The sequence below is a fragment of the Pinus tabuliformis genome, chromosome Q, assembly GCF_031772625.1.
Source record: "Pinus tabuliformis cultivar Carrire ecotype Pingquan chromosome Q, CPIR1, whole genome shotgun sequence".
Classification (NCBI taxonomy): domain Eukaryota; kingdom Viridiplantae; phylum Streptophyta; class Pinopsida; order Pinales; family Pinaceae; genus Pinus; species Pinus tabuliformis.
Window position 1 is genome coordinate 825114380 of NC_142296.1, and position 72089 is coordinate 825186468.

Consider the following 72089-nt stretch of genomic DNA (forward strand, 5'->3'; position numbering starts at 1 on the left):
TATCATTTAAGTTTCTACTTAAATAATATATAGGGTGTTCAATTCCATCGACTTCTTGAACTAAAACCATTGCGATGGTTGTATCTGCTGCAGCCAGATACAAGTTAAAATCTCTTTGATAATCGGGGGCGTACATTAATGATGCTTTCATTAAGGAATCTTTTAAAGCATCAAAGGAAGCTTGCGCAACCTGATCCCAGACGAAGGGTACCTCCTTTTTCAAAAGACGTGTATAACCTTTAGCAAGTTCGGCGTAATTGGAATGAACCTCCTCAGAAAGTTTGCTTTCCCTTGGAGTTTCTGAATCTGAAGCAAATTTGAAGGTGGAGGCAAATTTATGATTGCCTGTACCTTGCACAGGTCGAGACGAATCCCATCCTTGGAGACTACAAAGCCAAGTAAACGACCAGAACTGACACAAAATACACATTTGTGTGGATTGAGTCGTATCTTGTAGTGTCGGCAACGTAGAAATATTCCTCTTAAATGCTGCGGATGATCAATCCGCTTCCGCGAATGAGCCAGAAGGTCGTCGAGGTATGGTTGAACGATGTTCTTGATGTCATGGAAGGCATAATTCATTGCCCTCTGAAACGTCGCCCCTACGTTTTTTAAACCAAAGGGTAATTTTCGATATGCGAATGTGCCCCATGGACAAATGAATGCAGTCTTTGACTTGTCCTGTGGGCGGATATTTATTTGATTATACCGAAAAATCCATCCATGAATGAAAAGATTTCGTATCAGGCACATTCATCAATTATCTAGTCGATGAAGGGTGTAGGGTAGTTGTCTTTTGGACAAGCTTGATTTACATCCCTATAGTCGACACACACTCTAATTGTCCCTTGTTTCTTCATAACAGGGACAATATTCGATACCCAATCGGTTAGAGGAACCGAGTAGATGAAACCAGCATGGAGAAGTTTTTCAACTTCTACCTTAATGGCAGCGGCTTTCTTGGGCTGCACCTGCCTGAGCCGTTGTCGTACCGGTTTGACATCTGGATACATCTTGATTTCGTGTTCAACGATACTCGAGTCGATGCCTGGCATTTCACTATATGACCAAGCAAAGACATCTCTGAATTCGCGAAAAAGAGCGTTATATATTTCCAGTTCTGAAGGAGAACAACATTTTCCGACATAAATATTCTCTACAACATCTGTTTTAGTCGAGATATTTATGGCTATAGTCTCTTCAATGTTGGATAAGTTTCACTCGGAATCCACCGTATTTACAGTATTTGAAAGAAATTCAAAAACTGAAGGATGATAAAGGTCATCTCGAGTATCTTCTTCACAATCCGGAAGAAGGGAACGATGGTGGAAATCATTCCATGGTGCCCCGTCAATCAACATTGATTGTACAATTCCTTCGTCGGTTCCATGCACTCGCGACCAAGGATCTGAAGGGGTACCATATTCTCTAGACCTATCTACCCAAACGCTTGACGAGCGTTGATTCGGGTTTGCCTCCCATGCTAGAAACATTGATTGCTACAATATTTCTATTGGACTTGGGGGCAAAACCATTTCATGATCCATGTTGATATCGTTTTCTGAAATCTTTGTGGAAGATATCATATTGCAGGTTCCTATTGACGCTACTTCCGCCAGATTGATTGGAAGTGGAAGAGCGAAAGTTCCCATTAGTATAGGATCTTTTAGTAGGCCTACTCCGATATTTTGAAGCGAATGGGGGCTTCCATGGATCATGGGAATGCTTCCTGTAACTTGAGAACCATTAGGGAGGAAGTTTTTTTGATCGACGATTGTAATCCCTCCTTGTAAGGGAAATGCAATCTTTCTAAAATAGGTCGACACAACAGCTGCCATGGCATATATCCATGGTCTTCCTAGTAGGATGTTGTAATCAAGATTTCCATCGATGACTTCAACACCTATTTCTATTGTTTTTCCCCCTAGTTCAACTTTCAATTTATTTAGGATACCATACGGGGTATATGACCTTTCGTCGAATGCTTTTAATGTCATCGAAGATCGCGACAAGGTAGGAGATCCTAAATTTTTCCAGCAACTCATCGACATAATACATGTAGATTCCCCCTCATCAATAATTGTTCGATGAACAGTTTTGTTGAGGGCTTTCACTTGAATAAGGAAAGCTAGTTGGGCTGGTAACTGAGGATCGTATCCTTTGTGGTCAAAGGATACAAGATTGGAATCCTTAGGATCAACCCCACCAATAGCTGATAACAAGGCCTGCTTTTGGGATGGGCAATTTTGTAGCACCTCAAGAGTCGACATAGCGGATGGCGATTGGGCCAAATCTTCCACTATGTTATAATGCTGTGCCACTCTGGCGCGAGGATTAAATGTCGACTTGTGTACTAATCCCTTTGGCGGTTTTATTGTTAATTCAGGAATGATGGGTGGTACAACTTCTGTCGAAGTTGTTGTCGAACTACTCGGTTGATCTTTATCCTTGTTGTTCGACAGTTGCAGATTCCCGTAATCTTTGTTCCTTGTCGAAATCAAAGCATCATTTTGCTGTTTCGAAATCGACAGCATTAGCACTTGCGACGGGGAAGCATTTCCACTATCAACCAGATTTGTTCCTGGATTTGGAAACGGATCAGTTAACACAGCTGAGGTTTGCGAACTTTTAAAGAATCTTTTGAGCTCAGCTTTGTATGGACATTCTTTTGTCCAGTGATCCTCGTCACATATCTGATACCCAAAGGGGGGTTTCATATTTCCAGGAGGGTCTGAAGAAGTTTTTTCAGGAGATGACTCACCCTGTTTCTTCTTCTTCCCTTTGTTTTGTTTCTTCTTGCTTCCTCGTTGTTTGGTTTCTTTGCCCTTATCTGTCGATACGGCATTTACTTCCGAAGCAAGAATTTCGTCTTTTGCATTTTGATCTGAAATCTTACGGGCTTTCTTGGACGTAGCCTTTGTCGATTTCGCGTTTGTAGTGCCAATCACGCCATCGCCGGCGTGAGAGTCATTGTTTGATTTAGGAGGAGGAGGAATTGAAAATTCCGGTCTAGGGGCGTCAGGTATTTTGTCGTAGAGCGTGCCGTACTGAGTATAGACCAAGTCCAGATATTGCACACGAGCGATGACTTGCTCTTCCATTACGACTCCCCCCTTTGCCACATCTTCTGTTATGGTAGGAAGTAACGACTTGATAAACCATTTAGCTAATAGCTGATCGGGAACGTATGTTTTTACCATCCTACAACGACGTCGCCACTCATGTATATGATCAGATATGTGAGTGGCGGTTGTCTGCTTGAAGTTGGTTAGGATTTCCGTTCCTGTTTCATACCTTATCGGTAATTGAAAATGGGTTAATAAAGTCGTGGCTAAGGTATTGAAGTTGTTGAACGAAGCTCTAGGCAATTCAATATACCATTTTGCCGTTGGACCCGTTAACGTCCTCTGAAAAAGGCGAAGCCTTATCGAATCATCGTTTAGGGTGTTTGATGAACACCATAGATGAAATGTCATCACGTGATTTGATGGATCTTCACCTGGATTTCCATTAAATTTAGGAATGTCTCATGGAAGTTTGTGTGGAATCGCTGGCCACCAAGGGGCGTAAGCAATTGGATCGTTTGTTAACCGGTGTAAATCAGGTAACTCTAAGGTTGCCACAAATGGTAACTGCTGATTCAGGTTAGATGAAGCATACCCAGGATATGATGGAATTGCCTGAGCAGTTGGCCTTTGCATACCAGCATAATGTAGTTGATGTTGGTATGACTGATACGGTTGGTGGATATGACCATTGTAAAATGGTTGATTTTGACCGTTTTGAATGTACGGCTGTCCACTGTTCGCAAAGATTTGTTGCTCGGAACCTTGGTATACTTGTTGGAATTGTGGTTGTTGGTATTGCACTAGCCACGGTTGTGAAGCCATGTTCTGTTGCGCTATACTAACCGTTGGACCAAGATGTGGGGTAATTGTACCCGTTTGGAACTGTGTCACCTCACCAGTCGGCGATTGTGGTTGAGTCACAGGGTTAAGGGGTTGTTGCATTACAACCTGAGAAATCTGAGGTTGACATACAACATGCAGCGTTTGAACTTGTGACACTGTCACAATAGCTGGTGTAGTCGGGATGTTCGACATAGGTACACATTGTTGCATAGAATACACAACTCTTGGTTGTTGGGGTAGTATAGGTACCCAACCACTTGATGTAATTCCAGTATAACCTGAATACTGTTGTGGACTCCCGTATGGATATCCTCCCGGAGGGGGTAATGAAAGGGCATACTGTCCCCCATACGGTGGCAATCCGGAACTCAAGGGGATTGTCTGCCCTTGGGGACTGGATTGCCCAAATTAACCTCCAAATGGATCAATTTGGCGAGTCTCAACATAAGAGTTGCCGGATATTATTCCGGAGGAACAAACAGGAACGGACCATACTGTCGAAATAGCCCCTGGATGGACACCTTCTAGCAGTTGTGAGCTAGTCGGGACAGATGGTACGCCGGCAAACATTGTTGGAGTGACGGCAGGCAGTTCTGTTGTCGCTGTGTCAGTCGACACAGTCCTAGATGTTGACGGTTGTTCATACATTTTGAGTCTATCCAAAAGATTACCTAGCGATTCTACAGGAACTTCCACTGGTGGTAGACTAACTTCTGATGTTGAAGGAAATAGAGTGACCCCGACTCCAAAATGTGTTGGAGTACTTGCTTGCGGATCTTCTACAATTTCCTCTATCGCAATCAAACCAGGTGGAAGGGGAAGACCGTCAGGTCCATAAAATATTTCTGGTGCCGAAGAAGGGGTTGAATCGACAGCGACAGATGTTTGAAGAGCAAGACTCTCCGAACCGGTTACAGATGGAACTGGTTCAGTAACACAAGTGTTTACTCTCAGACTAGGATCAGTATCACTGTCCCTCTGTGGTTGTTGAACTTCTTCTGTAGAGGCAGGGTTTCCAGAAATGTTTGGAGTAACCGGAATCTCGGATGTTGTTGGAACACTTGTTCTAACTTTAATAGGAGATTTCGAACCGGTTAAACGAGTTCGCTTTGTCCGTACTGTTTTCGATTCCGAAGACAAAGACAGTTGACTCGTAAGCCTCCGCGAACGACGGGGTTTTAATTGACTTTCTTCCACGATTGCGGATTACTCGATCAACTAAAATACAAAAGGGGAAATATGTTTCCGAATTAAATGAATTTTAGACGCTTTGGACACAACTTGCTTTTTCAATTTTAAAGAGTCGAGAAAAAGCAAAAGATGACTCTAGTCTCCTTCGATGTTTTAACGAGCCCGAAGTGACAAATGCTTGGATGGACTTTTTCCATTATAGAGTCTGAAAAAGGCCAAAAGGAACTGCTCTGGAGTTCTAGGTAGAGGGTGTGCCAAACTTTTCGCAAAACCGCAGAATACTTTTTAAGGTATGGGCGGTCAATCTTCCCGAATGCTGTGTTCAGTGCATTGCGATCAGTAGGGCGGCCGACACGGCTTCCTATGTATAAAGGTTTTATGCCTATAGGGGTCTCCCAATATATACTCGACGGTACGTGGGAGCACAATCCGTACTGGCGCTTATCGTCTCTCAGGAGGAATCACCCAACCATCAGCGAGATCGAAAGTCACCAGGTTTTACGACGCCGGAACACGTCTCTAGCCTAGACCTCTATGTTGTGCGTTAAGTTACAAAGCGTTGTTAAGTTCATTCAATTTATTTTAGGTTGATCTTTCTTAGAAGTTTTCCTTTTTGGATCACCACGAGATGTAGATACAATTCCTAAATGCAGTCTAAAGATGATAAGCAAGCTTTTATTTCTTTTCAACAATGAAAATCCTAGCTACAAGGGAAAAAGAAAAACACAAACTTTTCTCAAAGAGCATAGAGCACACTGTTAATGCACTTTTCCTAAATCAAACCATACAAACGATCAATATGAAAATGCACAAATGCATTTATTTGTTTTCACTTTCTTAATATTGATGCCTAAAAGAAAGTTGTTGTACAAATTTGAATTCGATTTCAAGTGAAAAACACAAACAAGCTTGATTACGACACTTTATGATTTTGAAGTAAACACTTGTTTCGACACTAGAAATTCATAAATTCAAACCAAAAGACAAAAGTAAAAGCACAATCAACTGTCAACAGCAAACAAACTTACTCCTAAGATCAAAACGACACTTATGACAGGTCTAGATCTAGGGGCGACAGTATGACTAGTTTACTTTTGTAATGGGAAACTGCAAATGATGTAACAAATACACAAAAACAAATCCAGTTTCTTTATACAAATTAGGCGGAATTAAGGCAGAGAAAAGGGGTTTTTAGATAGGTACACACACTGATAACAGGCTGCAAAAAACAGAGATAAAACTTAACACAAGGATGCAAAGAACCACAGCTGCACAGGGCAAAGGCTGATCAGCGCACCTGCAGAACTAAGAAACTAAATTGCAGCGCAGGTAGCCCTCTCGGGACCTGCATTGAAATGCAGAGTCTCTTCACAGAGCCTGCGCTGAAGCAAAAACGAGAATTTTCTCCGGGTTCTGGGTCACGGTTTGCAATTTGATCTAAGGTTTTTGGCCGGATGAAAGCTATCAATAAGGTACAATTAGGAGGATGATTTGAAGGAGGACTAAGAGCTATCACAAAGGGTTGTTAGAGCATTTGTGGATCAGTTTGTTCAGATCATAAACAGGCCCAGTGAATGGACTAGAGTAGCAGATCTCTACTTTGCATTTGTAAATGGCAAATGCAGTTCGATTCAGCACTACTAAGTTTATGAAAAGAACAACAATAGAAACACAAATAAACTAACTAGATACCCTCCCCAGCGGAGTCGCCAATTTGTTGTTGGGAAAAGCATCTAATTCAGAATGCCCCTATCCCACTCTAAGGTGTGATAGTGCCTTAGCAACAAACAAGACAAACTACTTGAGTATTCTTCTTTATGAAATGTAAATGAGGAGGAAGGATGTAACTAACATGTGTCTTTCTCTATTTTGTTGATCCAATCTCTCCTCTCTTCAGCAGCTCCCAGCTCCCTGCTCCTTTACCGGCCCAGCTTCACCGAATTCCTGCAAGATCACAAGAGAGAGAAACTACACGAAGATATAGATATACATTCATAAAAAGCTCAGGATCAGATTAAGCTAAACATGCAAATATAACAAAACATCATTGATACACAGCATGTAGGAGAAACTCAAATAGTTTATTGATAGAATAAGAAAGTCCAAGAGGAGATACAACCAAGTGAGTCTCGATCCAGCATCTACCTCCCAGCAAAGGAATCCCTTCCTCTCCTCCAACAAAGCATAAATCACCCAATGTACTAATCTCAATCTCAAACCAACAGCAATTCTCTACAAAGTACAAAATTCCAGCCTCTGGATCTCTGGGATGAGGGATCCATATATAGATGTAAGCAGAGAGGATGAGTCAGCTTATGTTTTGACTTGTGGCTTCTCTCTGTCAGTTCTTGCTTCCACTTGGAGAGTGAGAGCCTCTTACTCATCACTTGGTCGAATTCAGTGAGGCAAGTGTCATTGGAGAAGATTCTGGAAGCTTCCATGGTCTTTCCACCTCGTTGAATGACTCTGCCACTTGTCATTTCCCACTCAACGCACCTGGGTAGTGCATTCAAGTGCGTTGCAACGCACCTGGCTAGTGTACTGGGGTGCTTTGCAACGCAGGCAGCTAGTGGAGCACTTGAATTGATCCTGAATTGACTATTTCTGAGTGGTTTTTGGTGGAGAACTTCTGGGAGAAGCTGTCATTGGTTGACCTTGTTCCTTTAGGAGTTGTAACAACATCTCTAGGGACTTTGAATCCCTTGAATTATGGACATTTCATGCTTAAAGTGGTAAGGCACAAAAATGTCTATAACAGCTAGGATTTCAGGCTAGTTATGAATGTTCAGGGGGGGGGGGGTTTATTTGTATTGAAGATTGAATGGTGGAATCCTTAAAACAGATGGATATAGTGATGTCTTTAGACCATTGAGCTATGGAGTCAACAGAAGGGCAACAGAACTGGATCAACTCACTAAAGGGAATGTTTAAAGGGCAATCTTGCAGAGTAAAGTGCAGGTCTTTGGAACAAGGGGGTGAAATGGTTTTAATCAGGGTGAGAGAGCAATTAAGGGTTCTCAGACTGGGATATAAACAAGGAATAGAGGGTAATCGAAAGCAAAGGGCACTTAAGAATCCTTTGATTTGGATTAGCAAGAAACAACCTAACCTAAGGAGAAATTAAGAATTCATTCACTTAGATATCAGTGGAAAACATTTGTATGCCTAACTGTTAAAACAGAGTGTAATTAAAGAAATTTTGAGATATTGTTCCAGTTATAGCATTCGGATTCAGAAATGCATTAAAGATTGTGGAAAAACTTTAATAAAGATAACAATAACATGAGAAAATACTTGTCTGCATTTCGCTTAACACATGAATCCTGTGAAATATCTTGTCTTTATTCATATATCTAGATTGATGGTGTTGGCATTATGATACATATGTTGTACTTGATGGCAACCCATTTGTAGTAGAACAACTCACTTGTATATGGTAACTAGATGAATCTACAGGAAAGATATCAGATGTGACAGAATGCATGACAGTTGTGTTTATAGATGTGACAAAATGCAGGGAAGTTCAAAGGAATCAGTTCAGAAGTAATGTACAATGGAAAATCACATTATAATAGGTCTATTCAGAGGGAACAAATTAATGATACAAAAGAATAGGATGAAGGAACAAAGGACTACATATCATAAACAATAAGTTGAAGAAAAAGGACATTTTCAAGTATGTTAAGTTGTATACGCGGGTTCACTGTACAAAAAGAGTGTATACATGCGGGTTAACAAAACAAAAGGAGCGTATATGTATACACGCACTTTCACATGAGGAAAAGCGCGTACATGTTGGAAAACCAAGATTTTGGTCCAAGGTATTGATCTAAGGTATTTGGTCCGAGGTATTGACCTTAGGTATTTGGTCCAAGGTATTGAGAAAGGCCTAAAACTATATAAGGAGGAGAAAATCATTAGGCTAGGGTGTGCAAGTATTGAATATCTTATGAAGTGTTAGATCAAATATGCAGGTTATGGGCTTCTCATGTTTTTCTTGATCTGAACTAAGGATGCACCTATGTGGTTGATGATGGATGTGATCTAATGATGGATCAATATCGTAATGACTTATCATTGTGTGATCTAACAATGGATAGGCTAGATCTGATTTCTAACACACGTTTTATCCTTTATATATGATGATCTGGGTATGTCTGAAGTATGGAATTGCAGTGAAGTTATAAGTAATTATTTGCAGATCTATACGCTAGTTCGCTTTGGTGAAGGTGTGTATACATGCTGGTTCGGCTCTTACAAGTAGCATATGCAAAAGAAAAGCTTGATGTTCAGGAATGACTTATCTATCAGATCAATACTGTTGTTTTGTTGTTGTATTACTGTTGTTTGTCAATGATGTCTTCTTAGATCTGAAAATTGAACTGAATGTATAAGGAAATTGAGTCTAATTGATTGATTGATTGAGAAGGAAGGGTGATCCTTATTTCTATCTGTTTATAACTCTGTAATATGACAGTATATCTTCAGAATGTCACTGATTGGTATAGTTTGTGGTTCAGAGGTTTTATGATTCAGTATCTTTAGAGGTATACGCAGGTTGAGCAAAAGGAAGTGGCGTATACACACAGGTTTGCTTCATTAAAGAAGCGTATACATTTTGACTCATGCATTTTGAGGTTACAATTTGTTCTGGTTGTGATGCAATGTTTTGGGTTCATATTTGTGTACTGGTTATAATTATATGTCTGTTCCAGTTGATTGGATGAATTTGATTAAGTTTGGATGAATAGTTGATTTAGTTGTGTCATAGGTTCAGTGGTTATTTGATTCAGTTGTGTCAGAGGTTCAGAGGTTTCAGTGATTTATTATTTAAGTTATATCAGAGATTGATGAAGTCGGGAATAGCTGCAAAGTTATGAGTTAATATTTGCAGATCTGTACACTGGTTGGATTTGATAAAAGTGCGTATACACACTGGTTCGGCACATCGAAGTAGCGTGTACATTATGAAATATGATGTTTGAAGTTGCAGTTGGTTCTGGTTGTTGATGCAAAGTTTTGGGTTCTACTTTGTGTTCTAGTGACAGTGGTCTGGATATTCAGATTGATTGATTGATTGTGATTTGATTAAGTGATGATGGGTTTTCAATGATTGATTCAATTGTGGTTGATTCAGATATTGATGATTGAGTTTTAGTGATTGGTTGATGCAGATGTATTTGATGGTTGTATTGCAATGGTGATTGATTCTAAGATTCAATGTTGTTAATGGGTCCAATATGAAAATTGGATGAAACGAGGCCTTCACGTGTATTGTTGTGTACCAGGAGCATACAGTCTGAAAATTTATGAAACGTGATCCCTGGAGGAAGAGAGAAGGTCGTAGCCTTCTGTAGGCCGACGCCTACGTACTGGTAAACATATCGGTCAGTACAAAAGCCAGGGGGTTGGATCTCCCTTCCAGTAGCAGCTGGAAAATGAGAGAAGGTTGTAGCCTTCTGCAGGTGGGTGCCTGTGTACTGGTATGAGTCTGCACCAGTACAAAATTGTAAACAGATTTTCTTATTATTAAAAGAAGACTGAGACGACAGCAGCAAGTGGTTTTCACCCACATTGGGTTTCCACCTTAAATCTTGGTGTTCATATGTGTTGCTTATGTGTGATGGTTTATTCTATTATTACTACACATGGTTACAGTTTAATGTTTAATAAAGTATTGATGCACTGATTAAATATCTGCATATGATGAATTAACTGAATTAAGTTCACTGGATATACTTTGGTTGCCTTAAGAGCAGTTGTGTGCACACGTGAATTCCCTTCACTAAAGTAGTGTATATCAATATGGAAATGAAAAAGTTAATGATTTGTAAATACTGATTCAACCCCCCCCCCCCCCCCCCTCTCAATATTATTTCCAACAATTGGTATTAGATTAGGTCCTTTGGCAGAAGCTTGATCGCTTGAAGGAGATCCGTAGAAACAATGGGAAAGAAGTTAAAGAAGAAAACACCTTAAAAGAAGAAAGAATCTCAAAGGCATTGTGACAGTGGGAGAGACAATTAGGGATTATGTGGAAGCAACTCTTCAGATTCAGAATCACTTTAGAATGAAGATGAACAAGCAAAACAATTATTAGGTATGAATTTGTTTTCCTCTGGTGATACATTTCTCTGTTCGTTTGAAGATAATGAAAGTAATAGCGAAACAATTGAATTTTCTCTTATGGGTGAAAGAGAAAGAAATCAAATAGAGGCAGAACTTAAAAGGCTCACAGAGATAATTAGAGATCGAGAAGAACTAATTGATAAAAGGGAATGTTCCTACAAAGAAGAAGTTACCAAATTAAAATATCAGTTGGAGGAAGGAAACAAGGTAAGAAAGCAGTACAAAGAAAAGGAAGATCAATGTCAAAAGTTGCAGGATGAAGTGACATCATTAAGAAATGAAGTAAGTGAAAAGAGTACAACAATCAAGAAACTTAAAGATAGATCCAGTTACTATGAAAGTCTTGAAGCTAAGATCCTCTCTCTAAAAGAAGATCTTGAAAAATAAAATAAGCAGAATGAAGAACTACTCCAAGCATTTGAAGAACAAGAAAACGAAGTTCTCGAATTAAGGAAATAAGTGGAAGAAGGAAGAAAAGTTGAAGAAATCATGAAGAAGCAGTATCTTGAAAAGGAAGAGCAATATTAGGTTGAGGTAAATATCATAAAAGGTAAATTAGAAGAAAAGGATAAACTTTTATGATTTCAAGATAGTACTAAGATTTTGGATGATATTCTTAGTAGTCAAAGGTCTCCTACCATCAAATATGGTCTTGGTTTTCATGAAATTGTTAAAGGAGAATCTAGCTCACAAACTAAAGCAAAGAACTATAGTGCAAAATGTGAAATGCTCAACAAGGAGATAAGAGTTCAACCCCATCAACAACCAAGGGAAGAGAGTCTTCAAAGAAAATCATTTACTCCTAACTATGGAAGTGATAACCGGTTCTTTCCTCTGATGAATAATGTTGAATGTTTTATATGTCATAATTTTGGACATGTTGCAGCAAGATGCAGAAGTAGACTGGTTCAATCTAATAACCATCACACAGAAACATCATCAGCTTCCAGGTACTTCAAGGGATATTTCTTTTCTTGCAATATGTTTAGTCACAAAGCCATTGATTGATATAGAAGGAATATGAAACATGTAAGATGTTATGCATGTAACAATTTTGGACATATAGCAAAGGAATGCAGGAGAAAATTTTGGGCACCATACCAAAAGGAGAAAACATCATCACACTCGAAGATATGGAAGAAGAAGGAAGTACAGTCAGAAAAATGTGGCATGGCACAGTGTACAAACATAACAGACTCAGGGGGAGCTGAAAGTGTGAAACTTCAGTGTTCTAAATCTCATACACAAGTTTCATGAAGACAAGTCGTGTATATACGCGAGTTCAAAGCTGCACAGTTGCGTATATGTTGGTTTAATGAAGAAGCAGTGGGACAGACTCAAAAAAATGATCTGATATGATTCAGACAATTCTCAATTATCTTTTTTGTCTTGATGATAAATGACTATAGTCTGTGGATCTTATTTAGAAGTGCTCTTGATCCTCATAAGTTGTTGATAACTTGATGTATATTTGATTGCTGATGATGCCTTGATATTTCTTACTGATATATGCAACGAACAGATCTGAAACTGAACAGGTGGCACAGGTTCAGGGGGAGAATATGCTAGGCTTCTAACATTGCATTGTTGGCATTATGTTTAGAAGTCTTTGGTACCAAATGATTCTTATCAATGTACATATATGTTGCTTACATTGTGATCTTCATAAGGACAAGGAGAAGGAAAAATCTTGAGTACACAAATTCATTACGTGATGATGAGCCACTCGTTTCTTTTATGATGTTGTCATCATGCCTTCAAAGATGCAGTTATGATGCAGGATTCCTATAGTTCTTGGCTCTCACATGGTTGAGGATTGTTGTTGATGATGGTATCAAGAAAGCTTGACACATGACTATGCGCTCATGGTTTGCTAGATACATTTTGCTATCTCTTTGATGGATATACAGTATGTTGGATACATGGATGATTACTTGCATATTGTTGGTTGGCCAAGAGAATGGTGTTATTGCAGGCATAGCCATTTGAAGACATGGATATTCGGAGACATAGCTTACTTATTCACATAATGATGATGACTTATTACTTTATGATGATAGATTTGATATTCACATATGTTGATTATCATGATTGATGCTTATCTGTGGGATGTCCCCTAGCGATGATACATGGTTGATATATTGAGGATTCTTGTGGAAAGATCATGCAGTTCTTGATGATTATGTTATGATCATAGATGATCACTATGGTGTTTTCACATATGATATGATGTGAATGATTTTGTGTTACTACTTGGAGATATGACATATGCTTAGTTGATTCATTGAAGGCTGTGATAAGGCTCTTTCTACTAAGGAAACAAAGCAAGTTGATATTGATGAGATCAAGAGGATGAGTTGATATCTATATACAAAATACTTAGTCACAAGTTGATGATATTTACTTTGTCATATCTTCGGAACTGATGATGGACATATATAGGTTGCAGGTCTAGATGTTGTTGATAGATGCTTATGGTGCATATCACATATGGTGTATGATAGTTACTGATGATTATCATGGTCTTGTTTAGATCTTTGGTCTTTGTTATAAATGTCATGTATATCACTCGTTGAAAAGGTCATATAAAGGCCCATGATGTAATAATATGTCTCTGTCTATCATAGTCTTTTAATGAGTCCCTCTTGGTCATATGATGTAATTTGTACCCCCACTATGCATGGGAAGGATGATGTACTAATTACTATATATCAATCATGTATAAACAATTGGTATATCCCACTTGGTTGGGTAGATGAATCAAATTTGGTATATCCCCACTTGGTTGGGAAATTCATGTATTTATGAGTCATTGGTGATAGGAAGGTCATACTCACATAGTTGAGTTATAGAGTCATGTTATTCTTTTGGAAAATATTTTTTCAGACTCTGCATGTTCTCAGGGGGAACATGGACAGTGTAGTGCATATTAGCATGTACAAAGGGGCAGTTTAATCAGAAAATTCAGCATTGCCTAGGGAGAGCATGATCAATGTTCATATTCAGCTATTCAGATATGAAAGTCTTCATTTTGGTCAGCTCTTTACCCTTGATATCAAAGGGGGAGAATAACTTGGCCCACCCTTTGCCCTTGATGTCAAAGGGGGGGGAGTAATTTTGGTGTTGCTTGTTATCTCTAACAGGTTCTACAGCTTGCAGTAATCAACACCAACATGGTTTCCATCAAGTCCAAAGGGGGAGATTGTTGGCATTATGATAAATGTGTTGTACTTGATGGAAACCCACTTGTAGAAAAACAACTCACTTGTATATGGTAACTAGATGAATCTATAGGAGAGATATCAGATGTGACAGAATGCATGACAGTTGTGTTTACAGATGTGAAAAAATGCAGGGCAGTTCAAAGGAATCGGTTCAGAAGTAATGTATAATGGCAAAACACAATATAACAGGTCTATTCAGAGGGAACAAAGTAATGATACAAAAGAATAGGATGAAGGAACAAAGGACGACATATCATAATCAAGAAGTTGAAGAGAAAGGACACTTTTAGGTACGTTAAGTTGTATACATGATTCACTGTACAAAAAGAGCATATACACGCAGGTTAACAGGACAAAAGGAGCGTATACATATACACGCACTTTCACAGGAGGAAAAGTGCGTACATGTTGGAAAACCAAGATTTTGGTCCAAGGTATTGATCCATGGTATTTGGTCTGAGGTATTAACCCTAGGTATTTGGTCCTAGGTATTAGTCCTAAGTGGTTTTGGTCCAAGGTATTGAGAAAGGTCTAAGGCTATATAATGAGGAGAAGATCATTAGGCCAGGGTGTGGAAGTATTGAATATCTTATGAAGTGTTAGATCAAATATGCAGGTTATGGGCTTCTGATCCTTTTCTTGATCTGAACTAAGGATGCACCTATGTGGTTGATGATGGATGAGATCTAATGGTGGATCAAGATTGTAATGACTTATCATTATGTGATCTGACAATGGATAGGCTAGATATGATTGCTAACACATGTTTTATCCTTTATATATGATGATTTGGGTATGTCTGAAGTTTGGAATTGCAGCGAAGTTATAAGTAAGTATTTGCAGATCTATACGCTAGTTTGCTTTGGTGAAGGTGCGTATACACGCTGGTTCAACTCTTCCAAGTAGCATATGCAAAATAAAATCTTGATGTTCAGGGATGATTGATCTATCAGATCATACTGTTGTTTTGTTTTTGTATTACTGTTGTTTGTCAAAGATGTCTTCTTAGATCTACAAGTTGAACTGAATGTATAAGGAAATTGAGTCTAATTGATTGATTGATTGAGAAGGAAGGGTGATCCTTTTTGCTATCCGTTTAGAACTTTGTAATACGATAGTAGATCTTTAGAATGTCACTGGTTGGTACAGTTTGTGGTTCAGAGGTTTTATGATTCAGTATCTTTCGAGGTATACGCAGGTTGATCAAAAGGAAGTAGCATATACACGTAGGTTTGCTTCATTAAAGGAGCGTATACATTTTGAAGCATGCATTTTGAGGTTACAGTTTGTTCTGGTTGTTGATGCAGTGTTCTGGGTGTTGGGTTGTGTTATATTCTTTCCACGACTAGCCCAAGTAATTAACTGGGGGGTTAGAGGGGGGGCGGAGCCCCCCTTCGTTGCACCGATTGTGTAGCAAGGGGGGTCACAAGGGGTTTGAGGCGTACCCGTAACCCCACTCTATGGGTTCCAGGGCAGCGCCCCGAAAATTTTGGTTTTGGACCCCATGTTAGGTTGGACGAACCCACCTATTATTTTGTGCATGATTTTCACACATGTTTTTGGACGCAATGGTTTTCGTTCCATGGTTTTGGACGCGATGGTTTTCGGTCCATGGTATTGGATGTTTCGGTGTGTATAAATATGTATTATAACATTGAAAGGAACATAATGAAAAATCAAGCTGGTAGTCCTGATTTTGGGAGCCAGGGGAACATCTCTGTGTATATGTGTTTTATGTGTTATGCTCTCGCATTGTTTATTTTTCTATGTTTTAGAATTCGTATGCAGGTAATTTCTGTACGGGGTTAAAACCTACATTGGGTTCATATATGTGCACTAGTTACAATGATCTGTCTATTCCAGTTGATTGGATGAATTTGATTAAGTTTGAATGAATAGTTGATTGAGTTGTGTCAAAGGTTCAGCGATTGTTTGATTCAATTGTGTCAGAAGTTCAGAGGTTTCAGTGATTCATTGTTTCAGTTATATCAGAGATTGATGAAGTCTGGAATAGTTGCAAAGTTATGAGTTAATATTTGCAGATCTATATGCTGGTTAGATTTGATAAAAGCACGTATACACGCTGGTTCAGCACATCGAAGTAGTGTATACATTATGAAATATGATGTTTGAAGTTGCAGTTGGTTTTGGTTGTTGATGCAGAGTTTTGGGTTTTTCTTTGTGTTCTGGTGACTGTGTTCTAGTGACAGTGGTCTGGATGTTCAAATTGATTGATTGTGATTTGCTTCGATGATGATGGTTTTTCAATGATTGATTCAGTTATGGTTGATTCATATATTGATGATTGAGTTTCAGTGATTAGTTGATGCAGATGTATTTGATGGTTGTATTGCAATGGTGATTGATTCTAAGCTTCAATGTTGTTGATGGGTCCAGTATGAAAATTGGATGAAACGAGGCCTTCATGTGTATTGTTGTGTACCAGGAGCATCCAGTCTGAAAATTTATGAAACGTGGTCCCTGGAGAAAGAAAGAAGGTCGTAGCCTTATGTAGGCCAGAACCTACGTAAACATATCGACCAGTACAAAAGTCAGGGGGGTGGAGCTCCCTTCCAGTAGCAGATGGAAAACGAGAGAAGGTTGTAGCTTTCTGCAGGTGGGTGCCTGCGTACTGGTATGAGTCTGCACTAGTACAAGATTGTAAACAGATTTTCTTATTAATAAAAGAAGACAGAGACAACAGTAGCAGGTGGTTTTCAACCACATTGGGTTTCCACCTTAAATCTTGGTGTTCATGTGCGTTGCTTATGTGTGATGGATTATTCTGTTATTACTGCACATGGTTACTATTTAATGTTTAATAAAGTACTGATGCACTGATTAAATATCAACATATGATGAATTAACTGAATCATAAGTTCACTAGATATACGTTGTTTTCCTTAAGAACAGTTGTGTGCACATGCAAGTTCCCTTCACTAAAGTAGCGTATATAAATTTGATTGTGGAAATGAAAAAGTTAATGATTTGTAAATATTGATTCACCCACCCCCCCCCAGTATTATTTCCAACAGCTGGCTCAGTCAATGATACAATAGCTTTACAGTCTTTTGATCAAGAATTCTATAGAAATGTCTAAGAATCCACCCTACATACTTTGAATTGTGAAGTATTTATACACAAATTATTACAAAATATCTCAAACTAACTTGAGATTTAATCTAGGAAATACAAATATCTTCTTGCAAGAAGATAGAGACAGTTATTGAATTGCTTTCATGTTGTCCCATTTATTGTGGTGTTGTTGGCCTTTATAGTTTGGTTTTAGCCCTTTATGCTGCTTTGTTGTTTGATCATTCACGTTGGAGGCTTTAGTCACTTTAGGCTTTCATCTGATACTCTTTGACACGGATACACTTTTACTTTGATGACATGTCAATATCCTTTACTGTGTTTTTACTTTTACTGTACATTTTAACTTTTTACTCTGTAATTCAACAGTGAATTATTTAGTTTTTTATATGTATCAGCATATGGTAATGGATATTGATCAACTTTCTGTATGTTTGATATGTTTTTCTTTTGACTGTATGCTCTGTTTGGTTCCTTTGTTTTAACAATCAATGTCTCTATGTGAATGATTTCCTTCTTTGTTCTGTGTATAACTATTTTCTTCTTCTGAATGAAGTTTTTTAAATAGATTTCCTTTCGATTCTTGGAGTAAACAAGTTTTGTGACTAGTATCAAAATTGTTTATCCAAGATCTGGTCTTCTACTAATTTCCTCTAAAATACAACAATCATTAAGAAAACATAGGTTGGCAGGAAAGGCAATTTATGGCTTTATTACACAGGGATGTCTGGGGAAGGATTCGTGGTAATGTTTTGAAAGTAATCGGAGGTCGAATTGTGTTGCAGAGGTTCAGGGTGGTGCTGGAAGGGTTTGATAGGTTTTACTGTGAAACAGGGAAAAAGGAATGAAAACGAGGGTTTTTAGGGTTTTAACGGGCAACTTTTTAAATTTGGCATGGGATTAGTTAAGTGAACAGTGATGGTATTGTCTTATGCAGGGAGACAGCGTTCCAAACCATTGCACTGCTTTTCCGAGGAGGCAATATTTGGGCAAGGTCGCCCGATCTACTTCTGCGCTTGACACGTAGCAAAGGAGGGGTCAGGAAAAATTGCTTTATCAGGCAGGTAACGATCAGCCGTCAGGTGAAGCCGATATGGCTGTGGACTGTCAGATGAGGGCGCAGTTGGTCGAACGGTAGTCGGGTGGCAAACTTGCGTGGAGGAAATGAACAAGAGTTTTGGGGGGGGGGGGCAGGGGCTTTAATTACGGTGGATTATGATTATTGCGGGGTTAATCATGGGGTTAGGAGATCGGACGGGTTTTAATGAAGGTTTAACTTAACTTCGCGAAGAATTGATGGGTTAATTGGGTTTCATTAGGAGGAATAGAATAAAACTATAGTCTATAGTTAAATCATGGGTGGGGATAATAAATAGGGATTTATTTATATACGAGAAAAGGTATTTTGGAATTTATATAATTAAGTTAAAAATTAATATCAAATTGGCGGAGTGAATATACCCTTAAGCATAAATGTAAATGCAATTTTTGTGCATTTTATTTACATACACTTAACACTTAGGATAAATTGTTTTTTGTGGGTTTTTTTAGTGAAAGGGAATTTAACATGGGGTTATTTACTTTTTCCTAGGTAAATGAAGTTTAACCTTAGGAAAAGGGGTTTTGTTAGCCTAATGAGGGGAAATGAAGGGAGATGACTTTTATGAAGGGGATTCTAACACTTGATGTCCCTGAGTCATTAAGTCGAGGGTCCGGTCCCACCAAAAATTAGAGAAATGCTCTGAGCCTCTTTGACTTGAAGGATTAAAAGTACTAGAACATGCTTGTGGATAGGAAATTATTAAGTATAGGGGAAAAATGACTGAGGGGGAGTTAATTAAATTAACTTGTAAACCTTTGCTTTTGCCTTCATAATTGATCATACATATTAGCACATGTGTCTAAGCATGATGAATGTGTTTTGATCCAATCAACTTTATACTTCAGCAACCTTTCTTCTACTTACCCATTACCTACCCTAATGTTGGAAATAATACTGAGAGGAGGGGTGAATCAGTATTATTAAATTCTTTTCAATATATCTTCCAGATTTATACTTTGATTTATTCTTCAGATATTGATCATTAGATTGTATGTTAGTACCATATAATAATGAGCAAGAACAAGAAAACAGATAATCACACCAAAGAACACCAAATATAAGGTGGAAACCCAATGTGGGTGAAAACCACCTGCTGCAATATGTCTCTATCTTCTTTCAATTAGAAACTTCTTTTACAATGATTTTGTACTGGTGCAGTCCTTTACCAGTATGCAGGCTGCAACCTACTGAGAGCTACAACCCTCTCTCATTTTCCAGTCTCTCCTAGAAGGGAGCTACAACCCCCTTAGCTCTTGTACTAGCTAATCTACTAGTATGTAGGTGCTGACCTACTTCTTTTCTTCCAAGGACCACTTTTCATAAATTTTCATATTGGATCCATGAACATCAAATAATCATCAAGTACATGTGAATCAACCAATCTCCTTTTTCAATCAACCAATGAATCAACCAATAACTTCTCAAAGTGAAGTAACCAGATCAGCAATACCAGTAATCTAAACCCAGAACTCTTCAGCAATAGATAAAAGACAGCCAACAAATATTTCAAGAAAAGTCTGCAACTTCACCAATAGAAACATGTGAATATCCGCAGCTCTTATATGACTAAACTACACAGATCCGCATCTAGTCCTTCTTCTGCTCTGCGTACCTCCGCACCTACTCCTTCTGCTGCACTGCATACCTCTGCTCAGATCCGCACCTGCACTGTCTGCCTGACAGCGTACCTCTGCACCTGGTCCTTCTGTTCCTCTGCGTACCTCCGCACTGTGCCTTCTTTTGCGTTGTGTACCTCGCACCAGCTCCTTCTGCTTCGCTGCGGACCCCCACACCTGCGCCTTCTGCTGCACTCCGGACCCCCGCACCTGCGTTGTGGATCGCTTGCGGACCTCTGAATAGAGCCAAATTAACAGTCCTCCAATGTGCCACAGACAGTCAGATCCACAGATCTGATAATGCGCCCGAGAGATTACTACCTATCAATAGATTCGCCTTAAATTTCACCTTGATTTAGATCTAGCTTTTGGAACCGATCACCCAAAATTTCAGATCTTAAGATATTCAAATTTTCACAAGTGACTAGCCAAGTGATCTCCTTTCCTTTTTGTAGGCAAGCCCTTATTCACACCATGGGACAAAACCATCGAAAACCAATACAAGGGATCCAAACCGGGGTTCAATAATTTAGATCCTATACCACGGTCCAAAACCATAGGATCATGAACGTCGGGCTAAATACCATGGGCCAGACATAGGAATTCCCATGTGTGGGCACTTTCTCTGCATTGGAGTGAGTGGACTGGGGTCCGCACCTTCTGTTCGGATAACCTGCGGACATGACCGCACTTGGTGAACGGCGAACCTGCGGGTTCGCACTTTTTGAACGTTGTACCTACGAACCCCTTATTTTTCATCATTTTGAGAGCCAGAATAGGGTTTTGCCACTTGAGTGAGTTGCCATCAAGTACAACACATGTGCCATAGCGCCAAACCTGAATCATAATGCCAACAATCTCCCCCTTTGGACTTGATGGCAACCCCAAGATCCTCAAAGTCATTCTCCCCCTTTGACATCAAGGTCAAAGGGCGGACCAAGATATTCTCTTCCTTTGCTGTCCATACTCCCCTTGAGTGCCTGCTGAAATTTCTGAATGAGCTCCCCCTGACTATAGACCAGATCTGCAAAAGAAAAATTCTTCAAGGAGAACCATAATCTACTATACACCATACATGACCTTGACAAGAGAGATAGAGACATATTAGCAGCAATATTCAGATCAGCATCCATGTTCTCCTCCAAGATCTTCTACCATAATGCCAACAATGCATTATTAGAGGAATATATTCTCCCCCTGAATCTGTGCCATTCGATCTTCGACCAATCCATAACCCAGCAAATGTACGCGTATACCCCATATGAAACTCGCATACAACCAATAATCTTTGAAACATATGAGATTCAACAACAAGATGATGCATCAACTACCCCCAGCTTTTGGCTGAGGTATTCAAAGGTCTCCCTGGGCAATGGTTTGGTGAGTATATCAGCAACTTGTTCCTTAGAAGGAACATACTCCAATTTGACTTTTTGTTCAAGCACTTGTTCCCGAAGAAAATGATATTTGGTAGGTATATGCTTGGTCTTTGAATGCATGACTGGGTTCTTTGAAATGCTGATAGCACTTGTATTATCACATAGGATGGAGATAGGTGGTGTACAAGTGATTTGAAAATCTTGCAAGGTTTGCATCATCCAAAGGAGTTGAGTGCAGCAAGATGCAACAGCTACATATTCCGCTTCAGCTGTAGATAAAGCAATCGAACTATGTTTCTTGCTGAACCAAGATACTAATCTGGAACCCATAAAGAATGCACCACCACTTGTGTTCTTCCTGTCATCCATGCTTCCGGCCCAATCTGCATCTGTATAAGCATGAAGTGTGAGATCTATATCTCTAGGATACCATAAGCCATAGTTTTGAGTTCCTTGAAGGTACTTGAAGATTCTCTTAACTGCTTGAAGATGAGTTTCCTTGGGATTTGCTTGAAATCTTCCAACTATTCCCACTGCATGCATGATGTATGGTCGGGTACCTGTCAAATAAAGTAGACTTCCAATCATGGATCTATAGGTTGGTTGATGCACTACTGCTGATTTATCATTTGCACTGAGGTTGCATCCTGTAACCATAGGGGTACGTACTGGTTTTGAATCTTCCATGCCATACTTCTTCAAGATCTGCTTGAGGTATTTGGTTTGAGACAAAAAGATACCGCCTTCATTTTTTTGGATTTGTAGACCAAGAAAATATGTCAGCTCTCCAAGTAATGACATTTCGAATTCTTTCTGCATCACCAAGGCAAAGCTTCAACCCATAGTTTCTTCATTGCTGCCAAAGATAATATCATCTACATACACAACAAGTATTAGCAATTTGTCATTTTCAATTTTTATATAAAGATGGCTATCTGCTGATCCCTTTGAAAAGCCTTGTTGATGAAGATATTTGTCCAAACGATAGTACCAAGCCCTTGGAGCCTGTTTAAGACCATAAAGACCCTTTTTTAGTCTGCCTACAAGATTTGGATCATTCCCAAGAATGAAACCATCTGGTTTCTCAATGTACACCTCTTCTTCTAGGTCTCCATTCAGAAAGGTTGATTTCACGTCCATTTGAAATACTTTGAACTTCTGAAAGCTTGACAGAGTAAGGAACATTCGGATGGCCTCAAGTCTAGCAACGGGAGCAAAAGTTTCTTCAAAGTCTATTCCTTCTTGTTGAGCATACCCTTTACAAACAAGTCTGGCCTTGTTTCTAATTACTTCCCCATTTTCATTCAACTTATTTTTGAAGATCCATTTTTTCCCTATGACATTCTTATCTTTGGGTCTAGGAACCAACTACCAAGTGTTGTTCTTTTCGATCTGCTCAAGTTCTTCATCCATTGCCTTGACCCATCATTCATCTTTGCATGCCTCTCTTACATTTTGTGGTTCAGTAGAGGAGAGTAATGCCAAATAGCTTGAAGCTTCTGCAATTGTTCTTCTTGTTTGTACGCCTGCCTCCTTTTGCCCCAAGATTTGAGATTCCGGATGATTATTTTGAACATACCTGGATGGAGTCTTCTCTTCTATCCTTATCTGTTCTTCTGGTGCCTCTTGAGGTTCTTCTTCATCATCAGTCTGATTTGAAGGATGATCTTCATCCTCTTCGATATTTTCATAATTTACTTGCCTAGGAATATTTCCTTCTCCATCAACCACTACATCAATGTTGTCAACTATTCTTCCAAGTCTTTTGTTGTAACACTTATATGCTTTGCTATGAGGAGAATCTCTTCATCTGCTCTAGGTTCAAACTTGCCAAGATGTTCATCATTATTCTTAATATAACATTTGCTTCCAAAGATTTTGAAATGTTTTACCGAAGGAGTCTCATCATACCAGAGCTCATGAGGAGTTTGAGTGTTGTTCACCTAGACATTTGTCTTGTTGAGAATAACGACCGCATCAAATGCAGCTTCACCCCAGAAGGTTGCGGGAGTTCCAGATTCATCATGCATTGCACTAGCCATTTGTTGAACCGTTCTGTTCATCCTTTCCACTACTCCATTTTGCTGAGGAGTCCAAGCTGTAGAGAATTCCCTTCTTATTCCATGTTCTTCACAAAAATCGAAAAATTCATTTGAGGTAAACTCCCCACCTTTATCAGACCTGAGGCACTTAATTTTGTGATCTGATTCGTTTTCAACCAAGGCTTTGAAAGATTTGAATTTTTCGAAGGCTTCGTCTTTGTGCTTCATAAGTCCTATCCAAACCATCCTGGAGAAGTCATCAATGAATAATATAAAGTATTCTTCTCCTCGAGGTGACCTTTTCCTAGATGGACCACATACATCAGTATGGACTAGTTCAAGAGGCCTGCTAGTTGATCCTTCCTTCTCAAGGAAGTTAGTTCTGGTTTTCTTACCAAACTGACATGATTTGCATATTGTATTGTCTGGAATTCTAATGTCTGGAAGACCACGAATTGCATGGTATTTGCATGTTTTCCTTATCTGTGAAAATCTTAGATGCCCCAACCTCTGGTGCCATAACCAGTGTTCATCATTCTTGCTTAAATAGTATTGTTGTTGTCCTTCTTCAAATATGTATAAATTATTTGGAGTTCTTATGCCTTTGATCACTGTTTTTCCTGTATCAAGATCACGAACACTACATCCATTTGATCGAAATATTACCTCGGTTCCTTGATCTCACATCTGACTGACACTCGGTAGATTGTGCTTCAAGCCATTAACATACAAAACATTTCCAACCTTGACTTTCTCTTTCAACTGTACAGTGAATTTTCCTTTTATGACTGCAGGGGTATCATTTCCAAAAGAAACTTTCTTTCCTTTTTCTAAAGCACTATATGATTGAAGTTTTTCTTTATCACCTATCATATGCTTCGAACATCCACTGTCGATGTACCATTGATTTTCCTCTCCTTCTGCATATAAGGCTATCCCACATCTTTCTGGTTGTGGTTCCTTCATTCTCCATGTTCTGGCATTTGAGGTTTGTTCCTTCTGAGTTGTTTGCCGAAACCTGCTCCTGTATTCAGACTCTTCATGACCAAAGTTATTACAAATACAACATTCAATTTCACTTTCAAGGGCAGAAAATTTGTTATAGGTTCTTTTCGTGATTCCAGTCATACTTCTTTGTTTTTGAGCTTCTCTAGTCATCGATTGTCTTATAGGCAACACATTGAGCTGCTTTGTGACCAAAGTTATGGTAAGAGAAACATTGGCCATTGAAGAAACTCCTGTGATTATCCAACCGATTGTAGTTTCTACTAACATCCATTCTTGTGGAAATTTGGGAAGATTTTACCTGTGGCTGGTTGTAGCTTCTGTTTGTCCTTAAGGTAGCTTGCCCCTGATTTTCTTGATAGTCTTTTTTCGTTCTTGAGGTAAATTGTCCCTGATTTACCTGATGATTTCTATTAGGCCTTTGCTCGCTCCTCCTTGCTGCATCAAGATAGCTTTTGGAGGTGGATGCTTGAGATGCTTCACCATTATATCCCAGACCTGTCTTGATTAGTGGAGAACGATACACATTGATAATCTCATCTAGAGTTTCAGATCCTTTAACAAATTTAAGATTAAGAGATTTTGTTTTCTCAATCTCTTTTCTAAGACTAACAATTTCACATTCCAATTTTTCGTGATGTTTTTCCCTTTCAGCCAGTTGACATTGCAGAGAATCAATAATCACATTTTTCTCTTCTAAACAAATTTTGAGATTAGAAATCTCTTCATAAAGACCTTCTTCATCTACAGCATCCATATAATCATCATCTTCAAAAGCCATTAAAAGTTTATAATTATTACCTCGTTCATCTTCGTCACTATTTGAAAGTCCATCACTATCTTCATGAGTGTAATAGCTTTTCTTATTTGCATTCTGTTTCTTGTTCCATCTAACAAGTTCCTTCCCCTTGTCAATCTTATCCTTATGAGGACATTTGGCAGCATAGTGACCGACTCTTCCACAAGCAAAGCATTTGAAAGGTAACTTACCTCGGAAACGTCCAACACCCCATTGAAGGTTTTTGACAAAATTTGATTCTTCTTCTTCTTCTGACACGTGTCCTGACTCATAGTAATCTCCTTTGCCTGAAGCCTTGAAGGCGGCTTCTCTCCTGTCTGATGGTCCTCCTTTCCTCAATTCATAAGCAGTCAGAATTCTGTGCAGTTGTGACATGGTAAGGTTTCATAGATTCCCTTTTTCTTCTATTGCAGAAACTTTAGATTCAAACCTAGGGGACAAAGATCTTAGAACCTTTTCAACCACAACAGCCTCTTCTATTTCTTCACCCAAATTTTTCATACAATTAACAATCTCATCTACACGAAGGAAATAGTTAGCCACACTTTCATCGTTATGCATTTTGAGATTTTCATATTGAATTCTAAGGGTTTGAAGTTTTGCTCGTTTTACCTGATCATCTCCTTCATAGCTCAGAACAATCTTGTCCCATAATTCTTAAGCAGATTTATACTGCATAACCTTCACGAATTCTAATTGAGATAGACATCCTAGTAGAGTATTAACAGCCTTTGCTTTTGTTTCATATTTCTTCTTGTCAGCCGGATCTGTAGGAGTTGCTGATGGAAAAGTGTACCCTGTGTCTATGATGTCCCAGAATTCTGTACTAAGAGATTTAAGATAGGCAGTAACTCTTACCTTCCAATATACGAAGTTTGTCCCGTAAAATATTTGTGGCCTGATAGATGCTTCTCTCTTGTAGTTGCTCATGATGATGGATCTTCCTTTAAGCGATCAAGCTTCTTTAGAAGGACCTGCTCTGATACCAATTGTTGGAAATAATACTGAGAGGGGGGTGAATTAGTATTATTAAATTCTTTTCAATATATCTTCCAGATTTATACTTTGATTTATTCTTCAGATATTGATCATTAGATTGTATGTCAGTACCATATAATAATGAGCAAGAACAAGAAAACAGATAATCACACTAAAGAACACCATATATAAGGTGGAAACCCAATGTGGGTGAAAACCACCTGCTGCAATATGTCTCTATCTTATTTCAATTAGAAACTTCTTTTACAATGATTTTGTACTGGTGCAGTCCTTTACCAGTACGCAGGCTGCAACCTGCTGAGAGCTACAACCCTCTCTCATTTTCCAGTCTCTCCTGGAAGGGAGCTACAACCCCCTTAGCTCTTGTACTAGCTAATCTACTAGTATGTAGGTGCTGACCTGCTTATTTTCTTCCAAGGACCACTTTTCATAAATTTTCATACTGGATCCATGAACATCAAATAATCATCAAGAACATGTGAATCAACCAATCTCCTTTTTCAATCAACCAATAACTTCTCAGAGTGCAGTAACCAGATCAGCAATACCAGTAATATAAACCCAGAACTCTTCAGCAATAGATAAAAGACAGCCAACAAATATTTCAAGAAAAGTCTACAACTTCACCAATAGAAACCTGCGAATATCCGCAGCTCTTCTGTGACTAAACTGTGCAGATCCGCATCTGGGCCTTCTTCTGCTCTGCGTACCTCCGCACCTACTCCTTCTGCTGCACTACGTACATCTGCTCAGATCTGCACCTGCACTGTCTGCCTGACAGCGTACCTCCGCACATGGTCCTTTTGTTCCTCTACATACCTCCGCATTGTGCCTTCTGCTGCGCTGCGTACCTTGCACCAGCTCCTTCTACTTCGCTGCGGACCCCTGCACGTGCGCCTTCTAATGCACTACAGACCCCCACACCTGCGCTGTGGATCGCCTACGGACCTCAGAATAGAGCCAAATTAACAGTCCTCCAATGTGCCACAGATAGTCAGATCCACAGATCTGATCATGTGCCCGAGAGATTACTACCTATCAATAGATTCGCCTTAAATTTCACCTTGATTTAGATCTAGATTTTAGAACCGATCACCCAAAATTTCAGATCTTAAGATATTCAAATTTTCACAAGTGACTAGCCAAGTGATCTCCTTTCCTTTTTATAGGCAAGCCCTTATTCACACCATGGGACAAAACCATCGAAAACCAATACAAGGGATCCAAACCGGGGTTCAATAATTTAGATCCTATACCACAGGCCAAACCATAGGATCATGAACGTCGGGCTAAATACCATGGGCCAGAAATAAGAATTCCCATGTGTGCGCGCTTTCTCTGCATTGGAGTGAGTGGACTGGGGTCCGCACCTTCTGTTCGGATAACCTGCGGACATGACCGCACTTGGTGAATGGCGAGCCTGCGGGTCTGCACTTTTTGAACGTTGTACCTGCAAACCCCTTATTTTTCATCATTTTGAGAGCTAGAACAGGGTTTTTCCACTTGAGTGAGTTGCCATCAAGTACAACACCTGTTCCATAGCGCCAAACCTGAATCATAATGCCAACACCTAACATTTTATTCTTCTTTATACTTATTTGGGTGCATTTAGGCTATCATACCCTTTTCTTTCCTTTTCTTTTATAAAACAAACTATCTACTTCTAACCTTATGTCTTCCAAGGGCTCGGATTAAACTGATGAGCTCCTTTTATTTCTCTACCTATCAACTGATCTGCGAAGATTAAGCTATTTGGTCAGATTTTATTCTTTAACAATAAACATAAAATTCAAAGCATGATATAATCAAGATTAAACAATTTGATTACCATGGATTGTGGCATGAATAACAAGCTGCACATAATCATTATTATGCATAAAAGTAAATAGTAGTGGCATTTAGACTTTCACACTTTCATGGTCTCTTTTTGTTTTTTGGGGTTCATATATTTTCATTTTTTTACCTTCTCTTTTTCTTTTTGTCCTTTGATTTTCTTTTAGGACATACCTCTTTACATTTTTTAATTTTTAAATAATATGGAAAACATTTGAAGAAAGCAAAGATATGTAGAATATTACAAGGCTTAACCTTAATCATTCAAAATTATGATTCATATTGGTATAGGAACATAACATTAACAGCCAAGAAGGGACATGACTACATATTCGTCATAGTTGAGGGGATAAGCAAGATATGTGTTCTAATGCCCTATAAAAAGACCATCATAGGGAAAGAAGCAATGAACTTGTGTTTTAAACAGGCTTGGGTGCACTTTGGGATACCAAGAAGCATCATTTCAGACAAGGAACCACACTAGTTGGTTCGAAACGCGTCGAAAAATGGTATTCCATGTGATTTTCGCCGAAAAATCTCTCACAAAAAAGGAAACAAGATATTTTAGTGCATTTTGGAATACATTATGGGGGAAGATGGACATTAAGTTGAATAGGTCTACCACATTCCATCCATGGAAAAATGGACAAATAGAAGTTTTCGACAATGCTTTGGCGTAGCTTTTGAGGGGTTACAATTAGAAGTATCTGAAGACTTAGATGAAAATATGGTATACATGCATCATTATTCTAATAAAGCAGTCCACATGCTCCAAACCTAAACAGGAACACAACAAATTATAGATATAACCATAAATATAGAGATGCATCAAAAATAACTCTTCATTTCATTAATATCAAACACTGAACTATGCTTACAAACATAATGGAAATAAACTAGCTCGGGTGATGGTAGCTTATCTCTTAGAAGAGATGTGGAGGCTACATGCCTCTGAACTGTGTTACAAATAGGCTCAATGGCCTATTTATTATTGAACAATAAGGGAAAACCCTAACCCCAGGAGATGGAACGCCAAGAGTTTGTGGGCCCCATTGGGGTTAGTTGGGCATCCAACTTCCCGAGGTCGTAACTTGGTCATATTACCTTCATTTGGCGCGTATGATACCTTGTCGGAAATATCTCTTCGAGTACTACATTATTTTTAGCAAGCCCCTTCCTATGTCTATGGGCCTACTACAGACCTCAAAAATCATCGTGTAGGGGGTCAAAGCCACTTCGGAAGTTCAGGACCCGAAAAACTTCTAAAAATCGTATGTGCTTCAATAAACAAGGAAACGAATGAAACCGATTGGATGTCTAGGTGGAATAGGTGGGTGGCCACCAATATCCACTTGGATCATTCCTCCCTCCTTAGGAAGAAATAGTCCCCATTGCGTGCAGAACCTCCATGAGGTGAGTAAATTTTTGTTGAACCTGGTCCCTAGTGAACCACTTGCCTTGGTGAAGGAGTTGGCCTTCTTTGATAAATAAATATAGATGGATCCTCTGTTGGTCAGTGTTATTTATCTGCGTATCCATGATCTAATCAGTTGCAACCTATTCCATGCAGTTTGGGTTTAGCTCTATTGGTTTGAGTTGTTCTGCAATGTCAGATGTGTCCAGCAATGGTTGAAAGTATGGCCGAAGGCGGTCTACATTGAACACTAGGTGAAGACCAAGGAATGGTGGAATGTTGAGCTTGAAGGCATTATCCCCTACATCCTTGGTGATGGTTTATGGCCCATATCAGAGCGGGTGAATCTTGCAGTGGGGTCCAATGAGGCACTCCTTCTGCAAATGTATCCAAACTTTGTCGCCCACATAGAACTTGTGTGGAACCCAATGCTGATCATGGCACTACTTGTACTTAGCATTGGCTTTGTCCAATATATCATGGACTGGTGGATGTGTTGAATCCGCTCAATGAATATGTTAGCCTTGTCGGCTTTGGACTGGACGTGATTTGAATCTTCATGAGTAGCTACAAATGGTAAGGCCACATCAATGGGACATAATGGATACAATGTCAACCCTACCTAAAAGGGGTTGTGGCCCATTGAGCTATGGAGAGCTATGTTGTATATGTTCTAGACATAGGGGAGGCTTTCATCCCATGTGCAGGGATGCTTCGAGTTGTACATGCGAAGAATGTGTATGATCAACCTATTAACGACCTTTGTTTGGCCATCAGTTTAGGGGTGGAAAGTCGTGGACTTAGTAAGTTTGGTATCCAACATTGACCAGAGAATTGACCAAAATGCACTCAGGAATTTGTTTTCCCGGTCTAATACAATGGACTGTGGGATCCCAAAGTGTACCCACACTCATCAAGGAAGAGCTTAACAGTGGCCTCCATTGTGATACTCTTCTTGAAGTTTGTCATAATGCCCATTTTGGAGAATTTTTCGACAACCACGAAAACGCAGTCATTGTCATTCTTAGTAGAAGGAAGGCCCGACATGTAATCCATGGAGATGGATTCCCAAGGTCGACTAGGAGTAGTCAGAAGAGTATATAGGCCTTTCTTCTTAATGGTTGGTTTGGAAATCGCATAGGCAGTGCAAGATATAATGTACTTCCCAACATCTTAACAAAGGTTCGGCCAATAAAAATACTTATGCAATATTTCCACTGTTTTCTCTACGCTGAAATGTCCAATGACCCAACTATAGTGTGCCTCCCAAATCATCTTGGAACACTCGCTTGAAGGAACACAGATGTGTCCAGATGACATAAGAGTGCATCCTGGAGGTGAAAATTTGGACTTGCTTACCTTCAAGGATTGTCTGGTATGTGTTGCAAAATTATGGATCGCTCTTGTAAAGATGCAGTCACCCTGAAGTCTCATGCCCACAGGAGTCGAGCACAGTGATCAAAGCCATGACTGGTGGTTGGTTGAGGCAGTCTACAAAATTATTGGTGTTTCTCTTCTTGTACTTAATGTTCAAATGGAACTGTTGCAGGTCTGTGGACCATTTCTAATGGTGATCATTCTGCAACTTCCCTTATGTCTATATGAACTGCAGGGGTCGGTGGTTTGTGTGGATGACCATTTCCTTCCCCATAATGTATTGCTTCCATTGACGGCAGGCCTACATAATGGAATACATTTATTTGTCATAGATGGGATTATTTCAGACTGTATCTGAAAGTGTCTCACTATGCTAAGTCAATGGATGCCCCTGCTGAGTAAGAACTACACCAATAGCATAGTTGGAGGCATATGTCTCAATCTTAAATGGTTGTTGCAGGTCTAGTAATGTGATAATTGATGTGGAGAAGATGTGATGCTTCAACTCTACAAACGCCTTCTGTTGGGTTTTGAACCAAAATAAGTTTGCTTTCGCTCTGCCCTTGGTGACTTGACCTAAAGGCTAAGTGATATGAGAGAACCCCAACACAAACCTGCGGTAGAAATTAACAAGACCCTTAAAGTTACAGAGATGTATTAAAGTGGTTGGGGTTGGCTAATCCCGAATGACTTGTATCTTTGTTGGGTCCACATGCATACCCTTCTCATCAATGATGTACCCTAGATATTGAACCCAGGTCATGCCAAAAATGCATTTCTCCAAATTGGCACACAGCTTGCGTTGTCATAGGGTTTGGAGGATCTATCAAATATGGTGGAGGTGCTCTTCCCAACTCCGGCCAAAGATAAAGATGTCATCTAAATACACCAGCATGAATGCATTGGTGAAGGTTCGGAAGATGTTTTCCATCAATCTCATGAGGGTTGTGGGGGCATTCGTCAACTCGAAAGGCATGACCAACCATTCCAAAAGGTACTCCTTGGATTTGAAGACAAACTTCCACAATCAAAGGATTCAATAGGCACCTGGAGATAACCAGACTTCAAGTCAATCTTTCTTAAATATTTGGCCCCCTTGAGCTGGTCCAAAAGGTCATCAATCCGTGGGATTGGGTACCTATTCCGAGCAGTGAGCTCGTTCAACGTCTGATAGTCAATACAGAGCCTCAATGTCCCGTCCTTCATTTGTACCATTACAATTAGGCTCCCACAAAGTGATGAGCTTGGCTTGATGTTCCCTTTCTACAACATCTCATGAATCTGCCTCTTGATCTCATCATTCTCCAAAACGAAGTGTCGATAGATTGGTCCTTTAGGTAGCAGCACACCCGGGGTCAGATCGATGGATTGATTGACCTGATAGTGTAGAGGTACCCCCATAGGTGAGGTGAAAATGTCTCTGTATTCCTCCATGACCTTGTCCATCTACTATTATTGTGCGAAGGATCCCTGTCTTGAAGTCGTGGCCACAATCTTCTTCTTTCCCTAAGGGCGAATCATAAGGGAAAAAATTCCCTAGTTTGTGAAATGATCTTACTGCATTGCTTTGCAAAAATCAAAGAGATGGCAGTAGGCAAGGCTACCTCTAATATCCTGCGGTAGGCGGGGCTACTTCGAATATCCTGTACAACTTATTGCCCAAAGTAATAATCACAGAGCGGGGTCTAGACTCATATACAACATGTCACTTCCACAAGTATGGTTTTCCTAATAATAAATCGCAAACTTCAAGAGGAGCAACATCACACAGTACCTCATCCATAAAGGGCTTGATGTTGTAGGGAAGGTGGCACTGTTGGCTGACGCAGAGATCTCATCCTTGGTGAAGCCACCCGATAGTGTACGGCTGCGAATTTGTTGTAGTCGGTAAACCCAGCCGCTTCACAAACTCGGCTAAAATTAGGTACTTTTGGCTCTCGTTGTCGATAATGAACTACAATGGAGAACCCTTCACCCACATCTGTGAGTGGAATAGGTTTTCTGGTGGGTTGGTTGCAAGTGTTAAGGATAATTGTTCAAAACTAGAAACTACTTCTTCAAGTTCGGGTGGAACTTCTTCTCGGGTTTTCTTTGGAGTATCAGTCATCAACCTCCAAATTTAGCTATTCTGCTAAAATAGCAGACTTATTTAATTTACCTGGTATATGGAAAATCCTAAAATTTACCACAAAACCAAAAGGAAATAAAACCCCAGTTCATAACCTTATCGCGTCCAGAATTTAAATTAAATCACATGCATCTTCCGACGCGATCACCGTCAGATCTGACCCCTTCAAGTAGACGATCATGATTAACTGAGTTATTAACTCAGTTTTATAAATTATTGCATCCGATTTTTGAATTAACATTTGCGCTTGTTGGCACGCGATAACCATTATATTTGTTGGATATGTCCGATCAAACGATTCTAATCTTATTCTGGGTTTCTTGTGAATTTTTCAGGTTTCCTCGTTGTGCCAAACTTAGCACTTCCACCAAGTTTATTTCTCATCTATCAGATTTAGGATATCGCTAACTAAACTTTGTGATTTCAATATACATCCAAGTTATTTCAATGCATAGTGAGTGAAGATTTAGATGTGACAACACAAGATTATACAAAATCTAATTCTAAAGGACTCAAACTGGAAATCAACAAAACTCAGAAATATTTTGAAGGAAATTAAAACCTCCGGGATTTTACCATTCATGCACAATATTCACGGAGATACAGAGAGATTCCAAATTTTACATTCCAATCCTCCTCAGCTAAAAAGCCCATTCTACTAATTCAAAACTTACATAAATACCTGTACATACAACAATCAGATCCTAAATCAATGGATTGAATCTACCTAATCCTAGATAATATCTAATCTGCATGATATTCTCCTCAAGAATCTCAACTAAGCCTAAATACTTGAATTAATTACAAGATAATTCAAATCCCTGAATTCTAGCTCAAATCCTATCTAGAAAGCTTTGTAAAGTGACAGCTAAAGGATCCCACTCCTTTGCTTGTAAACTTTTTTGTATTTTTGGAATAAAATTCGAAGTCTTTTGTCTTCAAGCCTCATGCTCCTGCATCAGACTCCTGAGGACAAAATTATTCATGGGCTCCTGTCCATGAGCTCTTCTACAGAACTGCCCAACTTCTGTAGCATGGCATCTGTCATCCAGGTAGCATCAACAATTGGTTGATCCTTCCACTTGATCAAATACTGAAAATACTCCTGTCCTCTTGTATTTTTAAACAATCTCTTAACTAAAAACTTTTTTGGCTGCAATGCCTTTGATGTAGGTAACTATTTTACCCAGTCGACCTCTTGTTCTTCTTCATCTTCTATTGTATCATCTACATTTCTATTTTCAAACCTGTACAAATCAGCAACATTGAAAATTGGAGATATTCCAATGTTAGGGGGTAATTCAATTTCATATGCATTTGCAGAAAATTTCCTCAAGACTCTACATTTTCCAATTTTCTTAAATTTTAACTTGTTATACTCCATTTTTGGAAATCTTTCCTGCCTTAGGTGTGCCAAAACCAAACCTCCAACCTCAAAATTAACTTCTCTCTTCTTCAAATCTGCTCTGCTCTTGTATTTTATGTTTCTATCCTATAACTGTTGTTTTACCTGTTCATGTATTGCTTGAATCTCTGAAGCAAAATTTTTTCCTTTAGCACTTCTCATTTCAGCTTTTCCCAAGTCTCTTAATTCAGACACTCCTCTTGGGTGCATTCCATAAACTATATGGAATGGACTCTGCCCTGTACTCCTGTTAAGAGAATCATTATAAGCATATTCAGCCTGTGCCAAAATTTGATCCCACTGTTTTGGATGTTCACCTGCAAGACTCCTCGGAAGATTACCCAAGCTTCTTTTTACAACTTCAGTCTATCCATCAGTCTGAGGATGATAAGTTGAATTGAAATTCAGTTTAGTAACAATTTTATTCCATAAGGTCCTCCAGAAATGACCAACAAATTTGGTGTCTCTGTCTGAAACAATGCTCTTAGGTAACCCATGCAACCTTACAATCTCCTTAAAAAACAAATCAGCAACGTGAGTAGCATCACTGGTTTTATAACATGGAATAAAATGTGCCATTTTAGAAATTATGTCAACCACAACATAAATTGAATCATTTCCTATTTGAGTTTTTGGTAAACCCAAAACAAATTCCATACTTACCATATCCCAAGGTCTATCTGGAATAGTTAATGGAACAACAAACCTGTGTTTTGGCTCCTTCTCTTTGCATAATGACAAACTTTACAATTTTTTACATACTTCTCCACTTCAGATCTCATCTTCATCCAGAAATAAAACTGATTCAACTGTTCATAAGTCTTGTCTGCACCAAAATGCCCTCCAAGTCCACCACTATGTTTCTCCTTGATTAAATTTTCCCTCATAGAGCAATTTGGTATGCACAGTTGATTTCTCTTAAACAACAATCCTTCTTGCAAGAAAAAATCCAAACACTTACTTTTGTCTAACAAAACAAGATTTTTACAAGCTTCAAATGCTTCTTTAAAATCTAAATCTTTCTCATATAATTCTTTAAGAAAATCAAAACCCAACACTTGAATTTGACTTTCTTGAACTAGGATACTTTTTCTGCTTAAGGCATCTGCTACTTTGTTTTTTTAGCCATTTATATGTTTTCATACAAAATTAAAACTTTGAAGATATTCTACCCATTTTGCATGTTTCTGACTAAGCTTTGGTTGTTGCATAATGTACTGCAATGCATGATTGTCTGAATAAAGTATAAACTCGTTAGACATCAAGTAATGTCTCCACTTTTTCAATAACGACACAACTACATAAAATTCCTTATCATAAGAAGAATATTTCTTCTTCGATTCATTCAGTTTTTCACTAACATAAGCTACAGGTATGTCCTCCTAACTTAAAACAATGCCAATAGCTTCTCCACTAGCATCACATTTCACTTGAAAAGGTTAATTAAAATCAAGCAAAATTAAAATAGGCTTTTCAGTGATCTTTCTTTTTAACGGCCGGAAGTTCTTTTCTATGTCAACAGTCCATTTAAATGGCTATTTATCCTTCTTTATAATGTCAATAATAGAAGCATTAATCTTATTAAAATTCCTTATGAATTTTCTATAAAAACTAGCAAGACCATGAAAAATTCTTACCTCAAAAACACTTTTCGATGAAGACCACTCTATGATTGCCTTTATCTTCTCTGGATCCATCTTTAATCCATCAGCAGAAACAACAAAGCCCCAAATATACCAACTCTTCCTTCATGAATGAACATTTCTTTAAATTTAGCAATAACGTTTCTTGTTGCAGCTTCTGCAAGACATAATTCAAATGTCTCATATGTTCCTCTTTAGATCTGTTGTAAACTAATATATCATCCAGATATACTATTACAAATTTACCAATAAATTCTTTCATCACTTCATTTAGAAGCCTCATAAATGTATTAGGAGCATTTGATAACCCAAAAGGCAGTACCATCCATTCATACAGTCCTTCATTTGTTTTAAAAGGAGTTTTCCATTCATCTCCTTCTCTAATCCTTATTTGATGATACCCACTTTTTAAATCCAGCTTTGTAAAATATCTTACACCACTTAAACAATCCATCAAATCTTCAATTCTAGGTAAAGGAAATCTATACCTGATTGTTATTTTGTTGATTGCTCTTGAATCAGTGTACATTCTCAAGCCTCCATCTTTCTTTTAACTCAACACTATTGGCACTGCACAAGGACTCAAACTCTCTTTAATCACTCCTTTATCTAACAATTCCTGAACCTATTTTCTGATTTCTTCATTTTCTATGGGAGTCATCCTGTAAGTTGCTTTATTTGGCAGATTCACCCCTGGAATCAAAATCTATATGATGATTGATTTTTCTAATGGGTGGTAACTCATTAGGAAAATCATCTACAATGATATCACAATAATTTTCCAACATCTCTTGAATTTCAATTAGAAAATCAGAAAGTTTAGTAGAAGTAGTTATTACCTTGGGTTTGCAAATCAATGCAAAATTTACCTCATTATCTTCAATTTGCTGCAAGTATTCTTTTCCACTCAGCAATAGAGTCCTTGAATCAGATTTTCTTGATACATCATCTTCTTCCATATGCAGCAATGTATGATTAATACCATCTTTACCAAATGTGTATGTGTTCTTTTTCCCATCATGCATAGCTCCTATGTCATACTGTCAAGGTCTTCCCAGCAATATGTGACACACGTCCATAGGCATCACATCTGTTAGGCCCCTATACTACTAGTGCAACCCCTTATTGTTATTAGTATAACCCACTTATTATATTGATGTACCCATGTAGTGCCCATATTGTTACTATTGTGCCCCATAGAAGCCCACTATTGTTATTATTGTGCTTTTATATTATTATTGTTAGGTCGGCTGGATTATATTGTGACTCCTTAGACTCCTATATATAGAAAGGAGGTTTTGTCATTTGAATCATCCAAGAATTGTTCATTTATGTAATATAAAGGAGGTTGACCCCTCGAAGAGGTTGAATTCTAAGGCGTTGATCTATCTTTTCTATCCTTTCTTGAGCTCGTTTCATAACATTTGGTATCAGAGCTTTGGATTCTAGGGTTTCGCTGCTCTAAACAGGTCATCGTGGCATTTTCGCTATAACTTTTTTTCTGTGATGTTTCAGAAGTCGCAAGAAAAACCCATTTGAGAAGAAATCGTGTTGAACCTTGGCTCTGAAGTTCAGAGCTTTTCACGCAATATTTGCGGAGATATGATCTGAGGAAGTTGGTCTTTTTGCAGACTCCTGAATTACATTTAAAACAGGTGACCTGGGGAAAATCGTCATAACTTTCTCTCTGGGGATCGGATTGAAATTTTGTAAGAAGGTACAGAAAGAGGACGGACTGTGGTTTTTTTGTATATCTTTTTTAGATCCAAAGGTCAAAATAGTGACACGTGGCACTTCATACAAGTTCGCTCTTCTAGAAAGGTCTATAATCAAGTCATCTTGGGAGATTGTGCATAACGTTTTCTTAGAGAATCCAATTTGGATCAGACTAGTGGCATTGGAAAGAGGACACAGAGGGCTACTATATCTCACAATTTTAGAACTTAAAGATCAAAAAGTACAGAATTACAGTCATTTCAAGGTCGAGCTCCTAAAATCAAGAAAAAGCAAGATGAGGAAGTTTGATGGCAAGGATCCGGTAAATTGGATACTTCAGATGGAGCAATATTTTGATCTACATGGTGTACAACTGTTACAAAAGGTATGTATTGCATCTTCATATTTAGAACCAGATCAATTTTTATGGTATGAAGGGCTTTGTTCTCGTAAACAACTTGTTACATGGTCAACTTTCACGGAGGAAATGATAGCACATTATGAGGATACAAAGAGCAACACCTTCTTTAGAGCAACACCACAACAATTGGAAAGAGTAAAAGGGCTTTATGACATAGTGGAAAGCAAAATTATGGAAACCAGGAAGCGTACCCCTCACAACTATAAAGATGGAAGTGTTGTTTCTCCTAGCCTTCCACAACCTACAAGGGTTACACCACAACAATTGGAAGAAAAAAGAGAAAAAGGGCTTTGTTACCATTGTGATAGCAAATGCACTAAAGGTCATAAGTGTGCTGAGAAGAAATTATTTTACATAGAATATGAAGAGGGGGAAGAAAATGATCAAGAAACATCAAAAGAAGAAGATATACGCCAGGACCCCACCCCAGAGAAAGAAGAAATGAATCAGACCATATCTTGTAAAGCATTGGCAAGAATTACCATTCCTCAAACTCTAAAGATAGAAGGACATATCAAGAAGAAAAAGGTGCAAGAAGTGAAAGATCACATCGAGAAAGAAGAAATGAATCCAACCATATCTTGTAATTCATTGTTCGAAATTACCACTCCTCAAACTATCAAGATAGAAGGACATATCAAGAAGAAAAATGTTCAAGAAGTGAAAGATCACATCGAGCATCAAGAAATGAATCCTACCATATCTTGTAAAGGATTGGAAGAAATTACCACTCCTCAAACTCTAGAGATAGAAGGACATATGAAGAAGAAAAAGGTTCAGGCAATGAAAGATCACATCGAGCATCAACAAGTTCTCCAACTTTTAAAGGATAACGTCACTTCGGTGCAAAATCAAACGAAACAACAGGTATATCAAAATCGTAGTGAAAAATGTTTTGATGTAGGTGATTGGGTATTTTTACTACTACATCTCAAGCAAGCTATTGATGAGAAGGAAATGTTGGCAATACTACATGCACTTAAAAAATGGCGACCTTACCAAATGGGAAGACTCTTCAAGGATGAGGATATGGAAGCATTGTTTTGTGCTATTTATATTATCCAACCAGATTGGATAAACGAAGCAAGGGAAGAATGGAAGAAGGATGAAGAAGTATGGCCACTTATTCAAAAGTTGCAAAAGATCCCAATTCAAACAATATTGCCAGAAATTGAAGAGGAAGGAAAAATCATATTAGAACCTGGAGCAGTCACAGAAACAAGAACTCGACAGCTACGAAATCGATCAATTTCAGAGTATCTCATCAAGTGGAAGAACTTACCCACTGAAGATTCCACATGGGAGGACAAGAATTTTATACAGAAGCATCAAGAACTACTCAAGTGTTGAGGACAATGCTTTTTGAAGGAGAGGGGCATGTTAGGCCCCTATACTACTAGTGTAACCCCTTATTGTTATTAGTATAACCCACTTATTATATTGATGTACCCATGTAGTGCCCATATTGTTACTATTGTGCCCCATAGAAGCCCACTATTGTTATTATTGTGCTTTTATATTATTATTGTTAGGTCGGTTGGATTATATTGTGACTCCTTAGACTCCTATATATAGAAAGGAGGTTTTGTCATTTGAATCATCCAAGAATTGTTCATTTATGTAATGTAAAGGAGGTTGCCCCCTCGAAGAGGTTGAATTCTAAGGCGTTGATCTATCTTTTCTATCCTTTCTTGAGCTGGTTTCATAACAACATCACACAGAATTTTGTCTTTGTAGTTGCCCAACTACAAATCCACTTCACATTGTTCATTCACTAACAACTGATGTCCTTTTTGAATCCATGACACCTTGTAAGGTGTTGGATGTTTCTTTGTCTTTAATTTCAACTTTTCCACCACTTCTGTAGAGACCAAATTATCAGTGCTACCACTATCAATTACCATTTGATAGCATTTTCCTTGAACCTTGCACACAGTCCTGAACAAAGTCTTTCTCTGCACTGGTTCAACAACTTCCTTTGTTGGCTTTAACAAAACTTTGTTAACTACCAAAGGTTCCCCTTTCTCTGGTACATTTTCTTCTTCTGGCACCTTTGTTGCTTCCTCTTTAGTATGAGCAACAATTACATTTCTCTTATTTGTCCCTGCATTTTCTAGGCACTCATAGGCTCTGTGTCCTAGCTTGTTACATCTGTAACATCTAATTTCTCTTCCTCTGCCTCTGCCTCCTCTTCCTCTAGAAAAACTCCTTCTGCCACTTGCATCACCTTTTGTGGGTGTATGCTGATTTGAGCTACTGCTAGCTCCATCTCTAGGTGTTGTAGATCTTCCTCTACCACCTTGACTTCCTCTTCCTCAGAAAGTACCTCTACTTCTGGAAGATTTCTTCCTCGTGAGTTTTTCTTCAGCCTTCAATACCATCTGATAAGCCTCTTCTATTGTTTTAGGAGACATCACACTTATCTCATCTTGGATCTCCATTCTGAGACCATTTATATATCTTGCAACCTTCTTGTCTGTATCTTGAATTTTTCCAGCTCTTATGCTCACTTTGTAAAATTCCTCTGTGTATTCTTTCACTGTCAAAGAGCTCTGTTTAAGATTCTTCATCTGTCTAAATAATAAAATTTGATAATCCCTTGGCAAAAACTTACCTCTCAACTTTTCCACCATCTTGTTCTAATTTTTAATTGGTTGCTTACCAAGTCTCCTTCTTTCTGCCTGCACTCCATCCCACCAAAGTGTTGCATGCCCTTTCAATTTTGTGACAGCAAATTTCACTCTCTTTCCTTCTTCCATTTCTTCATAATCAAAGAATTTATCTATGTAATTAATCCAGTCTATCAACTCCTTAGGGTTTAAACCTCCTGTATAAACTGAAACCTCAAGTCTGGGTTTAGAGATGGATCCCAACACTGATTTAAAGAATCTCATTTCAGGAGTAACTTCTGTAGGTTCCTCTTCTTCTGCAGCTTCAACTTCAGGCTCACTGACATCTCCAGCACCTGCATCTCTTTGATTTCCCATTTCCACTGCTTCTAATCTAGCTTGCATCTGTTGCATATCTTCCAACACTTCAACATTTTCAACTGGTCTTCCTCTTCTTTGACCACCACCACGTCATCTTCCAATTCTGAAAGCCATGTTGAATTTCTTTTTTTGATCTTTGAGATCTTTCTTAGTGTCAATAGGTGGCTCTGATACCACTAATGGTGGGTTGGTTGCAGGTGTTAAGGATAATGGTTCAAAACTAGAAACTACTTCTTCAAGTTTGGGTGGAACTTCTACTGGGGTTTTCTTTGGAATATTAGTCATCAACCTCCAAATTAGCTATTTTGTTGAAATAGTAGACTTATTTAATTTTCCTAGTATATGGAAAATCCTAAAATTTACCATAGAACCAAAAGGAAATAAAACCTCAGTTCATAACCTTATCGAGTCTGGAATTTAAATTAAATCACATTCATCTCTTGACGTGATCACCATCAAATCTGACCCCTTCAAGCAGACGATCACGATTAACTGAGCTATTAACTTAGTTTTATAAATTATTGCGTCCAATTTTGGAATTAACATCTACACTTGTTGGCATGCGATGACCACTAGATATGTTGGCTCTATCTGATCGAACGATTCTGATCTTCTTCTCGGTTTCTCATGAATTGTCAGGTTTCCTCGTTCCACTAGACTTAGCACTTCCACCAAGTTTATTTCTCATCTGTCAGATTCAGGATATCGCTAACTAAACTCTGTGATTTCGAAATACATCCAAGTTATTTCAATGCACAGTGAGTGAAGATTTAGATGCAACAACACAAGATTATACAAAATCTAATTCTAAAGGCTCAAACTGGAAATCAACAAAAACTCATAAACATTTTGAAGGAAATTAAAACCTTCTGGATTTGACCATTCATGCACAGTATTCACGGAGATACAGAGAGATTCCAAATTTTACATTCCAATCCTCCTCAGCTAAAAATCCCATTCTACTAATTCAAAACTTACATAAATACCTATACATACAACAATTAGATCCTAAATCAATGGATTGAATCTGCCTAATCCTAGATAATATTGAATCTGCATGATATTCTCCTCAAGAATCTCAACTAAGCCTAAATACTTGAATTAATTACAAGGTAATTCAAATCCCTGAATTTTAGATCAAAATCTATGTAGAAATATTTGTAAAGTGACAGCTAAAGGATCCCACTCCTTTTCTTGTAAACTTTTTTTGTATTTTTGGAATAAAATTTGAAGTCTTTTGCATTCAAGCCTCATGCTCCTGCGTCATGTTCCCCCTCCTCTAGAACTTGAGGCTTAGTCTTCTAGATCTTGGTGGTGGCCACAGTGGCATCGAGATCCACGTCAATGATCTACTTCCCTTTGTCATTTTCCTTGTCAGGTTCTGACTTAGAGTCAGAACACGTGTCTGATTTGGCATCCTTCAGCTTGGCCACCAGTGACTACTTGGCCTGACACTCACTTGTGTTGTGAGTGGATCTCTTATGGAACTCACACCATTTTCCTATGTCCTTCTTTGTCTTCGTTATGTTTTATTTGCTTGTGAATTCGATGGGTTTTCCTTGGTCATCTCGCCTTGGCATTGTCCTTTACTCTATGGTTTGGGGGCACCTTTCCCTTGCTTTGGATTTTTAGATCCAAAGTCTCACTTCTTTTGTTTAAACTTTTGCTCAATCTTGACAACATATCAGTATGTCATGCCAAGCAAGGAGATGTCTAGGAACTCCATCTCGTCCGGGATGTACTTGTGTAGATAGTCATGGTACTTGAGTACCAAATGTTTCTCAGAATCCTTGATACCCAACTTCGTGCGAAGGGTATGAAAAACATTGGTAAACACTGACTGTCTTGGTCCCTTCCCTGTCACAGTGTGGTCCACTTTATGTATTTATCCTCATAGCTCCTGATAGGGTAGCATTGCTCCTTGATGGAATCCTTGAACGAATTCCAAGTTGGTGCGACTTAAAATAGTGAGGGTGTACCTTATTCCTTCTTCTCAAAGTAGGTTTCCCCCTAGTCCTTGACGTGGGGGGCTGCTTTGAGAAGTGCAAAAGTAATATTTCCCCAGCTAGAAAAATAATGAACAGAAAAATATCCTTCTAGCAAATTTAACCACTTATCTATGAAGTTCACATCTATCTGACCTTCAAATATGGTCATGTCAAAGTTAACTTGTACCTTAAAGGGTGTGGAGCTTCCAGGGTGGCTGCTAGAAGGAGATGTGTCGCCTTTGGGTAACCGCTGAAGTATATGAGAAAAGTTGTCCATCATCGCGTTCCTCTGTCACTTGAGGACTTATTCGAGCAAGATTTGAAAGGATCTCCTGCACCCTCTTCTTTCTTCTCTTCTGCCATGGGAGGTCATCGGGATTTGAAAGGCTGTTCTTGCAAAGGTTCGACCAGTTCGAGCCCTAACTCCTTATATCCCAACCTCATTGGGGACATGCAAAGAAAAATAGATAAGGAGCATACTGGTTTGATACCACTGATCCGAACTTAAACAGGAATGCAAAAAAATTTAGATATAACCATAAATACATAGATGTAGCAGAAATAACACTTCATTTCATTAATATTAAATACTAAAATATGCTTTCAAACATAATGGAAATAAACTAGCTCAAGCGATGGTAACTTATCTCTGAGAAAAGAAATGGCAGCTACATGCCTCTGAACTATGTTACAATGAGGCTCAAGGGCCTATTTATTATTGAACAACAAATGAAACCCCTAAACAAAAAAAACCCTAACCCCAAGAGATGGAACACCAAGAGTTTGTGGGTCCCGTTGGGTTTAGTTGGGCAGCCAACTTCTCAGGGTCATAACTTGGTTATATTATATATGTTTGGCGTGTATGATACCTTGTTGGAAAGGTCTCTCCGAGTACTACAGGATTTGTGGCAAGCCCCTGCCTATGGCTATGGACTTGCTGCGGGCCTCAAAAAAATGTTGTTTAGGGGGTCAAAACTGCTCGGGAAGTTGAGGACCCGAAAAACTGCTAAAAATAGTAAGTGTTGCAATAAACAAGGAAACGGATGAAACCGGCTGGAGGTCTACATGGAATAGGCAAGTGGCCACCAATATCCACCTGGATCACCACACTTCTACTAGTAAGTCCCCATTTGAAACTTATTTTATATATTTTCCACCTTCACCTTTGGATGTTACATATGGGCAGCAAGGAGGAGAGAAGGAAGATCTCACCATGGATGCCTTAAGGGTAGAGAAATTTGTTGAGAAGATCAGGAATATCCTTATACAAGTACATGATATATTGAAGAGATCACAGGAAAAGTACAAGGATAGGCATGAACAACATAGAATAGAGAAGTCATTGAAGGTGGGAGAGAGAGTATGGGTTGGGTTAAACAAGGAGAGGCTACAAGGTCCTACTAAGAAAATCGTGACTTTGGGATATGGTCCCTTTGAGATGCTAGAAAAGGTGAGAGATAACACCTATAGACTTATTCTACCCTCATACATGCTTAGAACTTAGTGGTGAATGTACAAGATCTAAAACTCTATGAGCCTTCCATGCCAAATAAGGAAGAGGAACAAGTCTTACCTTTTGTAGAGGATTTAGCACTAGATACTCAAGTAGGGATGACAGAGGATGTAGTTTTACAAAATAGTTTTAGGCCTACAAGATAGGGTTAACATGGCCTTTGTAAAATTGGGTTCAAGATAGCTTCCGAGAAGGGCTAAATGGTACTCCAAGGAAATGGTAGAAGAAAAATTATGTCGCCCCATTCAGCAAACTCTTGTGGGGACAAAAATCCTCCCAAAATGGAGAGGCGTGATCTGAATTGGATGACTATATTATTTGGCATTCTTCTTTATGCTTGCAAAGTGGAAAATTTGAAGGAATCAACTCACCAAACCATTTTTATTAGTGGGTCCAAGTTTGGGCGAATTAGGGCTTGAAACCTTTTGAAAGCAGTTTAAAGCATCAAATTGTGTTTTTTGGAGGGGTAAATATTTTTCACTTTTGTCATGGAACTCAATAATTCTATTTTACACTAATACACCTTTCGAACACTGCAAGAAACACCTCAAATGGATTTTGTATGCAAAAGTTGTGCCACCCATAAGTTGACCTTCTTACTTTAAGCGCCATGATTTGAGAGGATGCAAGTTAGCCCCCATTATTCATAGAAAAGAGGCTAGCCACATGATAATGATGAAGAAGAATATATAAGACTCAATATTGTAACCCTAGTTAAGAGTTGAAAGAGTCAAACTTTACCACTAGTGTTAAGAAATTCACTGCATAACATAAATAATTACTGAGAGGAATAAATATAAAAATAGCAAGCAACAACCATAAACACATAAACACAAATTTTTATCTGGGAAAAACCCAAATCCAGGGAAAGACCAAACCTGATAAGATATTATTAGCATTGGCCAAATCCCTGGCCAATCCGACCAAGTGAGCCTTCACTGCTCACCTCCAGGTCTTGCATTACAACAAAGTCCTTCCAGCCTTTTATAAGCTCCATTACATATAATACAATGGGCAGAATACTATAGGTGCATAATACCATGTGCCCCAAAACCATCACTGTTTAACCTGGTCAACTTTGACTCTATCCTGAGTCAAGTTTACCTAACAATTCCCCCCTTCAACTTGACTTGGGGTTCCTTGACTAACTCTAGCCAAACCTGCTAAGTGAGACAATCCTGCTCACTCTAGCTCTTACCCCCCTCAGAGTTTTTACTCGGGGTATTGTTAATTCGACATCCCCCCTATTACCTAGGTCTAACCCAAACTTTTCCAGTGATCACCGAGGGGTACACATGCCTTACTAGGTCTTACAGTAGTATGCCCATTTACATGCAATAATTTTGACTTCATTAATTATTTTTTTGTTTATTGCTGCTGCGATTCGAATCCATCCTCTCTCAATTTGATTTTCTCAAAAACTTTTATCAAACCACTCCAACTATGAGCCTGACGAGAACCTCGTAGATTCCAGCACCGATGGCCTCACGTAGCAGAAAACGAACAATTTTCGAAGCCGCATGAACAATTTTCTTCTGCTGACCTACATGCAGCCCACGCCTACTCCATATTTCAACACGGCATAGAACACACAGGAAATATCCCTTATCAATTCCCTACAAAAAAAGCTCCGAACAAAATCAGCCTTGAATTTTAATATTACCAAAGGTATCTCTCAACCTTCTTTAAATAGCCGCTTGAATCCCAAACAATTCGTCAGCATGTTCCAAATCGGTAAATATCGCAAATGCACTGTGATCCCTGGTCGGCACTATCTTATGCACATTCTCCTTGAGGTTCTTCTACGTAAGATTGTTCCACCATTATTTTCAGACCCAAATCTATAAAAGAAAGGCTGCATTGATCTCATCAGGCACTATAAACCCCTAGCATCAAAGAATCCCTTTGAAGCCAATATCTGGCTCTGATACCAGTTGTTAAGAAATTCACTGCATAACATAAATAATTACTGAGAGGAATAAATATAAAAATAGCGAGCAACAACCATAAACACATAAACACAAATTTTTATCCGGGAAAAACCCAACCTGATAAGATCTTATTAGCTTTGGCCAAAACCCTGGCCAATCCAACCAAGTGAGCCTTCACCGCTCACCTCCAGGTCTTTCATTCCAATGAAGTCCTTCCAGCCTTTTATAAGCTCCATTCTATATAATACCACGGGAAGAATACTATAGGTGCACAATACCATGTGCCCCAAAACCATCACTGTTTAACCTGGTCAACTTTGGCTCTATCTTGAGTCAAGTTTACCTAACAACTAGTAGGCTATTGGGTTGTGTTATAACTGAGCCACTAGGAGGAAAAACAATTCCATTCTATTGGTGTACATTTTGTTCCATAAATTAGTAGAGTAGTGCAAAGTAGATAAAGAGAGAACAAATATAGAGGTTTTATTAACAGTAGCATCCCATGGGAAACATACATGTGTCACTCCTTCATACTCGAATACATTTCCATTTAGAGAAAGAGAGAACAGAGCAGCCTCACCTTCCAATTGGGTTTTCTCTTGTAAGGGTTTCACAAATCATATATTTTGTTCATTGTGGTTTGTAAGTTTTATTTAACTATTATATATTTCCATATCTTATATATTGCATGTGTTGTAACATGAAATGAACAAGTCAAAAATTTTGACTTCTCACAAACATTTTCATTAAACTTGTCAATTTCCTACCACTTCAAAACTTCAGACATCTTAATGGACTTTGTAGGTGGAAAGATCGTCTTGGCCTTAGAAAGTGGCCATAATGATCATAATGAACCGATAGGAAAGATAATCATCTTTTGAAAATTAGAAGTAACAAGGTCATAAGGGGTTCAATCTGGTTAGATAGACTATCTGAGGCTGAGAATTCTAGTCGGCACTATTACAATGATCAACATGTATTCCGCCATGATAGACAAATCTCCAACAATTTATTGAAACCATCATTTGATCCATGTTGTCTCACAATTTGGAATGACATCTGGCTATATCTCCCCACCTAAATGGTACATTTATAATCCCTTCTTAATACAACATATGCAAAACATTGCATATCTCTCTCAAAGAATCAACTAACAACTTAGTCATCATTTATGTTTAACTCTGACATCTTTTTTTTCTTATTTCTAGTCAGGCTCTACTTTTATTTCAATATATCGACAAAATCAAAGTGACTATGATTGTAGAGGGGATCAACAACCAATATGAATCCCCCCTCCATCCTTTACAACTCATTATGCAACTCATCCCTTTAAACATACATAAATGTTTGTTTTGGTTGGAAAGTAGTATGTTGATTGGTTTATTAAAACAGATTGTCCCACAATTCAAAGGTAAAATACAATCTCCATAGTATGGTGGCTTGGTACTATTCTAACTCCATTACCCAATGGATAGGCTTCTAATCTAAGATATTTACAAAACTTAATCCCAATCTAATTCCAAGACTCCTCAAACCCTTTCATCTTGTTCTTTAATTGTTTTGTATCTAGATTTTTGTGAAGTTGTTGTTTAGTGATAGTGGACAACAAGCTTCATTTCAATTATCAAAGGATCCCCCTCTAAACCAAGGGCTAGCTTGAGGTCAAAATTTGTTTTGTAGATGCATTGGCATATTCCCTAGGAAGCAAGGAAAAATCTCAAGGAAAAACATCAAATTGGTGCTATTGTTGGGGAACATAATTGAAAACATTTCCCTCAAAATTACAAATATCAGATTGTCCTTGAAGGTGGACGAGGATTAGGCACGAGCTATTTGGTTTTTCACCTAGGGACTCCAAAAAAATTCAAGACTCCGTTGGAAAGTGAGCCTTGTTAAAAAATAAATAAAGGACATTTGTAAAAATAGTCAGATACAAATGATGACTCTTTTTCAATCAAGTTTGGTCTTGTTACTTGGTCCTTTGTTACTTCTTCTTGTACATTTGAAAAAGATTTTTTTTCTACTTTGTATAATGAAAGAATGATAAATTCGCTTTATCTCCTTTCTTGGAAAAAGAAATCTCCATCCCTTCCTACATTCATGTGTTAGAAAAGCCTTGTTTGTTTATGCCCTTTGAAAATAATGTTGAGTATTTTACAAGTTATCTTGAAAAATAGACTTTTATTTCAATTTATGCAGTCAATGATACACCTTGTGACCAGCCTACAAGCATCCATCCATGGATTCTAAAAATACAACAGCCTCTTAAATTTTCATTTGTTTGTCATGACATGCCTTCAAAGTATCTCAAAAATCTTCCCAAGTTTAATGGAGAAGATGACATTTCAACAGAATAGCATATAGCAATTTTCCAAGACTTTACAAATTCCTTTGATATTCAACACGATGATGTCTTTGTGAGGTTTTTTACTCAGTCTTTTGAAGGAGAGGTAAGGATATGGTTTAGAACCTTCACAACTGACTCTATAAGTACTTGGAATTATTTCCATGACATTTTCTTGAAAAAATGGGCTAAAAGGAAAGCATATGATCAATATCCTTTTTGTATTTATGCTATGAAAAGAAGGAAACTATTACCAGGTTTAAAACGAGGTTTGAAAGGATTTATAATGGCATGCCTAAAAATATGAAACCTTTTGAATATGTTTCCATATTGTATTATTTGACTTCTCATTATAATTATATTGCCTTTTATCTCAAAGAGAGGAAGTATTCATTTGAAGACAAATGTTTTTTTATGATGATGAAGTAGAAAACAATTTGTGGGCTTGTGAAAAACTAGTTGATTATGCAGAAAAGGTGGAGTTGATTTTAGATAAGCAACAAATTTAAGAAGAGAAATAAAAACCATATTGTCATCTTTCAATAGTTCAATATTTTGAGAGTCAACTAGAGCATTACATCTTTAAATGAAAAGGAATGGAATATGTTCATATTTCAAAATAGCAAGTTCTCATTCCTCTTACATCTATAAATTATCTAATTAATGATAATTTTGTTATGAATTTTATTGATGAATTTTATGATGACAATTTTATTGATGTTCTTGATGGAGAAGAAGTTAATGTTTTCAACAAAGGCTTTGAGACAAAAGATGTTCTTGAGAATTTTCAAGATGAAGTCTTAAATATATAATGCTTCAACGATCCACAAATAATTATTCCCAAGAGATGATGAAAGGTATGCACATAACATTGAATTTTTCAACAATTCACCCATATATGATAAATGTGAAGTTTCATATGCTAATTTTTATGAGGATATATTGTTGTCATCAATGGTTGTTGAAGAAATTGTTGCCCCATACACCTATTAGGAAATTTCATTTGTTCAAGAAGATATTTGGGATACATATATAGAAATTTCAAATAACACACCACTCTATGATCAATGTGATGAAGAGTTGCAGTTTTTATCTAGTGTTACATGCCCAAAACTTAGGGTCAATCAAGAACAAATAAACAATAAAGCACTAAGGGGTTTTAATTATGACTATATAGAAATCCATAATAGAAATGAGCCTACATATGATGTAAATGAGCAAAAAGGGATAAAAACATTTGAAGTTTTCACAAGACCTGAAGACAGCTTATCAATATCCCTTTTTGTTCACAAGAATCACAAGAAGGAAAGTCTGATCTCAACAAATAATTGGAGATTTCATAGGTCATACAAGAGAAATTCAATGATCTAAACAATAAGCAAAGATTCATTTTTAATCAAAGGGTTTTCTTCCATGTTCTTGAAGATCCAACAACGGTTTGGATGGAGCCTAGCCAACATGAGCTTTCAAATATTTATAGCTTCATAAGTTTCAAAAATTTTCAATGTAGGTTTAAGATATTATTTTATTATTTTAAAACGTTAGGCCCTTTTTTACGTTTAAATAACTACATTTATGAAGTATTTTCAAGCCAACATTTTATCAATTGGTTATATTGGAAATTTTATATCAATTGATAGCAATCAATGAGTTGATTAAAATAGAAGTTTGTAGATAAATAATCTTGTAGTTCAAACATTCTTTTTCAGTTTGTAATTTAGCAGTAGAACTTGTTATTTTCATTTTGCAAAACAATAGATTTCAGTATGAATAAAGAAGGTTCATTTAGAGTCAAATGGTTACAAAATTTGTTCCAAATGAAAACTGCAAGAATAAATTTACATAAAATGTGACAAACACTTAGTTTGCTTGTTCTTAGCATCTTATAGGGAGATGTTATCTCCCATGGCGCTAAATGTTGTAACATGAAATGAGCAAGTCAAAAAATTTCACTTTGTTGACTTTAGATTGGGTTGAACCAGGTTCGAATCTTTTACTGCGCACCAACAAAACCCCCAATCATTGGCCCTTTCAGCAACGACCTGCAAGCATATCGTAGTCTCACTCGAAGTGACTATGGGAGGATGTAGAACCAGGTTTCTACAGCCTTGAGAGATGATGTGATGTGGCATTTTTGTGTTTCCTTGTACCTAACATTCATAAGTTGCTTTTCATTTATACATTACTTCGCCACATTACATTCATCACTTAAAACATGTCATATAAACCCTTAACCATTACTGCATTGTAATAAAATGCAACTGTAATAAAACTGCTATGCCACAACACATAATAAGCAAAGATAAAAATGAACACAAATATTTTATTGTGGTTCATCCCAATGTGGGACTACATCCACAAGAATTGTTGTTTATAATAAATAATTTGTACAACAAACAGTTCTTAGCCTAGCACTCAGCTACACGCTGTCCACGCAGTCCACGCACTCAGTTGCAGACTTAGGCTTTTGCACACTCAGCTATAGAGCCTCCCCTTCCTTCCAAAGTACCAATCAACAAAATACAACCATAACACTGATATGGATCATAAGATGATTCTTCTCTTTATTATTTTACCCTATTATATACTATTACATCGAGGGTCCATCCCTACAATACCATGGTCCACATACCATGGTCTCCGCGAAACAAGTAGCTAAAACCATTACATTTTACAAAATAGTATTCTTTTACAAAAAGGGAGGGGCTTCAACCTGCTCTGAAGCCCATATACTATGCAATATGTCTACTGCGCAGTCCTTTTTGGTGCTCTACTACTCAACTACGTGGTTCAATTCACGCCCTGTTGCATCCTTTACTTCGCACTCCACTCGCCAAAATGTGAAGTATTCATCAAAATCTAGGCCAAGTTGGGTCGCGCCCAATAGGCCCCCAAGATTCACTTGTGGCTCGTCACAAGTCACTAAACTGCTTTGCCTCTGATTTTTTCTACGATGTTGTTGTAGGCTTGGTTGAACTACTAGAGTGTTTTTGTCACCTACTTATCCTCACTGCTTGCTTCCTCCAACAGTGCCTCTGTCACATGTTCTGCAGCCTTTTGCACCAAATACGTTTCCCTTTGTTGAATCTCCTGAAGCTTCTCATCCACTGTCTCTAATAACTAGAGGGCCTCATCCTGCCAAGGCTAATTCCTCTCTGTCAAAATTTTCTCCTCCTTCTTCAGTTCCTCAATGTTCTTCTGGAGGGCCTTACTCTCATTAATCTTCACGAGCCTCTATGATATTGGTAATGTCTTCGCAGACGCCCGAATATCTTCTAACTGATGTTTCTTCTACTACATTTCTTCCTGTAGTTTCTATATATTTGTATCTTCCTGCGTCGAAGTCAAATTTGCAAACCTTCATCTAACAACTTCCCATAGCCTACCAATGCTGCATATATGTTGTCCATTATAGTCTTTAGGTAAATCTCCCATTGATCCCTTACTTCTTGTGGCGTAGTTAGCTACAGTTTCATTTGCAGCTCACTAATCTGCATTTCATACTTAAATTGCACTTAGGCAATTTTGTCCTTATACCCCTTCACTGCAAGGTCGAGCTTCCCAACCTTTTCTTCTACTGGCTCTTCCTCTCGAACATCAAGGTCTGGAATATCATTACATGTGGTTTCAACCACCTCCTTAATCTTCTGGAATTCCTCTATCATTTGATCCTTTGCTTTCATCACTTGCTCAAGCTTCTGCCAAAGCCCACCACGCTCTTTTTCTACCTATATATTTAGCTGAGATGTATGTTGTTCCCTAAGATTCAAGTCTTCAATTATTTCCATGTGCAACTTGTGTAGTCTTGGCAAGGGCACTGTTGCAATGTTCATGTTGATGTGCTTCCATTCTTTAGCCTGTTGTTGTAGTTCAACAGATTCAAACTATAAGGCTCCTGCAGGTATCTGTGCTAGCCTCGCTGCAAGCGTAAGCTCTATCTGCCTTTCTACTCCAACCCTTTCCTCTATCTGCATGGGTTGTCTAGCCATCTACGCCAGTATATTCAATCCTGTGATGCACTCTGCAACACTGGTTAGAAGTGCATCATAGCAATCTTCGACTCTATTCCAGGAGTCTATTGTTGCTTCATGTATCACGCTCCCGATTTGATTTAATTCCTCCTCAGTGAGGACCATGAGATCATTAGGAATGTTGAGGTCTAAAATGGGCCTTCTAATAAAAATGTACAACCAAAATAAACTTTTTAAGAAACAATAGGATTCAAGATGATGATGTCAACCATGGGGGATGATTCACCATTTTTTGAGTAAAAAAGTAAAAATATTAAAAAATAATAAAATAATAAAACTACTTTTTCAACTCGTATTTTGAACTTATCTCACTAAGGTTTTACTCAAATTTAGAGCGAGAGTACTCGTTAGATACAAAATTTAATTCCTCATCCAAGGAGTACCCATGTTGGATACTTTCGATGGACCTTGCTACATGAAAAAGGATAAATACATGAAAAAACGTGATTGCAATCACGTTTTTCATGTATTCTCATTTTTCGTGTAGCAGGGTCCATCAAAAGTATGCAACATGGGTACTCCTTGGACGAGGAATAAAATTATGCATCCAATGAGTGTTTCCGCTTGAAATTTGAGTAAACCCATAGGGCGATAAGTTGAAAATATGAGTTGAAAAAATATTTTTCCTTTTTTCCCTCTAAAATTTGATGATGTAATCTAAGCTTATTTTATTATTTGCGCTATTATTTTATAATTTCCTTAGGAGGCCCATTTTATACCTCAAAACTCCCCTAATGTGCTTTGTCTTATCGATGTCCTGCTTCTTCTTTTTCTTTGAAGCAGCTTCGCCCTCTGCCTTCCTCTTTTCCAGGGAAGTTTTTTAAGTTTCTGCCTTTACTATCTCCTTGGTCTACTCATTTCCCTCAGTAGGATCCTGCTGACCCTCATCATGTTTTTCATCCTCCTATAACTCATGTTGATCCTACTCCTTATCCTTTCCACTAGCTTTGCCATGCTGTGAAGTGTCCACCTCTTCTCCTTTTGTCTCATTGTCTCCTGTTACCTCCAACAGAGTCATCCATTCTTCGATCCATTCCTGTATCTGTGCCGCAAGATCGTCTTCAGCCACATTATATGGCAAGGCATGCCATTTATTCTGTGTATCCCTGCACACCTGTATGTGCACCTTATGAAAATCTACTTTGAAATTCGCCACAAAGCTATATTGCTCGTACAAGCTTGACGGGAGTCGGGGATGTTGGTTCACTAGCATGTGTAAATCCATGTGGTACAGTACAAAAAATATTATGTTTTCTTGTGCATGCGACGCGTTGGTGGTAAACCACAGTGAAGCACACCTCGCAGTTTCACAGGTATCTACAGGCACTTGAGGGAACTGCAACTCCCCTGGTTCTCTCCATGCCAACATAGCAATAATCAATATCAACCAAGCATAGTGGAAAGTTGTACCTTTCCCTTGGACCTCATGGCAGTCATCCAAGAACTCCTTGCATAGGTATCTTGCTCAGTTATACTGAACCTCGTTGGCACACTATGCATCTAATGACACCACCGATACAGGAACTTCGTTTGCACAACATTTCCTCATAATATTCCCAAACAATATGTGCATCACAAAGAGAACTTCTTGGTCGTTGATCGAATTTATGTCGTAGCCTCTCTTTCCTTTGACAGCGCGAAGTTTTTCTTCATATTTTCTGCTATAGCGCGGTCCCGATCCTTTCCAACAAACTCCTCCATGGGGTTCCATCCTTCATATGGAAATCTTGTGATCCTCCAGATCAGCATAAGGTCTATGAGGATCTTATTCTCCAACAATAAATTTTCATCATGCACCAGCATGAGCAACTTCCTCATGCACATTATGCTCCCTGCACTTCTGCCGAAGTGTGGCGCATTGTTATGAAACAGCTCACAAAAAGATAGAAAAGAGAGATCAACGCCTTATAATTCAGCCTCTTTGATGGGGCAACCTCCTTTACATTAAACAAATGAACAATTCTTGGATGATACAAATGAAAAGACCTCCTTTCTATATATAGGAGTCTAAGGGGTCATAACATAATCAGAGCCAACATAACAATAATAATGTAAGGGCACAATAATAACAATAGTGGGCTTCTATGGGGCACAATAGTAACAATATGGGCACTACATGGGTACATCAATATAATAAGTGGGTTGTACTACTAACAATAAGGGGTTACACTAGTAGTATAGGGGCCTAACATGCCCCTCTCCTTCAAAAAGCATTGTCCTCAACGCTTGAGTAGTTCTTGATGCTTCTGTATAAAATTATTTTCCTCCCATGTGGAATATTCAGTGGGTAAGTTCTTCCACTTGATAAGATACTCTGAAATTGATCGATTTCGTAGCTGTCGGGTTCTTGTTTCTATGACTGGTCCAGGTTCCAATACGATTTTTCCTTCCTTTTCAATTTCTGGCAATATTGTTTGAATTGGGATCTTTTGCAACTTTTGAATAAGTGGCCATACTTCTTTTTCCTTCTTCCATTCATCCCTTGCTTCGTTTATCCAATATGGTTGGATAATATAAATAGCACAAAACAATGCTTCCACATCCTCATCCTTGAAGAGTCTTCCCATTCGGTAAGGTCGCCATTTTTTAAGTGCATGTAGTATTGCCATCATTTCCTTCTCATAAATAGCTTGCTTGAGATGTAGCAGTAAAAATACCCAATCACCTACATCAAAACATTTTTCACTATGATGTTGATCTACCTGTTGTTTTGTTTGATTTTGCACTGAAGTGGCGTTATCCTTTAAAAGTTGGAGAACTTGTTGTTGATGCTCGATGTGATCTTTCACTGCTTGAACCTTTTTCTTATTGATATGTCCTTATCTCTAGAGTTTGAGGAGTGGCAATTTCTTCCAATCCTTTGTAAGATATGGTCGGATTCATTTCTTGATGCTCGATGTGATCTTTCACTTCTTGAACATTTTTCTTCTTGATATGTCCTTCTATCTTGATAGTTTGAGGAGTGGTAATTTCGACCAATGAATTACAAGATATGGTTGGATTCATTTCTTGTTTCTCGATGTGATCTTTCACTTCTTGCACCTTTTTCTTCTTGATATGTCCTTCTATCTTGAGAGTTTGAGGAGTGGTAATTCTTGCCAATGCTTTACAAGATATGGTCTGATTCATTTCTTCTTTCTCTAGGGTGGGGTCCTGGCGTATATCTTCTTCTTTTGATGTTTCTTGATCCTTTTCTTCCTCCTCTTCATATTCTATGTAAAATAATTTCTTCTCAGCACACTTATGACCTTTAGTGCATTTTCTATCACAATTGTAACAAAGCCCTTTTTCTCTTTTTTCTTCCAATTGTTGTGGTGTAAACCTTGTAGGTTGTGGAAGGCTAGGAGAAACAACACTTCCATATTTCTAGTTGTGAGGGGTATGCTTCCTGGTTTCCATAATTTTGCTTTCCACTATGTCACAAAGCCCTTTTACTCTTTCCAAATGTTGTGGTGTTGCTCTAAAGAAGGTGTTGCTCTTTGTATCGTCATAATGTGCTATCATTTCCTTCGTGAAAATTGACCACGTAACAAGTTGTTTACGAGAACAAAGCCCTTCATACCATAAAAATTGATCAGGTTCTAAATATGAAGATGCAATACATACCTTTTGTAACAGTGGTACACCATGTAGATCAAAATATTGCTCCATCTGAAGTATCCAATTTAACGGATCCTTGCCATCAAACTTCCTCATCTTGCTTTTTCTTGATTTTAGGAGCTCGATCTTGAAACGACCGTAACTCTATACTTTCGGATCTTTAAGTTCTAAAATTGTGACCTGTAGTAGCCCTCTGTGTCCTCTTTCCAATGCCACCAGTCTGATCGAAATTGGATTCTCCAAGAAAGAGTTATGCACAATCTCCCAAGATGACCTGATTATAGACCTTTCCAGAAGAGAGAACTTGTATGAAGTGCCACGTGTCACTATTTCGACCTTTGGCTCTGAAAAATATCCACAATAAACTACAGTCCGTCCTCTTTCTGTTACTTCTTACGAAATTTCAATCCGATGCTCAGAGAGAAAGTTATGATGATTTTTCCAGGTCACCTATTTGGAATGTAATTCAGGAGTCTGCAAAAAGACCAAATTCTCAGATCATATCTCCACAAATATAACGCGAAAAGATCTTAAATTTGGACCCGAGATTTAGCGCTATGTCTTCTCAAATGGGTTTTTTTTTTAGCTTCTGAAACGTCGCAAAAAAAAAAGTTATAGCAAAAATTCCACGATGACCTGTTTGGAGCAGCGAAACCCTAGAATCCAAAGCTCTAATACCAAATGTTATCAAACCAGCTCACAAAAAGATAGAAAAGAGAGATCAAAGCCTTAGAATTCAGCCTCTTCGAGGGGGCAACCTCCTTTACATTACACAAATGAACAATTCTTGGATGATACAAATGAAAAGACCTCCTTTCTATATATAGGAGTCTAAGGGGTCATAACATAATCAGAGCCGACATAACAATAATAATGTAAGGGCACAATAATAACAATAGTGGGCTTCTATGGGGCACAATAGTAACAATATGGGCACTACATGGGTACATCAATATAATAAGTGGGTTGTACTAATAACAATAAGGGGTTACACTAGTAGTATAGGGGCCTAACACGCATTCAACATATTTAGCAGTCTTGACTGTGCCAACACGTTCACCCATTGTTGTGGCTCTAACCTCATCACTCTTTTGTCCGAGTAGTGCACCTATTTCAAATATTGGTTTGGTGTGAACTAAGGGTACTTCTTCCTGACATTAAAATCATAATCCGCGAACTTGAGCAGTGGAATTTTTCCTAAAACTTCTCTTTTAAAGGGTACTCCTTTCGGCAACAAGGGTGTAAATGTGCCATACTTCACATCTTTTGATTATTTTATAGGTTTGGCATTTGGTTTCCTCGATGGGTTGTATGGTGGTAGGGGTGATAAAAATACTACACCGCCTTCCTTCACCTGTATCTCCTCCACTTATTTTTCACTGGCTTGGGTTTTTGCTGATTTTTAGTAGGTTTATTATCTAGTTTCTTCTTCCTTCTCACTTCCTTAGCCAGATTCTTCCTCAGGGATCTCCTTTGTTTCTACATTGATGGTGTTGTATATGATGCTATTGTGTGTGTTGCTACTATGTTCATCTGAATTGATGTTGCGGGCGTACCAACGGTTGTTGCGGCATCTCCTTCCATGACTCTTCCTATGCCTCTTTTGTTGAATATACGCACAAATTCTTCAGTTGATAGAACGTTCATGCGGGAATTCTCTATAATTTCTTCGCACTATGAATACTCGAGCTCTCAATTCGGTAAAGTTCTTAATCTAGATAGGAGGTGACTTATTTATAACAATTATGAAATTCGAACTCCATCATTAGATTTGATTTTGTCCATATTGTGTTAGATTTACTCATTAATTGCATATATATCCTTAAATTTTTCTGCTTTGTCCTCATAAATGAAAGTTTCTATGTATTTTTCCCTTTTAATGGTCATATTTCTATTTTCCAATGAACTTTGACACATTCCACATTATTGCACACATCCCATCTTCTTTTGTAGCTTCTGTGATCTTCGACATACCTCAGACTGTAGTGAAGTAACTTCCTACGTCGAGGCTCTCTACATCATATTTTATAGTCTAGTGCCCACTTTCAACTGCAGGTGACACTAAGACATTTCTCCTTTCTTTCTCAGAGTGAAGTTGTAGGGGCAGGGTTGTCCCTGTACAACTTCAACCTACTACCATTTACTTTTCCCTAAATCAATTCTCCATTTAACTTCGCTAACTGAACTGCACCTCCATCAGTAATATACTTGATAACATATGGGCCTAACCAATGCATTTTGAATTTTCCTAGGAACTTCAAAAATTTACTATCATAGAGGAGAACAAGGTCTCCTACCTAGAACTTATTTTGCTTAATATGCCTATCATGCTAGGCCTTTTCTCTTGCTTTTTGTACTTGTTGATGGAATCCTGCTATAAATATGTCTTCTTCCAAAGCAATCAATTGTGACATTCTTTCCTCCATTATGTTAGGCTCTACCATATTTGTAAAAGTTGCAATCCTTAAGATAGGTAAAATATATTCCACGGGCATCACAACTTCTTTCCCATAAAATAATATGAAGGGTGTTTGACCTGTCAACTTCTTGCATGTAGTTCTATAAGCCCATAATATTGTTGGGATTCTAAGGTCCTAGTCATATTTTTTTACATTGCATACCTTATTCAATGCATTCTCCAAAATCTTGTTAAATGCTTCCACAATTCCATTGGCCCGAGAGTGATAAGGATTAATCTTCTGATGATATACTTGAAATTCCTCAGTCAACGCTTCAATAGTCTTGTTTAGGAAATGTGAACCTTGGTCACTCATCAAGATCTTTGGACACTCAAATCTAGAGTATGAATTAAAAACTGAACTTTGCAATAGTCTCTGCACTGCAATCTATTGTTGGTTGTGCTTCTGCTCATCCTTTCAAATAATCAGTTGCAGTAATTATGTACCTCGCTCCAGTCCTCTTTCCAAGAGGATTGATAGGTCCAACAAAATCAATAGCCCATTTATCAAAACCCTGCAATGTAACTTTCGGTGCTAGTGTCATCTCATCCCTTCTTGAAGGTTTTCATGTTCTTTGACATACATCACAATCTCTTCAATACTCCTTTTCATCTCTATGTAGTGTAGGCCACCACAATCATGCTCTCAAAATATTCTGCGCAGTAGCCTTTCCTATTTAATGTCCACCAATTTCGCCTTCATGAGCCTTTGTTAGAATGATTTGCCTTTCATGTTCAGGAACATACCTGCGTAGTATCTCAATTGGTCCCATATTATACAAGCGTCTTGCTATCAATGTAAAAACAGTCGCCTTCACCAATAATTCTTTCTTCTACTTCGTAGTATATTCTGAAGGAGCCATTCATGTGTTCAAAAATTGAATAATGTCTACAAAATGATCATCTACAACCCTGATTACAAATAGTTGTGCATCAGGGAGATTTCTATACTAGTTGGTTCTTCACCTGTTTCCAATCTTGACAAATGGTCAAGTCCTGCATTCAGTCTTCCTGGTTTAATAATAATTTCAAAGTCATATTCTTGGAAAATCAATAACCATCTGTAAATCTCTCCTCTTAAAATAGGCTTATTAACCAAATAATTTAATTCATAATGATCTGTAAACATCTTGAAATGTGACCCCAGCAAATATTTTCTAAACTTCTGCAAGGCATATACCATTGCCAATCCTTCCCTTTCTGTAGTTGTGTAATTCTTCTCAGCTTTAGATAGTTTCCTACTTGCAAAAACTATAGGATGATCAATTTCTCATGTACCAGGTTGTGCTAGTACCACTCCTAAATATATACAAGATGCATCCACATGTACATGAAATTCCTTCTTCCAATCAGTGAATACTAGTATAGGAGTAGCTACCATCTTTTCCTTCAATATGAAAAGGCCCTTTTGACATTCTTCATCCCATTGAAAAGTGACATCTTTCTTCAACAATTTTTCCATAGGTGAAGTAATCTGAGCATATCATTTTTTAAACTTTCTTTAATATCATTTATGACCCAATGTAGTGTGAAGTTGTCTTGTTGTCTTTGGTGGAGGTAAGTTCACAATGATAGCAATTTTCGTGAGGTCCACCATCAATCCTTGCTTGCAAATAATATGTCCCAATAATATACCAAAAAGTACCAAAATATACACTTATTTAAGTTTAGGGTGATTTGATATTGTCTACATGTATCAAGCATAATTCTTAAACTTCCAGTATGTTTTCTTAACAACCCAATTATTTTCCAATCATCAAATTATACCTCTCGAAACTTGTGGATATATTCTTTGAAATTTGCGGCCACCACTCTTGAAAAAATAGCAGGGGCATTCTTTAATCTAAAATGCATCGATGTGTATTGATATGAACCCCATTCTCTAGCAAAGGTGGCCTTATGTCGATCTTCAGGTGCAATTCTATTCTGATGATATCCTGAAAATCCATCTGTAAATGAATAAACTTATTGACCTCCTACATTGTCTAACATTTCATCTGTGAAAGGGATAGGGAAAGGATCATGTAAGCACGTATCATTTAACTTCCTCAAATCAACATAGACCCTGATTTCTCCTTGAGTTTTCTTTTCTTGTACCGCTATAGGACTTACCCATTCTGATTCTTCCATGGGCTCAATAACTCTCGCTGCTATCATCTTATCCAACTCAACATTTACTTTCTCCTTATATTACAGATTCAATCTGTAAGGTCTTTTCTTAACTGGCTTTGCATGAGGCTTAAGTGGGATCTTCATAACTCCTAAATCTCCTACTATACCCTTCATTTTTGAAAACTTAGGGGGAAATAGCTCGTGATATTCATGAAGCAATTATGTCATTTTGTTGATTATTTATTCATTCCAATAATCTCCAATAGTTGCAAACTTCGGTTCCTCTTCTGATCCTAAATTTACCTTCTTTGTCTTTACTAGCTTTATTATGTCTGATATCTCTAGCTCAGGTCCATTTACTTTGTGGTTTCCTTTTGATCCTTCTATGTTGATGTTGCAAGGATATTCTTCTTCTTCTCTAATAAGGTTGTAGCATTCTAGTGCATGTTCTATCTGTGCAGCCCAATCAGGTCGCCGCCATGTCCTTGAAGCTGAATTCTCAAACATCTTATTCTTAACTGTCTTAAGCATTGAATCTATATATGGACAATCATCTTCAAATCTAAATATCAATATAAACCCATCAACCATATCTTCCCAACTCTTAGTACCATGTCAAAGCTCTGTTTCTAATCACCAGTTCTAAGGAATTATCTCCAATGTATGAATGAACCCATGTACCCATTCTTGTTGTGGAATCTCCTTCCATGTTGTAGTACATAATCAGATATGCGCCTTGGGACTAGCTTCACCATCGTATTTCAACTCCATTTATGCATTTATCTGACCAAATATTATCCACGTTAACCTTCAACATTCTTGTCAATCTCCTATATTCTTCTTATGTGTACCCCACCATCTAGCAGGAGTAGCTTTTAGGGCTATATCCAAAGCTAACAATCTTTGACTTTCTGGAACTTGTTCCTCATAATCATCAAGAAAAATATTCACATCACCTAATCCATCATAATAAGGTAGGTTACATACCTCAGATGTCATGCAACGAACTAATTTAGTAACTCTTGCACAACACCTTGTAGATACTTCATGTAGCTTATTCTGCCAATTCTCCAATTCTTCTTCTGAGTCTGATGCATAAGAATTATCATGCTCCCAAGTTAACTTTCTCTCTGCATTAGGGTTAACAACATCATGTTCATTTGTTTTCAGTTGATAGATATTATCTATATCAGTTGTGCAGTCCTCTTCTCTAACCGGTTATGTATACCTTGCTCATTCTGATGGATCCAAGGTAACAATTGCCCTCATTTTATTCCCTTTGAATATCATTTGTCTCTTCTTTAGATTAATTATATCCATGTTATCAAATGCCCAATCAAGTCCAAGAAATGTAGGATAGGGGTTATTGTCATCCACAATTTCTATTACTTCAAAGTCAGCAGTAGTGTGAACTCCTTCAATGTCCACTGTCACACCTAATAGTCTTCCTAAGGGGAAGATCTTTTGTTGATTTTCCATCCTTAGCTGAATAGGTGACCATTATAACTTTGGCTTACCCATTAACTCCCATGTCTTCTTTGTCACAACATTAGCTTTAGATCCCAGATCTAAAATAACTTGATCCATCTCATAGTCTCTTATTTGCGCACTAAACCTCATTTCTCTTCATGTTCTCTTTTGCTAATGCAAATTGTTAACTACGCGCAACTCACTTCGCGGTATTTCTTTATATGAACATGAATCTATCAATTCCTGAAGTCCTTCTACAGCCTTTTGATCTCTTAATAACTTCATGCAGGTTTGTAGAAAATATTTAAAATATATTTTTGGTTCCCTGATTCTTGATCCTGGGTCAAAGCTTGTTTCTTTGTCGAAGTTGATGCTATGTCACAGTTACTTTTCTGTTTCGGCTATGCACTAGATGTTGAAGCTCCAACATCTATAAAGCTTCACTTAGATTCCATAAACACTTCTTTTTCCTTATGAATATCAAATACATGAGGCTTTTCAACAATATTTCTAACCCATGCAGTCTTAGATTCCTTCTTTTCATCTACTTTGTCATCATCGGTCACAACACCACTTCTATTAAATATATTGATTCGAGGATCATCATTACTTCTTTCCGCAGTCATCATTTGGATATTTTGTGTCGGTTGTTGGTTTCTCTTTTCTTGCATTTTTTCCTTAAGTACCAGACATTCTTCAATTACATGGTCAAAAGATTTACAATACTTAAATGTCATAGTGGGATTCTGACAATGTCTTACAAAGTGTCCTCGCTAGCTATAGTTATAGAAAATAATATGTCCACGTCCTCGACCAACTCTACCACCTCGACCTCTTCCTTGATAACCACCTTGAATACTGCGCTTTCAATTATCCTCATGTACATGTTCTTCTACTTGCATTCTATAAGTGTCAGTAGCACACTCCATCATTAGTTCATAAGCTCGACAATGGTTCTCATCATGTCTTACCGATTTCCAGAACTTGCAATATAAGTTCCTAGGGGTCTACACATATTTTTGTAAAAAATAACAATCTTTTGAATTATGTTTACCTGTAGTTTTGCATATCTCGCACCATAGGCTGGATCTAGCATTTAGAGGATTCGATGCTCCACTATCCATGTAATTCCTGAAGAGAGGCCATTATTCTTTAGAGTGGCCTTCTGGTTTGCACTTCATACACCACACTTCTTCTCTAACTTCTTTGATTTTCTTCATATCTTGTAACTGCAGAGTCAAATTTTCCAGTTGTATCTGAATCTGTTTCATACCTGCATTGGTATCTCCTATAGGCAAAGCTTCTAATTTCATCGCTATCTCTAGAGCTTTGGCTTGAGTCTTTATCTTCTGTTGCACCAAAGAAAATCTGATATGTGGCAGCATCGCAGCTATGAACAATTCCTTATGTTCTTGCGGAGCTATGTCAAAGCTCACCTGATCCAATAATACCTTGAATCTCTGGTCAAACTCCCAAACATACTCAGTAGGCCTTTGTTTGATTTCTTTTAACTCTATGATACACTGTCATTTAGACTTTAGTTTCTTAAATTATTTTACCAACATTGTTCTAATGTCTATGAATGATTTGATATGATTGCTTAAATACTTCATGTACCATGTCAATGCTCTATCTCAAAATTTCATGATGAGCTTCGCTTTCTTTATATTTTCATCATGGACCAGCTTCGTTGTCCATACTGCTTCGCATAAAAACTAAAATTGTTCTAGATCCTCCAATCCAATTCCTTTAAAAATGGGTAGCTTTATATCATTGACCATATTTTTTCTCGAAGGGAGAGATGGAGGGGGATTAGTAAGGGGAGGGGGGTGGTGGGTGGGGGGGTAGGGGGATAGGGAAAACAAAAATTACCCTGACTATTACTAGATTCCATCTTCGATGAACTTTCAGGCTGGAAGGGTGAATGCTGCAGGGTTACTTCAGGGTTCTCCAAAAGGCTTTCTTCACTTTTAGATTCACTTAAAAGACAGCTATAGCCATTTTCTATGAAATTTTTTGGATCTTGGCCATGAGATCTCTTTCTAGTGTCTATTCTATATATTTTTCCACTTCACGTTGTTCCATTCTCTTCTTCGAATCTTCTCCCAAACATAAGTAAACTAATAATCTGAATGCATTTGTAAAACTCCCTTTTCACACAAAAGCATCTTAATCCAAAGTTTCAAAGATCTCAAGTACTTACCTCGCAGTTCTTTAAAAATTTATCATTCTACTTCGTTATAGGACACACTCAAGTCTACCGCGAACTCAATAATGAATCCTCCCAAGATGCTATCAATCCAGAAATCAACAACTCTTGAAATCCTATTGGCGATGTTCCTGAGTCGATGTATCTGTTCAAGGGTCTACTCCTTAGGTTCGTCTCCTTTAAATCAATATTTTCTTTCGGACAACCTTGATATCCACTCATACAGCTCAACATGAAACGAACTGAATAACATTTTGTATTGATCTTCAAAAATATACTTCTATGACCACCTTCCATATGATAGATAAGGGCTTCTATTCTCCTGATATGTAAATTCTTGTTCGTTTTGCTCAATCCAATCTTGAATGTATTTCTTCGACAGATGCCACATATACATATCCCTCAAACAGATCCTGGTCCGAACTACGGAACCATTTGTTGGCTTTAAGTTAGGCTGACCCAGGTTCAAATATTTTACTGCACACCAACAAAACCCCCAATCACTGGCCCTTTTAGCAACGACCTATAAGCAGATCGCAGTCTCACCCAAAGTGACTATGGGAGGATGCAGAACTAAGTTTCGGCAGCCTTGAGGGATGATGTGATGTGGTATTTTTGTGTTTTCTTGTACTTAACATTCATAAGTTGATTCAAATTTATACATTACTTCGCCACATTACATTCATCACTTAAAAAATACATATAAACCCTTAACCATTACTGTGTTTAATAAAATGCAACTATAATAAAATTGTTATGCCACAACAGATAATAAGCAAGGATACACATGAAGACACAGATTTTATCGTGGTTCATCCCAATATGGGACTACATCCACAAGAATTATGGCTTATAATAGATAATTTGTACAATAAATAGTTCTTATCCTGCACACTCCGTTGTAGACAGTCTGCGCACTCAGTCGTGGACTTAGGTCTCTGCGCACCTAGCTGCAAAGCCTCGCCTTCCTTCCAAAGTATAGATCAAAAAAATACAACCATAACACCAATCTGGATCATAAGATGATTCTTCTCTTTATTATTTGACCCTATTATATACTATTACATTGAGGCTCCATCCTTACAATACCATGGTCCACATACCACGGTATCCACAAACAAGTAGCTAAAACCATTACATTTTACAAAATAATATTATTTTACAAAAAGGGAGGGGCTTCGACCCGCTTTGAATCCCATATACCATGCGATATGTCTATTGCGTGGTCCTTTTTGGCGCTTTGTTGCTCCATTGCGTAGTCCACTTTGCGCTCCGCTGCATCCATTACTTCGCACTCCACTCCCAAAAAAGCGTAGTCTTCATCAAAATCTAAGCCAAGTTGGGTTGCGCCCAACACACTTCTCACAAACTTTTGCATAAAACTTGCCATTTTCTTATTACTTCAAACCTTCAAACATGTTAATGGATTTTGTAGGTAAGAAGATTTTATTGGCCTTAGAAAGTGGCCATAATGATCATAAATAGTCCCTAGGAAGGATAATATATCTAAAAAATTTGAAGTAACTAGGTCGTAATGGGTTCAACCAAGTTGCATAGATTGTTTTAGGTTGAGAATTCTAGTTGGTGTTGTCAGAGTGATTAGCATGTATTTTACCAAGATAGAATCTCTAACAATTAATCAAAACCATCATTTAATCTAGGTTGTCTCACAATTTGGCAAGGAATTTGGTTATATCTCCCCTTGAGTTTGATGTTTCTACTCCCTTCTTGATCCAATATATGCAAAATAATGTATATCTCTCTCATAACATCAACTAACAATCATCATTTATGTTTTACTCTCACACCTTGTTTGCAGTTGGGTTCTACTTTTGTGTAAAAATATCAAAATTTCAAAGTGTCTATGCTTCTAGAGGGGATCAATGGTCAAGATGAACCCTCCCCCCCCAAAAAAAAACGTGGTTGACTATTAAAGAAGGGTGTGCGGGTCCTCAAAATTTAATTATGTTGGTTTTCTCCCATGCAATGTGGAAATCAATGTATGGATTCGGGCCACTTGGAGTGGTATTCCAAAAACATCAAGTGACCCTTCTTAAAACCGTTCAGTGGTCCATCTAATTTTCATTTGAAAAAAAATAAAAAGTGTTTTTATGTGGAGTCAAATGTCAACAACCATACTAATAGCTTAGTCATGAATCCAATCTTATACCAAATTACTCACACAACAACCTATAATGGATAACATTGTGCATGTTGACAAAAAACTTAAAGGTTGACGTATATAAAATGAGGCATGCCTCATCTCATAATCCATGTGGTATTATTCCCAATTGGAAGATGATAAAATGAACAACATCAAATTCCTAGAGATGTCTCCAACACCTTCATTTTATGGGTAATGAAATAACTCATCCAACACCAATGCCTTCCAAATGGGGGATCTCGAAGGATTTACCCTTCTCCAACACCTATCATTATCAATACAATTTGATGGTCTAAGATTTGTTGATCTTCAACTAGAGGATGAGGGGATAATTCAAGACATGACAAAGATGCTGACACTCTCTTTTTGGACTTTTAGTTATGATGGATGCCTTCATCTTCCAAACAACGTGGAAGTTGTGGAATGCCATAAAATAGTACATATTTCTAAACGTGTGGCTCCTAAATCTAATTTTTGGCTTCAAAATCTCATGGATTTAACATTAAAAGAGTTGGTAAATATCTTCATTGCATATCTTACAGGATTAGAAAGATTCCTAATATGAGAAAGCTACACTTTCAGGGCAGTGATAATCGTCATTTCATTGAATTTCCAAATTATTTTGGGGAATTTGGGGACTTTCTCAAAATGGAAGAAATAATCATAGGTTGATTTGTGTATTTTAAAAGCATTCCATCATTCCATAAGGATGCAATGTTGAAATTGAAGTGTATGAGAAAGGGCTTATTGTAATAGAACAAGTGGCAACAAAGAAGTTTATGAGAAGATAGATAAGATCCCTAGATATTGAGGAAGTAAACATCAAACCACATCAAATGTCATATAATCCTAGAATATGGGGATTTTTTTCTATTTTAAGAATTAGTGCCAGAAGTGAAGGCACAATTTCATTATCGAAAGATCATAAAATCTAGTGAATATTTCTAGAACAAGGAGAGGGCCACTTGAATTTTTTGGAGATTTAGAATTTTATTGTATTTTTTCCTATGGACAATATTTTAAAATTAGCCATAACATATTCTATTTTTATCCATTTGAAATTTGTACTTGGTTATGTGTTAATTTATTTTGTATAATTCATAGTCTTTGCATCTATATGATAGCTTGATGTTATAAGAATTTCTCTTTGAGAGGCTAAATTTGAGTATCAATTTTCCCTTAGGTCAATTGCAACATCTCAATAAATAAAGAAATTTATGCTAGATTCAATTTTTCTATAACACATTGATGCAGGAGCATCTGAGCACCCTTCATTAAAATCGAAATCCAAAACTGTGAAAGGGGAAACGTGGACAATCATTGTAAACCGGGGCAAATTCTGTTCAAATAGGGCTAAATTGATGGAATTTATAAGGTTTGATTTAATGTAATTATCTGCCATAGAGATATTTAGGGGATTTGATTGAGCGATTGGTGGAGAAACTCATGAATCATAAATGATCCCTCCCTTTGTAATTTCCTATATAAAGAGAGTGTGTTGTGTGAAATAGGAAAAAAAGAGTACGCAATGTAGTCACAGGGAAATTTGTGAGTTAAGGCCTAGAGGCCTTAGCCTGTAATCAAGTTCTATATATAAATGAAATATACGTGTTATTATACATCTACGTGTTATTTGTATTTTGTGTGTCTGTGTCTTTATATATATGTTATTTCTGTAAGATTGATAAATATGCGTGTACGAGTGTAAAGGATGAAGTTCCTATGAGCTTCGCCTTAGATAAAGTATGGCAAAGATAAAGTGTGTGTAATGTGAATTCCATCGATAAACAAAAGAGAGAGTCGTTGGATAGAGAACATATCAATGGAGGAGAGGTGTTCAATCAGAATTGGAGTCGATTAAACAGCACAGCGGAAACCGTCAGATCAGCCAGATCGACGGACATTAAGCGCTAACCCTTATTAAGATGAGTTCCTTTAAGTTTTGATTTAAGCAAGTGGGTGGTATTCAGCCAGTGGTAAGCAGTTTCTCGCACATCCTAAAGGTGGGAAGATGTATTTCTGAATTCCACATGATTAACCTTAGCGGTTGACACGTAGCACTGGAAAACAATTTTTCTCGCGTGCTTTCGGATTATTAATCGTCGTGCTAGTCGAAGCGTGAGATTGTGCGACATCCGTTGGATCGAGTGGGGTCACGTCGATGGTGAAGATTGTCTAGCCTAGTTGACGAGTAGACGACGCGACAACCGTCCAACGGAAGAAGATCTATGGTGATCGCGTGGTAAACTTGCAAGCAAGTTATCTCGGTCAATGGACCCGATGAACTCATTAAAAAGAGTTAACAGTTCCGAAGGATCGGACCGTCCGTTGAATGGGTGGTTAGACGATGATCGCGCATGAATCATGTGCGTGGGTAAACGGATTTATTAGACCCGATATGTTATTAAGGAGGACTAAATTTTATTTGGGTTCCGGGCATAAACCTCAAAGGAGGACCAACGGTGATTGGTCGGGTTTTGTGTGAAGTCCACTAATTATAATGCTTCCGATATATACGTGTGCCCATAAGCCATTGGTCCATGCAAGTAAAATGTAAAGATGTAGCTTTGTTGTGTAAAAGCGGCTTAGCTGTCATCAGTTTTGATATCAGAGCAGGGAAAAGATTTTCTATGAGAGAGAATTTTCGTGCAGAAGGAGGTACAATTATGTTGAATATTGGAGAGTTTGTGGTCTTATATTGTCGTACAGGAAGCGGTAGAAGAAATGAGAAGGTTGTAGCAACCTAGAGCAAGGAGTGCTCATATGGTTCCAATGAAGAGAGAACCAGAGAGATGCCAAAAGACTAAGCTCAGAGGAGGGAAGCTTAGTGAGGCATGTGTAGTAAGAAGGAGACTTGTTACTGCAGAGGTTTTGTTGCAACTCACAGAAAGATCATAAAGGAAATTCCATAGAGGATGTGGGTAGAATTGCTAAGGGATGGAGAAAGCATATGACCAGGAGGTCATAAATTTTTTGTACCTCAAAATTCTGATGCTGGAGCATCCAAACACCCTTCATTAAAATCAGAATCCAAAACTATGAAAGGAGAAACGTGGACAATCATTGTAAACCGGGGCAAATTCTGTTCAAACAGGGCTAAATTGATGGAATTTATAAGGCTTGATTTAATGTAATTATCTTCCATAGAGAGATTTAGGGGATTTGATTGAGTGACTGTGGGAGAAACTCATGAATCATAAACGATCCCTCCCTTTGTAATTTCCTATATAAAGAGAATTTGGGTTGTGTGAAATAGGAAAAAAAAGAGTATGCAATGTAGCCGTAGGGAAATTTGTGAGTTAAGGCCAAGAGGCCTTAGCCTATAATAAAGTTCTATATATAAATGAAATATATGTGTTATTATACATATGCGTGTTATTTGTATTTTGTGTGTTTGTGTCTTTATATATATGTTCTTTCTGTAAGATTGATAAATATGTGTGTACGAGTGTAAAGGATGAAGTTCCTATGAAATTCACCTTAGATAAAGTATGGCAAAGATAAAGTGTGTGTAATGTGAATTCCATCGATAAACAAAAGAGAGAGCCATTGGATAGAGAATAGATCAATGGAGGAGAGGTGTTCAATCACAGCGGAAACCGTCAGATCAGCCAGATTGACAGACATTAAGCGTTAACCCTTTATTAAGATGAGTTCCTTTAAGTTTTGATTTAAGCACGTGGGTGGTATTCGGCCAGTGGTAAGCAGTTTCTCGCATGGCCTAAAGGTGGGAAGCTATATTTCTGAATTTATACATGATTAACCTCAGCGGTTGACACGTAGCATTGGAAAACAACTTTTCTCATGTGCTTTCGGAATATTAATCGTCGTGCTAGTTAGAGCGCGAGATTGCATGACATCCGTTGGATCGAGCGGGGTCACGTTGATGGTGAAGATTGTCTGGCCTAGTTGACGAGCGGACAACGCGATAACCTTCCGATGGAAGAAGATATACGGTGATCGCGTGGAAAACTTGCAAGCAATTTATCTCGGCCAGCGAACCCGATGAACTCATTAAAAAGAGTTTATAGTTCCAAAGGATTGGACCGTCCGTTGAATGGGTGATCGGATGATGATCGCGCATGAAACATGTGTGTGGGTTAACATATCTATTGGACCTGATATGTTATTAAGGAGTACTAAATTTTATTTTGTTTCGAGCATAAACCTCAAAGAATTAACAACGGTGATTGGTCGGGTTTTGTGTGAATTCTTCCAATTATAATGTTTCCGATATATATGTGGGCCCATAAACCACAGTTCCACGCAAGCAAAATGTAAAGATGCAGCTTTGCTGTGTAAAAGCGGCTTAGCTGTCATCACACATATTCTTCGTCAAATTTCTTTCTAAGTGTTTCATATAATTCCTATCTATTGAAGCATAAGAAAAATGGAATATTTTTCCATTATGTTTTCCTCATTGAGAAATTTGAGCATTAATTTAATGTTTTAGATCTTTCCATTCATATTTATTAGTATGCAACCAATCCCTTTAAATATAAATACATGTATGTTTTGGTTAGAAAGTAGTTTGTTGACTAGTCTATTAAAACCCATTGTCTCACAGTTCAGACAGTAAAATACAATCTCCATAGTTTAGTGCCTTGGTATGATTATGACTCCATTACCTAATTGATAGGCTTATGATCTAGGATATCTATAGAACTTAATCCCAATCTACTACCAGCCCTCCTCAAACCCTTTCGTCTCATTCTTTCATTATTTTAGATCTTTCTTTTTGTGTTCAATAAGCTATTGTTTAGTGACAATGGATAATGGGCTTCATTTCAATTATTAAGGGAGCCCCCTTCCGACTCAAGAACCAGCTTAAGGTCAAAAGTTAGTTTGTAGA